General features: G+C 37.0%; 1 long non-coding RNA gene across 1 annotated transcript; it reads left to right on the top strand.

Moving 5' to 3' along the window:
- The first annotated feature begins 35,076 nt into the window (after positions 1-35,076).
- On the top strand, positions 35,077-66,999 carry LOC137850894 (uncharacterized). Its single transcript, XR_011092885.1, has 3 exons — positions 35,077-41,460; positions 41,995-42,052; positions 49,836-66,999. It is a non-coding gene; the product is annotated as an uncharacterized lncRNA (long non-coding RNA).
- Positions 67,000-72,089: the final 5,090 nt, after the last annotated feature.

Below are 72,089 nucleotides of genomic sequence, written 5' to 3'. Positions count from 1 at the left end.
GGGACTGAATATATACATGATAGGCTTAGCAATGCATAGGAGAAAAGCTTTAGAGAGCTTTTTCATAGCCAGTGTTATTCCTCATAAGTACCTCACTGTGTGCCTGCAATTATGATTCTGTCTTGATCAGGGAAGGAAAAAGGAACTAAGTTTGAAATGTGTGAGCTGAACCAGACTACACAGACTTTCAAAAAATAATTTCCTTAGCAGGCACACAACTTTCATCTTCATTCACAACTGAGAAGAAAAAAAAAATAAATAAAAATTTCTATTACCACCTAGGAGAAAGATGAACTGTAACAATGAAAATGTATAAGCAGTTCAATCAACATGCAGCGTCACAATCACTGCAAGTTCAAGACATCACTTCTGAGAAAGATAAGTATTTTTTATATCTATTACAGAACTTCTGTATAATTTTCTAGTAATTTATGAAACATGGGTATATGTTGATTCCATCTGAAATCTCTCTGCCTTGTGTAATGTCTAGCTATACAATGATACATACACACTTTTAAATATGCAGAAACTGCCATGGGTCTTTTTGAAAAATATTCTACATAGAAAGAAAAAATAATTAAATTAACTGTTGATTAGTTTTATTACACATAAAGCAAAACAGAATCAATTCTCAGAATAATTATGCTCTGTTTATCCAAGTCACTACAATCTAGAACAGTTATTTCTATCAATTAATGCCTCTGCACTTCATTTGATGATACTAACAATTTGTGTTAATTTGATATTGATATAAACACAGTATATTTATGTGATAAACCCTAAAGATCTTATACTTCTAAAAAAAAATACTGACAAGAAATTGTAGAATTATATTCAAAAGAGAAGAGTTTAAATTATATTTCAGACACCAGAAACACATAAACAGGAAAACATGTTTCTAAACAAGCAGATAAAATACATATTTTATAATATGACCCACTCATTTCTAGATATCTACCTATATAGAAACATAAGATATAATTTCTTATTCCCTTTTTCAAAATTACAAGCCTGTTACTACTTTTCTTGCTTTGTATAGGAAAAAAATGATATTTTAGTATAATGTATATGAAAATAATGTTTTAACCAATGTTTAAATTTATTTTTATATTTACCATATGTAGTAAAATGATAGCTATATTCTGCCACTGTTAGTTGCAATAGTAAGAACTGCTTTTGGTGAAGAATATGAAATTACTTCATATTAGTTTAGTAATCTTAATTACTAACCTTATAAGCAAGAGTGGCAGAATTTGATTTTAAGTTATATGCTTGCAAATGTAGTGTAAAAGTCAAATGAATATGACTAAGGAAAAAATATATTCTCAAATGTATTCAAGAATGAGCCTGAGGCACATTTTCATAACATGGGCTTATGTTACAAAGTATTCATTTTAATTCAACGTGATCATTTAAATTAGTTTCCAAGGGTGGGGGATGGGGAGGAGAAGAAAACAAACAAACTTTAATGACAGTTTAGGAGGTTTTGTTTAGGTGCATTCTACTGTTTCTGACAGGTAGTTTTCTATTTTGTATAAAACTTTCCCTTCATCTTGGAAAGCATGAGAAAAATAGCCTGTGCCTCATTGAAAATCATACTTTAATCACTGAAGAGCTCACAGTAAAACTTAGGTGTTCACATTAAGAAGCTCTATGGAGATAATGGATTGAAACAGTGAAAGGAAGATAAGCTATAAAACTCCACTGCTTTAATCTGTTCTGAATTTCAGGGGAAAAAAAAAAAAAAAAAAAAAAAGCATGCAATATATTTTTAAGTGTCAGTTTGATAAGATTGCTATACGAGGTATGTTTTAAATGTGGAGGAACTGCAATTTTGTAATGAGTCCAATTAACAATTTCTCTATGCATGCTAAGAACAGAAAGCACTTAAATTACTCTGTTTTCTCAGAACTGATAAGGGGTTTGAGCTGGGCAGCAATGGTTTTCTTAGCCAAACTGTGGAGGGCCTCCCTGTTTAACATGCAAAGTATGTCCATGACACTCTTTGCTTCCATGCAAGAAAGCTTTGCAGTTTATGAAATGTGACTACTTAATACCAGATGGCTTCACCTGGAAGCTTATAACTCTGGAAGAAAAAGTACTAAATAACTCTTCATAACATCATCGTCTATCACAAACCCTGCTGTTACAGGCACCAAGGACACTGGTAAGCATTTTAATGTCTGCTGGTCTTGTTTTGTCACAAATCATAATTTTGAAGGTTTTGGAGTTTTATATTAATACATTAGAGACTGAGAGCATTCTGTAGCTTGTAATACAAAGGAGCATGGAACAATTTTTTTCTTTTCCCCTTCTAGACTGAAACGTCAATCTTTCCATGTCCAAAAAGCACAGCAATTAACTTTTCCTCTACCTCCATCTTTGTGGTGTCCATGACCAATCTGGGTACATCACATAGGTGGAAAGTATCAGCTTTTGAAAACTACAGCCTTAATGATATACAGTGAACTCAGAGGGTAGACTTAAACACAACAGATCTATATAGATCATTCTTCCCAACTCTGTGTTTCTTCCACAAAACCCTTATCATGATCCAGTTTCCTGTTGATGAACAGTGACTTACTCACAGGAAACATTTATCCAGGGTTTAATTAGACAAGTGAATAAATAAATAAATAAATAAACAAACAACAAAAACCTGTAATTCAGTAACAATTTTATAGAAAATATTTATTTCTTATAAAGGGGAGTCAGGCACTCCATTACAAATTAGTAAAATGAGATAACTGGATAACTCTTCTAGAAGCAGTGTTTGCATGTGCTGTGCAAGTCCTGGAAAAATTAGCATTCAAAAAACCTCCAGAGGGGCCCTCCATTGATTTCCTGTGAATCCCCCAGAGGTGGAAAATGTCATCTTCACAAAACTAGAGACATTTTTGATCAATTCCACTCCCATATATCTTTATTTTACATTGTAAATGTTATAGTTATTTTTAAAGTTTGAAGACAAAAAGTAATGTGGTCTTAAAATGGAATGATCAAAGATCAAAGCTTTTACATGCTTTCCACATTTTTTTGTTGTTGTTTGTTTGTTTTTTTCAAGCTGAAACCTAAGACTCTAATAAATTGATACAAATTAAAATACAGGTAATTGAAAAAAAGTGTTTAAATAGCCTAAACAAGATGAGAAGGAGAGACAACATGGGGGAAAGAAAAGGCAGAAGCGTCTCTGAGATGATGTCATGCAGGCATCCCAACCAAGTGTATGTCTCATACTAAATATGAATCCAAGAAGATTATTTTTTTAAGCTAAAACTCAAAGATTGTCTGAATGAAAACAATGTAGATGGGAAATATTTCTGTCTTTAATTTCCCACTCAGGACACTGAGTATATGAATGATTAAACAGACTATTCTGAAATTTGTATACTTCTGTCTTCTCCAAGATGTAGACATTGTATGAAACTTAGCAAAATATTTCCTAAAATTCATGACATATTTTTAAAAAATATAAAAGCATTTTTTTTAACTTAAAACTGTCATATTTTACCTAATCATATTTTTTTTGCCATATTTTACCATTTTGTTTCATTGCTGATGAGTATGCTATGCATATTTCACAAAAAGATGCATTACTATGATTTAGAGAAAGAATCATAGAAAAATAGAATCATAGAATCACAGAATGGATTGGGTTGGAAGGGACCTTAAAACCCATCTAATTCCAACCTCTCTGCTGTGAGCAGGGACACCTTCCACTAGACTAGGTTGCTCAAAGCACCATCCAACCTGACCTTGAACTCTTCCAGGGATGGGGAATCCACAACTTCTCTGGGAAACCTGTTCCAGTGCCTCACCACCCTCATGTCTAATCTAAGTCTACCATTTTTTAGTTTAAAGCTATTACTCCTTGTCCTATCACTACACTCCCTTACAAAGAGTCCCTCCCCAGCTTTCCCCAGTGGGACTGATGGCCCACTGTAGGTACTGGAAAGCTGATATTAGGTGTCCCCAAAGCCTTCTCTTCTCCAGGCTGAAGAACCCCAGCTCTCTCAACCTGTTTTCAAAGCAGAGTTGTTCCATACCCTTGACTGTTTATGCGACTCTCCTCTGGACTTGTTCTAATACTTCTGTGTCCTTCTTGCGCTGGGGGCCTCAGAGCTGAACACAGAGCTCCAGGTGGGGTCTCACAAGAGCAGAGCAGAAGGGGAAAATCACCTCCCTTGACCAGCTGGCCACACTGCTTTTGATGCAGCCCAGGATACCCTTGGCTTTCTGGGCTGCAAGAGCACACTGCCAGCTCATGTTGAGCTTCTTGTCAGACAACACTCCTTCTCCTCAGAGCTGCTCTCAATGTGTTCTCCCCCCAGCCTGTATTTGTGCTTGGGATTGTCCCAGCCCAGGTGCAGGCACTTAGCCTTGTTGAACTTCACGGGGTTCTCACAGGCCCATCTCTCAAGCGTGTCCAGGTACCTCTGGGTGGCATCCCTCTCTTCCCTCCAGCATGTCTACTGCACCACACAGTTTGGTGTCATAGGAAAACTTGCTGAGGATGCACTCAATCCCACTGCCCACGTCACCAACAAAGATGTTAAATACTGCTGGTTCCCATACTGACCCCTGAGGAACACCATTTGTTACTGTTCTCCTCCTGGACATGGAGCTATTGACTGCAACTCTTTGAGTGCAACCATCCAGCTAATTCCTTACCCATCAAGCAGTGCATCAATCCATCAAATCCATGACTCTCCAGTTTAGACACTAGGATACCATGGGGGACATGGTATCAAATGCTTTGCACAAGTTCAGGTAGATGATGTGTACATGATGTATAAGAAGGGACACACCACTTGGGTGTAATATGGGAACATTGTCAGAGAATGCAAGGATGCAATAGGGAAGGACAAGGCCTGGTTAAAATTAAATTTAGCAAAAGATATCAAGGATAGCAAGAAGGGATTTTTTCAAATACATTAGCAGCAAAAAAAGACTAAGTAAAATGTAGGTGAGCTGCCAAACGGGTGGGTGCCTTGGAGATGGCAGACACAGACAAGGTGGAGTTACTGAATCCCTTCTTTTCTTCAGTGTTTACTGCTAAGACTAGACCTTATGCACTACCGAGCCCAGAAACAAGAGAGAAAACCTGGAGAGAGGATGACTTTCTTCTGGTTGAAGAGGATTGGGATAGAGATTATTTAAGCAAGCTAGACACCCACAAATCTGTGGGACCTGATGGGATGCACCCAAGGGTTCTTGCTGAGGGAGTCAGTGGATGTGATTGCTGGGCCACTTTCCATCATCTATCAGTGGTCATGGGCATCTGAAGAGATCTCAGATGACTGGAGACTTGCTAATGTGATGCCTATATATAAGAAGGGTCACAAGGAGGAACCAGGGAACTACAGGCCTGTCAGCCTGACCTTGGTTCCAGGAAAGGTGATGGAACAGGGCATCTTGAATGCAATCACACAACATGTGCGGGACATCCAGGGGATCAGGCCCAGTCAGTATGGGTTCATGAAAGGCAAATCCTGCCTGACCAACCTCATCTCCTTCTATGACCAGGTAACTCGCCAGGTGAATGAGGGAAAGGCTGTTGATGTAGTCTACCTAGGCTTCAGCAAGGCCTTTGACATGTTCTCCCACAGTATTCTCCTGGAGAAGCTGGCAGCCCATGGCTTGGACAGGTATACTCTCTGCTGAGTTAAAAACTGGTTGGATGGCTGGGCCCAAAGAGTGGTGGTGAATGGAGTGAAATCCAGCTGGTGACCAGTAACCAGTGGTGTTCCCCAAGAGTTGGTGTTGGGACCCATACTCTTTAATACCTTTATTAGGAGGAGGGAGTTGAGTGCACCCTCAGTAAGTTTGCAGACAACACCATGTTGGGGGGAAGTGTCGATCTGTTGCAGGATAAGAAGGCCTTGCAGAGGGACCTGGACAGGATGGGTCAATGGACAGAGAACAACAGGATGAAGTTCAACATGGCTTCAGTCTTTACAAAGTGCTGGGTTCTGCACTTTGATCACAACAGCCCCATAAAATGCTACAGGCTTGGGACAGAGTGACTAGAAAACTGTGCAGAGGAAAAGGATCTGGAGGGAATTCTTGACTGAACATGAGCCAGCTGTGTGCCCAGGTGGTCAAGAAGGCCAACGGCATCATGTCTTGTATCAGGAATAGTGTAGCCAGCAGGACCAGGGAGGTGATCGTCCCCCTGTACTCTGCTCTGTTGATGCCACATCTCAAGTACTGTGGGATTTACTGTCTTCGTTGATGAGTTGTATATTTCTGTTTCTCCCTCTGCCTGAATTATCGTTCATATATCATAAGATAATTGATAGAAGAGAAGTAGATGATTTTACTAATTGTTTTTAATGGTTTAAATTATTTTTTTCTGATATTTAGCTGAGTATGGTAATTTTTGAAGGTCAAATTAAACAAAATATAATAATCTTAGCTAATTAGTGTGTTTGTATTTCATTAATATAATTGATTTTATTGTTTATTCAGTGCAATGCCTTCCTTGTTACAAAGAAAAACATGTTTCCATTGTTTCATTAAATTTCTAAAGGGCTCCTGACTTTAATTCTCTGTATTGTGTGCCACATGAATCTATCAGGGACTGAGAAAATGTGATTTATCTGGTGGATAAGACACATTTTCTTCTTGTTGCTTCTGTTGTGATCAAACCAAGCAAATGATATGTGGAAACAAAGAGAAAAAATTAAAGAAGCATCAGATGGTTCTGTCTAAATCAGGTCATTCTCTGTCTCAGTAGAAACGTTTTTCTCACATTTAAGGGTTCTTTTCTTTCCTCATGTTTAGTCGGCTGTTAACCTGTCTTTCATATTTAGACATCTTAATTTTCTTACTCCAATTTGAACTGCCTCTGCCTGATGCTTTCAGAGTAAAGCCAGCTTTTGTGGTGATGGATTCAGTAATTTGCAACTCCCTTCTCTTTTTGCAACTTCAGTTCACCTTTTCTGTGAAGCTTCATTAGCAGTAACATTTTTTATGTTTCCAGTAAATTATTAGACTCTTGGAAATTCATTGAAATGGTTCAATTTCCCTACTCCATGACTAACTAGTTTTGTCAGGAATATCAGTAATATTATGCAATCTATTTTTTTTCAGAAAGGGGGATTTTTTTATTTTATTATTATTATTGTTTTTTTTTTTTTTTTTTTTTTTTTTAATAGAAAGAGACATAGCCTTTGGAGCCTTTGGAAAAGCAAAAAGAGCAATTGGGAAAGAATGGGCTGAAATGAAAGGATTCAAAACTACTCTAATGGAGTTTCTCAATGACTGTGCTAAAAGAGTAGTTTTGAGGCTACAAATGAAACACTTCAGAGTGCAGAAGCAATGAAACTGAAGTTACTGTTTAAAATCTCTGTCAGTCACATTCTATCCTAATGTGTTAACAGAAGTTGATATTTAGCTTGATGGCACAGTCTGAAGTATAAGACACATATGCACATAATGTTATGCCTAAAATGTAAATTAATATTACTAAAGTTAATGTTCTCCTTTTATAGGCAGATATGGAGCTTAGTATATATGTCTGTATTGTACACACACACACATGCATGCATGCATACACACATAATATGTTGCATACGAGTGTTATTTTAGTATGATCATCTTTGAAGTGTAACCTAATATTTGGGGTCAGAGGATACATGACAGGTGAGGAAAAAATGGCACATAGCTTTAATGGACTGGTTTACAAAAATTAGTTATTTACAGTTTTTTTCTGAAAACTGCTACTCTTTACATATTCTCATTTTAGGCATATGTACACCCACTTGCTAGTTGGTTCTGCGATTTAATACAAGGATGTCTCCAGGTGACAGCAAAAGTAATGTTTATTAGTGTCTTTTCTTCCTGCAATCTTTCTTAGATGGAGCTAAACTAAGTTGATAAGTGACACTTAATTGTTGGTACAGGAAGCGTATAAATCTGTAGTAAACTTGACGATAGCATTCAAATCTACTTGCCACTTGCAAATCTTCAAGATTTCCTGCTGCTAAATCAAGGACTTTACTTGCAAAAAGGGTGAAATTTGCACCAATAGTAGCTCAGTAAATGTTCAGTGCAGGCTGTTGTGCTTTAAAATGTACTACTTGTTAAGATTAGAATAATATAATTTAGCCTGCATTTAATGCAGTTTAGTCTGCATTTCAGTGAATGCTTAAATTCTATTAAGTTAATGCATTTTTATTAATATGACCCAAAAGCAATCAGGAGACAGCTCCTGCAGTGTAGCATAGACATATTGAAAAATCAGGTTACATACATGTTCATAATTGACATTTACTTGTACATTTGGGCAATTGTCTTCTAATCTAACTGTGATCTGTAAGAGGTTTGCTGTATTTTCTGTTTTTAAAAGATACAATTCTTACAAATTTTCAAGAAATGACAAAGGGATTCTGCATTCATTTTTTGATTTTCAAACATTTAAAAACTGAACACAAAAGATATACTGCTTGAAGAACAAGAGGTATATCAATGAGAAACAAGGCAGAAGTTCCAACAGAAATGTGAAGTTGCCCTGACATCCTGTAAATTGGAAATACTATTATTTTGATTCAGTCTCCTGTAGTTGCTTTCAGAGCTTTCATAACCCTTTCTTCAAACATGTCTCTCATAATATAGATGTCTATTTCTGAAAGTAGTTTGAAGACATGATATATCAGGTGGTCCTTATAAAGTATTGAATACAAGATTGTTACATTTAATGGATTTGTTTGTTTGTTTGTTTGTTTGTTTGTTTTAAGTTACAAAATTATCCTTGCATTTGGGGAGAGTATTACTTCTCAGGTCAAATAAAAATCACGTGTTTTATGTTGACAAAGATCATAAGATTTTCAAGTAGATTTGTGTAGTTTCTATGCAGGATATAATTTCTATATTTTTGGCAATCAAAAGATGCTAATGTAACATGGCACATCTAACTGGTAATGAGTGAGAATTGAAATTTACCTTCTGGATACGTTCACAAGAGGGTTACAAATGAACTACACGGTTAAAAAAATATAAAAGAAAATATGTCAGTGAACCTTGTTCTCATCTTGCAGAAAATAACAACATAAACTATGAACCTCACAGTATTCAATAGTTTCTGAACATTCATCAATCTTTGGCTATGGAAAAGAAGATTGATACTTGCCACCCACTCTGTGCTCCTTAGACTTTTTCTAAGTAGATGATAAGAAAGCTATCTGATAGCACACTTGAAGTTCAGCATTGCTGGTAGCTTCTTTTCCTCTATTCTGGATAAAGGAGAGAGTGAGAGAAGCTTTTGGAGATTTTCTATTGCATGAACAAACAAACACACTGATATATTAGAGGATGTGGAACTACAATTAAGCAGAAAGATGATGTTGTTTATGACAGTCCTTAAATACGATTCTTTGGTCTTTTATGTGTTGCATTTGTAGGAGGTAGAAAGTTGAGAAGAACAATACTGCACTAAAAAAGCAGAAAGTAAATTATTTTGGGAAATGAGCTTCACTGGTTGAGGATATTTTGGGACAGCTGTAACAATATTGCTGATGTTTTATTAAATAGTTTTCTGATTTAATCCCAGCTGTGACAGTACTCATTCGTTTTTCAGGACTTATACTGAGAATTGTTTTGTTTTCCTGTGTGCATCAGCATACCATGAAACAACAATTTAAATCTAGTTGCATTTTTAAACTAAAAATATCAACTGTATTTTACATTCTATCATTAGCATAATTACACATTGTCCTGCAAGAATGGCATTTTTTGTTAGAAGGAAGTACAAATGGTAGATTGGAGTAAATATTGGAAGCAATACCTTTAAAGACAGTGACTCAAGTTCATTATTTAAATGAAAACATTATATATATACTTTTAATACACAGACATATACATATATATATACACTGTACTTTGTAGGCACACATAAGTTATTGAATTTATGGTAAATATATTTTGGTATTAAACAAAGAAAAAAATGATTAAATAATTGCAGCTGTGATGAATGTACTTCAGAGTATTCAACATACTATATAAAGCTTAGCATTTTCATATTCATAGAAAGCTTGAGTCATGACCTCGTCCTCATTTAAGCTACATATTTACATACCAAATCTGTAATGAGCATTGATAATGTTAAAAAGAGTTATAAAGCAGTGTTGAAATGACAGCAGCAGGAACTCTGTGGAGTCAAATATCTATCACTTTATGCAATTTTATGTTAATTCTGAATGTATTATAGACTATATACATTTGTAATGAAATTGACTTGGCATATTTTTGATTGAACACTTGTATTCATGATCGTGCATAGTAATTTGTAGGTACTCCCAGACAAATATTTTAATGTTATAACAATGTGTATAGACTGTCAAGATCAAGAATAAAAAATAGATAATTCAGAAAAAAAATTAAAAAAAATCCATTCTACTTATCTTGATTTCAGAGTTGTTACCTACACAAACAGTATTGTTTTAATAGAGTGACTATACATCTATTGGATGTACTCCATGTATGTAAGACTGCTTAAATACAAGTAGTCACTCTGTAGTTTACATATAAAACATACCATATTTGTTGTCTGTTTTTATTATGTTGGTTTAACACAGGCAAATCCTCATGCATGGCAATCAAAATATGTCTAACTTACTACAGTTAGACAAATAGCATAGATTTTCTCCGTACTTATTTGTTGGTATTAGGATTGGAATAAAATAAATAATATTAAAAAAAAAGTCTGGAGAATAACATTGCAGCTTAATTGCTCATATTTACAGACAGTGCTGCCCATGGATTTAAGTGCTTGAATACATAAATTGTGACTCTTCTATTGCAAACTGAATTGTCAATATAAATCCATTAGACATAATGATGTAAGTATTGGCTGTTTTTACTGAGCTAACAAAAACGGAGCAGTAATAATACTGTTTATTGATATAAATACAAAATTAAGCATTATTTGATTAAAATTATTTATTTTTATTTTTATATTATTTATTTACTATTTTATATCCATAGCATACTCCATGTTATAAAGAACTATTAAAAATCCCAAACCAAGCTGACAAAGTTATCTTGTTGAAATATTTTTGGAATGTTCTTTCTTAATTTCAGAATGCAGGGACTGATCGTGATACACTGGGAATGTTTAAACAAGTAATTCTCTATGTCAGGCTCATAAGTTGAATTTTCTCTTGTTTTCATTCAGAAAGATGTGCATTAAGATAGCTATGTGTTGCTAAATATTTCAGTTACTTATTTACATATATATATTTCCTGATTACCTAAGGATACCTATCACGTGACTTGATAATTCCTTCCCCCTTTAAATCATAATGCAATCATAATCTACATTGTATAATTCATTATGCTAAATGAGCTTGGTTTAGATGTTACATGATAGTTACATAGTACATATAGTCATATATATTTTACATCTGTTATAGTATATATACAGTTATATATGAACTAGTTGACTTTACTAAAGGAGGCAAAGCTAGCATGGATGTGTCAGTGTATCCTCACTATTGGACAATGAGGGAATGAGCTATTCATTTTTCATCAAAAATAAATAAAATAAAATTCTGAAAATATAGAATATTCACAAAGAATCTGAGATCCATGGATAGCATGTGGGATACACAAGGAGTGGATGCTGGTACACAAAACTGATAACAAATGATATGAGTTACAACCAGATGGAAATGAGAGTCCTGAGTGTACAATGTCAAAAGAAAGGTTTTGTCTTTTACCTCAGACACAGGATGAGAATGGTAAGGGGAGGGGAGGGCAGGGGAGGGGAGGGGAGGGGAGGGGAGGGGAGGGGAGGGGAGGGGAGGGGAGGGGAGGGGAGGGCAGGGGAGGGGAGGGGAGGGGAGGAACTCTTCTTGTCTGCATATGAGAGCCTCTACATTTTTAGCCAAAATAAATTTCATAGAACACAGTATAATGTCAATGGCTCCAGAATTGCAACTCAGCAGGTATTGAACTCAAATATGGCAGAACTGTTTCACTCTATCAAGGAACTCTATCAAGGAACAAGAAACAAAAGATGAGAAGACATCCCTTTCAATATTTCTTGAACATTCTTACTCTAGTATTAGTGTTTTTCTTGCAAGTGTTCTTTGTAACACAATACAAAACATGTAGTGTGGGGAGAATTTATAACTGCAGTTTACAAAAAAAAAAAAAAGAAAAAAAAAGTGACGCAGCTGGTGATTTTGAACTAAACTGAATTAAAATGTTTTACTTTATTTTGTAAAGTAGTTTTTACTTTTTTTTTTTTATAATTACATACACATATACATAATTATATACATATACATACACACACATATATATACATAATATACATATATCATAACATAATTCTCTCTCTCTATTTCCCCAACAAGTGACACATTCAAAAGTTTAGACTTCATCATTTTCCTGTTTATACTCTAAATTAACAATGTTAAAAATTGGAATCTTTATGAAGTGAAAATATTTCCAACCAGTGCTTTTTCTAGATATTTTTTCATGTAATCCAATAGAAGATTGCAACCAAAACTCCTGAGACAAAAGAAAAACAAACAAAAAGCACTATCTTCTCTTGTGTGTGTGTGTGTGTGTTAATTTTGCAGACTTTGATGCAAAATCTTTATTTGCAAAGTATGTCATATTGCAGTTTTATACTCTGAGCTTTGCAAAAAATGGGAACAATGATATTATTTACCGGAACCTATTTATAATGATTAATGCATAGGTCTGGCAGAAGTAAGACTTCAGGCTTTCCTTGAAAATAGTGGTCAGATTGTGCCAGCCTTTTCCTGGAGCAATCTGCAATTATACCAACAAAGATATTAGTTAACTCTTTTGTACCAAGGGGTTCTTAACATTTTGTATCCTTCCCTCTCTGTCGTTGTTTCAAAAATTATTGTACACCTTTTCAGTTACCCTTAGCTATGCTTCCACCCTTGCAAAATTTTAATGTATATTTACCTTTGTGAGGTAAAATATTTACCTTATTGTATGTACTTAAGTACATACAGCACCTCTTTCACCACCTTAACTACTATCCCCTAACTGCAATCTACACAGCTCTTCATTCTGTTTCAGCAGTCTCTGCTCTGTTCTTATCTTCCTTCTTCACCCTTCATAAGTTGAAAAGTAAATTGCTTTTTCATATTGTCCTTCTACTCCGACTTTTGTGTTTTATTTTGTCCTGTCTACTATCCGCTATGCTACTTTTGTTGCTATCCACATAACCCTGAAATAAACTGCAATTTGCTGTTAAATGATCATTCTCTGTAGCAAGTTTAGGTACTTTTCCCTATTTATGACAATCTGTATATTACAAAGCCTAGTAATTCTGTGGAATTCACAGGTCAAAATTTCTAACTTAGCCACATACTCATTTATTAATGAGCTCAGTAAAAAGATGATGTATGATTAAAAGTCAACAGATGCTTTAGTGAGACTAAATTTGGATATCTCAGGAAAAGAAAGGAGGTTTGGGTCATAAAAGTTATTTATATATATACATATATATATATATATATATATATATATAATCAAAATTTGGACTTAAAAATGCTTGCTCTAGTTTACCAGTATCTATATCTGTCTGTAGAAAAAGAAGTTTATAATAAATGATTCTTTCATGAAACAAAAATTTTAACATGACATGCTTCCACCCCATACATTTAGATAGGTACAGGTCCATCTTTAAATTTTGTTTTCTGTTTTCATTTGTTCCCACCTTTCTTTCTCTCCGCGCCCTACCTCCTCTAAAGCAAACAAGAAAGGAAGGAAGGAAGGAAGGAAGGAAGGAAGGAAGGAAGGAAGGAAGGAAGGAAGGAAGGAAGGAAGGAAGGAAGGAAGGAAGGAAGGAAGAAATACCTCAGTCTTCATGTCATCAGAAGTGAAAAGTGAAAACTTGAAGTGGTACATAGCGGTACGTGAAGCCTTAATGAAAGGGTCAATTTTTGTCATGCTATGACGTGCAAGGTCTGATAAACTTTTTGACATCTGGGTTTTGTGACAGTCAGCTGCCAGGTATGAGAGAAAAGCAGATTAAAACTGTGTAAAGTTTAAGGAAAGGAAGGCATTCCCAATGGTGAAGAAAAACTACACTGAACCACTGTTCCACCAGACATTGAACTAAGAACCAGTTCCTGGATACTAGTGTATAACTGAGGCCATCCAAGGAAAAAATAAATCATGTAGATCATAATAATCATCCAGGACATTTGTAGCTGGGTGAGGAGGTAAATAGTGCAAGACAAGATAAGCTTTCTCTTAGCCAAACCAATACTCTGAGTCCTACTAATTACATCTTTTGCTCTGGTACAAAGGGCACATCCTGATGAGTGTTCTGCTTTCCTATACTTTGTACGTAGTCTTTGGTGGTTTGGGAGGATATTGCTGTAACATGGCTCAAATTGTGCCAAAAACTCAGTTTGTGGGTCTCAGCTAGTTAGACGCTCAACCTCAGTGTCTCAATATGCTGAGCATGTGGGGGGAATTGAAGTTGCTAAGGGCACTTGTACTAATGTATGTTTCATAGGTCTAATATATTCAGTTCCTCCCTTCCTACAAGACAGACTACAGTACTCAAAGGCTTTTTCTATTACTCTGGGGGTAATTCTCAACTCCCTCTTCAATCAGGGAAGGCTAGTGAAGCATTGACATTTCCACAGGGCCATTTCCATTTCCATTTCAGCTATCTTACTTAGGCAACATTCTCCTCATTACTTAACCCAGTGTCACTATATCCTTATACAGACCCTGCAGCTGTGGTCTGTATGACACAGTAAGAAGGAGAGCATAAGGGATATTCATCAGTTAATGAATCATCCTATTCACAGTTCTTATTCAAACAGTCATCCCTGGAGATGGTCAACAAAGGAGTAAGTCTATGTCTGTACTCCTTAAAGAAATCTTTGCCCTTGAGAGTTAGGGGCCTATGAAGAGGCTGTCACACAATTAACAGAGCAATTCATTGTGTCTTCACAGTTCTTTAAGACTTTTAATCTCTCCACATATTTTTCTGGTGATTAAGGATCTGCTGAAATGTTCTTCCTATCCAATCTCCTCCCCAGTGTAGGAGAAATTGGAAAGAGAAGATAGTCAGGCCATCTGTACTGTGTCTACCCTGGAACACAGAAGTGAGAAGGCAATGTAAAAAAAAAAAAAAAAAAAAACTTTACAGCTAAAGCAACAACTGAGCAGAGCAGATAGCAATGTTTCCAGTTTCTACAGAACCATTAAGCTTTCAAGATAGAAAATGGTCAGAAATATTTCAGACTGTGTACGTTATCCCTGAGCAGATTCTCTGATTTACATCAAGTCTTGATGTATTTCTAGTCATTCCTGCTACCTTTGTCTTCAGAAGTGCCAAGAGATTTTCAAAAAGTTGTCGTAGCCCTCCCACAGAAGTATGGCATATGTGGTAGAAGATACCTGAGATTACTTCTATCCCTGAAGTTTTTCTGACCACAATTCAGTTGGCTATGATTTGTTAATGTTTGCACTGCATTTTCAAAAGGTATGTTTGTTGTGAAAGGAGTACTCAGCCCTGTGTCAGTTGTATCAGTGCTGGTAGGTATGTTTTCATGTACTGTTTTCTGGCCTCTGCTTATGGAGGTATGTTTCCAAACACAGAGGTATAGCTGAAGAATCTCCCTTGGCCATTTATGACTCCACAACTGTAGAATGGCAATATCTGAGGTAGGCCCAAGCTGGAAAGTATGGGTCAGCAATGTTTATGCCATAAAAACAAGTGGTCTCTATGATTGTATTAGATACCCCAATAACCCCCAGCTGGGAGGCAAGTCTACCATGACAGATAGGGAGCACATAAAGCAACCAGAAGACACCTACTTTATTTTTTCACTGTTAGTTATGCCTGGAACTCTATGTAACAGAGTTATAGGTGACTATCCATCTTTTTGAAGAGGATTTCAAATATGGTCATATCTGCATGAAAATTTTGCTCTTACTACTGGTCTTTTTAGGCTGACAATACAATACAGTTTCAGCAGTCAATTCTGCCCAGCACACAATTTTCAAAAGGTCTTATAAACTGATTTAAGGTTGTCCTAGACAAAACACATTTTCTCTTATATCACCAGACTCCAGAATGGCTGTAGTGGCTGTTTTAGCTTTTGATCCATTGCACATGTAAACTGGTGCAGTTCAGTCTCATGTTTAAATCTGGCCTAGCAGAATTTCATGTGTTTAACTCTGTTCTCCCAGGAAAGCTCTTTATATATATATTTTTCCCCTTGGTATTCGTGCACAGCATATGGAGAACAGGTGCTAAATAAGTATAAATACCAAATGGATGATCATAATTAATCTTTTATCAACTATTTGTATGATAGCTTTTCGTTGCACCAGTGTTATGCCACTATGACACCACTGGAATTGACAATTGAAACTTTGTAGGCTGGACATTTATTTTGTTAAATATGAAGAAGTTCAGGCAAATGATACAGTGTCAAAGTATATAAGTGGGGATGTAGAAAGAACAAAATAGATGGGGAAATGATTAAATCTGTCACTTGTTGTTTTATTTTCTTTACTCAGCAAAGAGTAGTTTATAAAGAACACTGGGCTTATTATAAATCTACTAAATGATGAGGAGATCTCATCACAAAACCCACTCCCCTAGATCTACAATCACCCCTATGTCTACTAGGATTTTAATTCTGGTTGCCACACAAGCAGAACTTTCTAGCATTATAAAATCTGTAAGGGCAAGAAAGAAAGCAATGACAATGAAAATCTACTACAACTCTGCCAGAAATGACTGATCTACAAATGATAGATAGGGCTTAAGTATTGGATGAGACTGACAAGGATTGTTTTAATAAAAAGATTGGCTCAGATCATCTCAGTAGCTTAAAACTCCTAATGTGTTCAAACAGACTGTAGGGGAAAAAGCTGCAAGGAAAGACAGGTAGTTGTACAATTCATCTTTCTTTTATGCTAAATTTCATGGGTTGTGGAAAGTATAATATCTATTTCCCAGGACCAGTTTAGAAAACAGAATGTAGAGCTTAACATATTCCTCTTTACAAGACTAGATTTTTTCTTAGTTAGAAGAATAACAGAATGCTTCTAACGTAAGAACCATGATGCTTCTACTAATGATTGACTGAATTTTATTATTCTGAAGTTCCTATAACATGAAAATAAAATATGTTGTTAGCAACATGCTATAAATTACTGTCACAATATACTTCTGTTGCTTAGTACCAAGATGTACCAGTAATTATTCTTACAATTATAACTGGGATGAAGAAAGAGTGGAAAGACCAGAACAAATTATCATAACATATCATATCATATCATATCACAGTCATGCTATTCTAGTATAATTAACATTTTCTGAGTAATACTGTTTTATAGAAATTTACCTCTGTCAACTGCTTTTATAATCATTTGACTACCTTATTTTACTTTTCCAGATTGTTTCCTACATTAATCCAACACAGATTCTTTTTTTGTTTCTTCTTCTCATTTGCAGGATGCGTTTATATGTGAATACATATGCATGTATATATGAATGTATGTGTGTGTGTGTATGGAAATATATATATACAGACACATGAAACTACATGAAATATTTATCATGAAAATGAAAATTCAGCTGGCTCCAAAAGGGACCCACCACTGGCCAGAGCTGAGCCAGTGAGCGATGATGATGGGTGGGCCTCTGGGAGAGCAGACCGAGGAAAGGGAGGAAACTGCTGTGCAGCAGCAGCTGGAAGAGAGTGAGGAAGTGTGAGAGAACCCACCATGCAGACATCAAGGCCAGTGCAGAAGGAGGGCAGGAGGTGTTCTAGGCACGCAGCAGCAGTTCCCCTGCGGCCTGTGGAGGGGCCCCTGGTGGAGCAGGCTGTCCCCCTGCATGGGTCCCACATGGAGCAGATCTCCACGCTGCAGCCTGTGGAGAAGGCCCCGGTGGAGCAGGTTGATGTGGCCTGGAGGAGGCTGCAGCCAATGGAGAGGAGCCCACACAGGAGCAGGGTGTCTGGAGGATGCTGCCACCCATGGCAGACCCATGCTGGAGCAGTTTGCTCCAGACAGATGGACCCTGTAGTACAGAGCCATGTGAGAGCAGTTCTTAAAGAGCTGCTGCCTGTGGGAAGCCCACACAGGATCAGTTTGGAAAGGACAGAATCCCGTGGAGCAGGGGCAGAGAGTGACTGTCAAGATGCAGCAGAGACAAAGTGTTAGGGACTGACCTCAGCCCCCATTCCCCATTCCCCTGTGCTGTTGCAAGATAGAAGAGGGTAGATGGAGTGGAAGGTGGTTTTAATTTTCTTCTTTGTTTGTTTTTGTTTTTCACTGCTCTAGCTTGTTAGTAATAGCTAATAAATTACATTCATTTCCCTGTGCTGAGTCTGTTTTTCCTGTGATTATAATTGTTGAGAGATCTCCCTCTTGAGCCCTTTTCATTGTATTTTCTACCCCTGTCCTCTTGAAGAGCGGGAGTGAGAGAGTGGTTGTGGTGGAGCTCAGCTGCCCAGATGAGTAAAACCATCACACAAGCAGAACAGACTCATAAAGATGAAACGTGGACATATATAATTCCAGCTCATTTCTTAGGTGGGAAATTACAATTTTAACTTGGAAACATATTCATCTTTGAGTAAAGGTATGAGGACAAAGACTGAAACTCTGTGTTCCAAGTCACTGACTCTAACTAATATTTATTAATGTGCAGTCATGACATCATAATGCCAATAGAAATATGTGCCAATAGAAATAGGTAAATATGTGTGCCTATAAATCTCTTTTGTGAGATTGTTCAATACAATTCAAAATATACCTAATCAAAAATATTTTACCAACATTCTGCAAGGTCTTTTGTTTGTTTTTAGCCTTATACTTACTTTTGATATAGGGAAATAATTCAATTTAAAAAAAAAATTGTCATATATACTTCATCTTTTGCAATGACATATAGACATGACTAGAAAATGGGAATTCATTTCAATGTATAAATGACAACCATAATATCGTTTTTCCTATCAAATTTGAAGTTAATAAAAAAAAAAGAGAGAGAGAGAGAGAAAAGGAAATGCAAAATGCAAAAAAAATATAGATTAATTTCATTCAGAGTCAAGACATAACATTTTTTGCTCTGACTCTTTGTCTTTTTAAAAATTTTATTTTAGTGTAATCTCAGTAAAACAAAGTCAAGGTAAAAAGTTAAGTGTCAGGTGGTCCTAGTACAAGAATTATTCTTCTGTATGCTGCTGTTGTATCTCTGGAGGCTGCAGACTATTAAACACACTGATTATACCTGTTACCCTAATGCATTATTCATGAAATTGGCACCACAGCATCTTCAAACAGTCTGTCATTTTCCATTACTTTCCATCAAAGAAGCCATATGCTGTTCTCACAGTATATTGATACCAGGTCATGCACAAATCAGACAGACACACAGAAACACTATCAGTTTTTAGATGAGCTTTTCAAATAATTATTATTAAACACCACTTTTAATGGCCTGTTTGATTATTCAGTGCTTAAGCTATGGAGCTTCAACAAGGAGAGCAATTGATGACTGCTTTCTCTACAGTGAAAATGATGCAATTCTCTTAAATATAAACAGCCTGCCACTCAGTGGAACTGCACTACAAGATATTTTATGAAGGGTGTTGTACATCAAATCTTGTTTTGAAGTTTTGTTCTTCGGGTATCTCTCAATTACACTTGGAATATCTAAGAAGCGGTGCTTCATTATGAGAAATCAGGCTTGTTCCCCTCCCTACTCTCTGTGAAGTAAATCACGTTTTTGAACAACAAACTATGTTTTCATGATCATTTTTAAGTTAATCAACAACAGTCTAATTGTATGCATTAAACTTTGCTGAAAATTTTGTGAAATTGTCCAAACAATACATGATCAAGGGGGAAGGAAAAACAAACAAACAAACAAACAAACAAAAACCACTCCCAAAACCCCAAACCCTTTAGGTATCTCATGTAAAAGAAATGATAATTTGTTTTTATAGACATTTAATAATTCCACTATCCTTTTCTAAAGAATGTTTTTGTAGACAATTATTTATTTTATAATGTGATTTCTGTAAAACAGTAACATATATATATACATTAACTTCTTTAAAGTCTACTGATTATTTATTTATTTATTTATTTGTTTGTTATTATTTTTGACTGGATTTCAATCAACATTTAAATCCATTATCATCTGAGTCATCAATCATATCAAGACATTCCACTAAGATTTTAGCTTAGCCCTGTATTCAGCATATAATAATTTTATGGGTTTTAAACAAAGAGGAATCAAATTCAGATGTACAAAAGGAGTTTAAAATTAATGTTGGCTCAATTTTTCTGTGTCCTTTTTTTCTGTTGATATCCCTAAATTAGAATCAAACTGAAAAATCAGAGGCTGAGTCACTAGTTGTCTACACGTTTGCTAGGAACAGCTGAGGTGTATTCAGTGGAAATACACCTACTTATCATCCATGAGACTGAGTTTGGTCCTAAATGTCTAAACTAAGTCATGACATTAACAAGATGTGGTAGGCACTTGAAAAGACCATTGTGGTGGGTCCAAGTCACTGTTACCTCAATGGTATTTTGCATTCTCCACTCTTGAACATGTTTCCACACACACACACACACACACATACACACACACAAGTTAATATCCCAAAAGATCACTTCAGCTATATCTGGATGAAATTAAAAGAACCTGAGCAAGTCATCTGTTATATTAAAAACAACAGATTAGTCATTATCTAAAATTTAAAGTCAGTATTCAAGGCATCTAATTTTTTCATATTGCTTTCCCTTTAATGGACCTTAGAGATAAAAAATTATTTATAGCGGAGGTAGGCTCAGCATTTTAGTCTCCACAGACTTAATATATGGGGGGTGAGGGGGTGGGGGAGGTGTTTTTTATGTGAACTAGTATTTAGGACTAGTTGATTCATGCTCACTGGAGCCACAGAGTCATACAATCACACCTCCTACTTTCTGCTTCCGATAACATAGAATATCATCCCAACTGCTGTAAACATCCTAAAAAGAAAATTGTTTGATTTGGCATTACAATGAAGGAAAGATTTGAGACCCACCTAGATCAAAAAAGCAGCCATGTGTCAGGGTCCCGCATGCACCAATGGGCTTTGCAACTTCTTCCACCCTCCAGAGGTTGGAGTGGGAGTGGTAGGGACAGCTCTGCTGTGAGGTGGGGCCTCTCCTCTTCCCATGAAGGCTGCACAGGACATCAGGCCCTTGCCAGTAGGAGTGCCTCTTCTCTGAAGGAGTGCCTGTGCACAGTTTTCTTGCTGCACCAGTGTGGTGGTTTTACTCAGGTGGGCAGCTGAGCTCCACCACAGCTGCTCCTTTACTCCCCCTTCTCAAAGGAGAAGGGGGAAAAAATACAGTGCAAAGCGTTCAAGGGTTGAGGTAAAGATGGGGAGAATCCTCAACAATTATCATGACAGGCAAAACAGACTCAGAGAAGGGAGACGGTAAGATTTATTGCCTATTACTAACAAGCTAGAGAAGTGAAAAACAAAGGAAAGAAACCCAAACTGCCTTTCCTCCATATACCTTCTTCCACCTGCTCCCCCTGAGTGGAACAGGGGAACGGGGGGATGGGGATTGTGGTCAGTCTATTACACTTCATTTCTGCCCCTCCTTCATGGTCACTCTCTGCCCCTGCTCCACGTGGGGGTCCCTCCCACGGGATGCCGTTGTTCCCAAACTGATTCTGCAGGGGCTTCCCACAAGCAACAGTTCTTCAAGAACTGCTCCTACACATCTCCATACCATGGGTTCCATCCTGCAAACTGCTCCAGCACAGGTCCACCACGGGCAGCAACTACCCCCAGACAACCTGCTCCTGCGTGGTCTCCTCTCCACGGGCTACAGGTCCAGCCCAGAATCTGCTCCCGGTGGGGTCCTCCACAGGCCACAGCCTCCATCAGTGCAGGGCCACCTGCTCCACTGTGGGCCCCTCCACAGGCTGCAGCATGAAACCCTGCTCCACCGTGATACCCCATGGGCTGCAGGGGGACGGCCTGCTGCACCATGATGCTTAGCACAGGCCACAGGGAACTTCTGCTCCAGTGTCTGCAGCTCCTCTCCCCCTCCTTCTTTACAACTCCCACCTAGATCAAAAAAGCAGCCATGTGTGAACTCTTTTTTCCCTCCTCTATACAACTCCCTCCTCTCCCCCCCCCGCCCCCTCCCCTCCCTCCCCCGCTACTAAATCCTTGCCACATAAACCCACTACACCCAGACCTCTCACCTCAGCAATACCTGTCTCTGTCCCTGTCCACATGGCTGTGTCCAACCACCCTGGCACTTTTTCTGACCCAGATTACTGTCAGTGGTCTTTCTCTGCTGTCCTTGTTGAAGCACTACAGGACCGGACTACACCTTTTTTCAATGAGGTCCTTGCTCTACCTGCCAGGATGTCACCCGCACTCCTGAGTTGCATCCCTCATGGAGTTGCCCACCCTCATGGCTTCCTGGCACGACATAGTATCACACCCATACAACATAGAAGGAGAAGGCAAAATGGAGTTCAGTCCTTTGGACCGTAGAAGACTTGAATAGCATCAAACAAACATGACAACGAACAGTTGAAAACATCTGTGAAAGTAATGACAAAACTGTTACATATACAAGCAATCTACTTTCTGCCTATTAGAAGCAATCTCTTAATTTCAGTGCTGAGCTACGCTTAAATGGAAATTTTCCCTAGAGAAAGTTCACATGCAAAAATTTGAGATTTGTTGAAAGCCTTGTTAGGAAATCTTGTATTCCAGTAAATATTATTTGCAATTAATTACTGTTTCATTTTAGTTTGGTTTGGTTTGTTTGTATTGGTAGTGTGAAAAGTTCATAATGACACTAGGATTTTTGAATTTTTTGTTAAGGCATGTATATGGATGGCATATTCCACACTGTCAAAAAAATTCCCTGTCTACTCAATAAATGAGTGGTATTACTGGTGGGAAATCTGTCCATTTTTTTCAGGACACACATATCTGGGGATGCAACAGATGTATCTTCATGTACACACTATCCTTACTTTATTTTGTTGCATTTTATTAGGTGAAATTTGCCTTTTTCTCACCATGTGTGATAACATCAGCTTACTTTCCCTGCTATAGCAGATGACCTTTAATTGTATCCCATATTGGGAGTCTGGTGCTGTATGACTGAAGATTTACCTTGAGATTGTCTCAGTAATGTTGAATGGGTCAGTCTTAACCATTCATTCTATTTAAACTGTCCATACAAAATGCTTATGGATGATTGGCTATCTGATATATGCACCAGATGTCTGGTATAACTCAGCTCACAGGAGCATTGCTTTGATACTAACTATAGGCAATACTCTAAGACTCAGTGTTCAAGACGTTTAACCTTTTTGTACTAAGAGCATGAAGACAGCTGATGAGTGACTCCTAAAACATTTGATGTGACAGCTCTGAAAAAAGACACAGACATGCAGAGAAGTGGTAAGAACTGTACAGTACCCAATTTTATCTGAAGCCAGATTTTTTTCTCTGCCAAATATGCTGCTTTTCACAGTTACTCTACCAGCTTTTACTCTACCAGGTGACTTCATTCTGAGGCATGCTTTCCTCGACACACAATGCTAAAGTATCAGACTTGTCCTCAAATTTCAATGTGTACTACTGGTTTAACATGTTTTCCATCAACATTCTGAAAAAAACACTTCAAGTGAAATCATTTGTCATAAGTAACATACTTTTACATACATATATACATGAGATCCATGCATAAACCTGCATAATGATAAACAAAACCAGTGCAGGAACAGTGCTTTGTCTGGTACCATTTTTGGTAACAAATGTTTCCGACATTTTTGCTACTGACATTTTTTTTCTGACATCTTTGCTACTGAAACTTGCTGTCTTAAAATGAGTAACTATGGCCTTGTCTGGACAGAACCCTCTGTAGATGTTTTCACAGATGCTAGTAAAAATGACTTTTGTTAGAGGCAAGGAGCGTACATACACCTGATTTTGGTCTTTGAATTTTTCTTGATTTTGAAAATCAGATTTATTATTTTTTATTATTTTTATTTTTATTTTTCCATTGATCAGAAAATCACATCAACTTGGTCTTCACCAGACACATTGCCTTTAGCAAGGACTCTTCTAAACATATTCTGCTGCCTCTTATTCTGTCAAGGACATCTTCCAGAAGCTGAGAGAAACAATATAAGAGTAGTTTTCATTGTCACTATCATGCTTGTAAGGATAAATGACATTTCCATTTTAAATTTCCAATCTATTGTCTCTTTATGCCATATGGTAATTGCCAGTTGCTATGGTGTGGGGAAAAAATAAATAAATCTGTATTTGAACACTTACTAAGAACTATCACTGACTTTACTGGCAGCCACTGCCTTACCCTGAAGCATCTGGATAATGATTTCAAGACTTACTGATACAGCACTCCCAGCTGATCCAATCCTGAGCTGGTTGCTGTGGAACTCAGTTTAACGCTTTTCTAGTTATAGCAGATTGACAGGTTAATAAATAATGTGCACTACAACTGAAACCTCTGATGAGGACTTTTCATTCCAATTCACTACCTTCAGCTTTGTTCAGTCACTGAATTATAGCTGTGCCTAGAGATCAAGCTAGACATCAGCTGTTTTAAATATTTCAGTGTTTAATCCTATTAGGAGTTTGATTTAACTCATTTTGAAACCATTAGACAGTTATTGACATATGAGTCTTCATTAATCAAAGATCAGACCAGAAATCAGGACCAAGTATAACTTCTTACAGAACAAATATCAAAGTGATATCACCATGTGACCATCCTCTTTCAGTCAGCATGTAACTGAATATCAACACTGTACCAGTGAGGCCAAGCTGAAGATCTGCGAAACATCAAGTAAAGATGCTATTTGACTTTTCTATGCCACTAACATAACAACTGACCAATTTGTATATTAAGATTTGCAATGTCATACAATTCATTTAACTATGTTATTCTGCAAAGATCAGAAGGTTGCTCTTGACCTAACCTGTCCAAGTCATAGTCAATAGATAAACAGTACTCATGGTGCTATTAGACTAGGATATTCATGTCAGTTAACCAGCTGACATGTTGGTTAACTTACATAGTGACACGACAGTGATGTTCACTCCAGTATTGCCCGTTCAGAAACACTGAGACACATTTTCTAACATGCAAACCCAGTATGAAATACAGCTGGAAGAGACTTACCAACAGAGAAGAAGCTATGAAGAGCTGTGAGCTACAGGAATCAAGCACATGATGAAATTCTGTTCAGTTTTCAGGTCATGTGTCAATAGTACAGTGAATTGGTTATTGACACATTTAAGAACCTACATAGGTATTTGTTTTTGCTTTTTATAAAATTGACTGCTATCTTGTTGTTGTTGTTGTTTGTTTGTTTTGTTTTATATCTCCAGAGTGAGAACAGTAACAACATTGAACTCACAAATCATATGACTACTGTAAAGGATATGAAACTTATTGTTCTTCCATATCCCTGATGAACGATGACCTCTTTATATACAGTTTGCTATTGGGTGATTTCTAGCAATATCCTCTGCTGTTTACCATTTCCTTTGCCTCAAGATTTCATTAAGGACAATATAATAAGGACAATAATAAGACACAGAAGGGTCCATGCAATTAGTTAACTACAGTGAGAAAATACCAGTCTTATCTTATCTATGAATGTATTCTTCTATGTATGAATTCTTCTATCAGTATAGCAGACTAAAAAGTGTTCAACAGTGAATACAGAGATAAAACTGTCAAATGGGAACAGTATGCCTTGTTACCAAATTTTTCTGTCTCTCAACTCATATGGACTTGTTTATTGTTATTATTATTTTTAAGATTGCAGTTCAGTTAAGAACAGAGAACACAGGTCTCTAACAAATCTTTGTTTCTGTGGTTGACCATTCTCTGAAATCATACAATCATAGAAAGTTAAAAAACATTAACAGAGGCAAGAATTTACACTTGCTAAAAATCTAATTAAATTTAAAAACAATACTCCTTTAAAAAAAAAAACAAACAAACAAATTTAGCTATTTATTATATTATCAATAATTCTGTATTTGTATTTATTAATATAAATATATATAAAATTCATTGAAAAAATCCTGCTAATTATTAATTTACAGTGGTACCTGTGTAGTTTTAGCTTATAAATGCAGACAGGGATGATGCAAAAAAAAACAAAAAAGCTAATGAAAAACCTGAAATATATATTTAGAATTTGTACCTTTAGTTTTCTCTCTTATACATTAGAAGCTCTTGTAACATAAAGGCCTTTAGAGAGTTCACATCGGATCTTTAAATGTTCAAAGATGTTGTTGCTATAATTTGTTAATATCTGGAATATTTCTTTTACAATTGAAAGTCATTTACCATATATAAAAACCAATTATTTAATGAAAATCAAAGTGTATTAGAAAAAATATTTTTAGAAAACCTTCCAAATGGGTGTACACAATTTAATTATCAAGAGTTGAAGTACAGGACATTCTTGAGAAGAACATAAAGCCTGTGGATTAACTGAAGAATAAAGGTAACTGTGCTCAAGGTATCTAATTCTCTGTAAGCAAACTGATAAATACTGTCCTTAGTATTAATCCCCTAGCCTCCACAATGAAATGAATGGTTGCTGCAGAGTTTCCCAGATTTTTGTGTCAGTATAGAATTAAAATCCTGAATACGTGATTAACCCTACATATTTATTCACTTCAATTTTGATGTTATGAAGGGTTTTTTGTATTTATATATATATACACATATATACAAACACAACCTTGCCTATACAACTCTTATATACTTGTATATTTCCCTATACAAATTTACCTTATTTCTTGGTAAGACTTCTTCTGTAATGTTTACTGCAGAAGTTTTCCAGAGCTGTCAATATTGGATTCACACTTGTCCCACTGAACACAATAGCTGACTCAAATTTGAAGAACAATGGACTAAATTCGAGCTCTTTCGAAATCTTCGAAATCTTATCCTAACTTCTAAGATATTCATTAAAATTTACCATACCGTATTTTGTACTAACAGAAACCTGATACAAACATTGAGGAATTTCAGGACTCAAAGAACAGCTGCCGAGTAAATACATAAACAGGTACTCTGATTTTCCTTTGTCCAACATCTTTATGTTCATGTTGTAATTTACATTTTTAAGGTTACACTTCAACATTATAAATTTAACATAAATCTAATTTAACTATAGTAAACTGAGATTACCAAATCACAGAACCATAGAATATCACAAGTTGGAAGGGACCCACAAAGATTATTGAGTCCAATTTCTGGCTTCACACATCATTAAAACCACGTCTGAGAGTGTTGACCAAACTCTTCTTGGCAGGCTCAGTACTATGACCACTGCCCTGGGGAGCCTGTCCCAGTGCCCTACCACCCTCTGGGTGCAGAACCTTTCCCTAACACCCAGCCTGACCCTCCCCTGTCCCAGCTCCATGCCGTTCCCTCGGGTCCTGTCATTGTCCCCAGAGAGCAGAGCTCAGCACCTGCTCCTCCAATCCCCTCGTGAGGAAGCTGCAGACTGCCATGAGACCTCCCCTCAGCCTGCTCTGCTCTGGGTTGAACAAACCCAGAGACCTCAGCTGCTCCTCATACATTTTCCCCTCCAGGCCCTTCATCATCTTTGTACCTTTCCTTTGGACAGTCTCCAACAGTTTTATGTCCTTTTTGTACTGTGGTGCCCAGAACTGCACACAGTGCTCAAGGTGAAGCTGCACCAGAGGAAAGAGGCACAATCCCTTCCCTTGACTGGCTAGCAGTGACATGCCCAATGCACCCCAGGATATGGTTGTCCCTCCTGGCTGACAGGGCACACTGCTGGCTCATATTCAATGTGCCATTGACCAGAACTCCCTTCATGCAGGGCTGCTCTCCAGCCACTCTTTGCCCCAGCTGTACAGATATTACACAGAAGACAACTACACCCATTACTAACTGTGCTGTAATTTAGGTGATAGAGCACTATTTATGTGTGTATAAAACATTTTCATATTTAGAGTTGCTCACAAAGGGAGGTCAGACTGAGGCTTTTCTGAAAAGTAATAAAAATTCTGAGGCAGTATGTGTATCTGAAGAGATCTGTTACTATGGTAAAAATAACTAAAACTGTTATTCAGCAACAGAATGATTTTTATGACCATCCTAAACCAGGTGTGAGTTTGACTGGTAATTTTATTTTCCCACACGAACACAATCAAGGTGGAATTCTCTTTAGTTGGACATCCATTTTCCTTTGATTTACATATCTCATGAGCACATAATGAGATGTCACTCATCTCAAATAGAGGGAAAGTCAGTGAATAACACAAGAGCTTGTCTTACTGTTAGGAAAAACAGAATTTCCACATGTTTGTTTGTTTGTTTGTTTGTTTTCCTGCGGGGGGAGGATATCATTTGCTACTTTATTAATGGATCTAAATTGGAAAACTATCATGAGTAGAATTCTATATTGCCACTGTTTCTATTTAAAACAAGTAAAATTTCTATTCATAGCATTTAATCTATTTCTTCTTTTGCTTTCAGCTCCACTGCAAATTGCATTTTGATAAAACAAGATCTTTAATAGAGGGCATCATATTAAAATGGACAGAACTTGCTCCAGGAAATTACCACATCAGAAAGAAATCAGAAATTATGTAAAATACTCGTAGTAAAATACTCTCATTCTTCTTATGCTTCCAAAATGGCTTTCTTCCCATTTTCTTTTCTTCTTGATATAAGCATAAGTAGAAGTTCTTGAGATGTAATCAGCTCACTGGCAGTGGTTGGCAAAAAAATTTCTATTGGTCTCTGGAGAAATGGCTACTAACTTGATGAGGGGTATTGTTGATTTCATCTCATAAAAAGCATACTAAGAAACTAAATGAATGCACTATTGTTGATTTCATCTCATAAAAAGTATACTAAGAAACTAAATGAACTCCCTCCACCACCTCACTTATTTCTGTCATTTGCAAAGAAATACAGTAGCTTTTGCTATTTTTATGCTGTTATTCTCATGTCAATACCATTTAGCTCAAACAGCTGGAGTTATTGTCTCAGAAAAGTTATCACTTTTTAGTTTAAAGCTATTCTGCTCTAGTCTTCTGATATTTCTCTACCATAGAATCATAGAATTGCTTGGGTTAGAAGGGACATTAATGATCATCTAATTCCACCCCCTCTGCCATAGGCAGGGACACTTCCTGCTAGACCAGGTTGCTCAAAGCCCCATCCAGCCTGGCTTTGAACACTTCCAGGGAGTTCATAGCTTCTCTGGACAACCTGTTCATCACCACCCTCATACCTATTTTTGCTATTCTCCATGCTACTAGGTTAATATTATGTTATCGGGAAAACAAAACAAACAAAACCAAACCAAAATAACAACAAAAAAATGAAGCCAAAACAACAATTGGATTACAGATCTTTCATGATTAAAAATAAATTAATATAATCTGGTGTATATATATTTACCAATTTATTGATGCTACCTGTGTAACAATTCACAGATATGTACTACTATAAGGCATTTTTTTCTGTCAAATAAATTATTTTTCTGCTTCTACAATGACATTCAGTTGACATATAAAAGATTTTAAAATTATAAATTTAAAATATAACTATTATTAACTTTATGAAAATTATTATTTTTTTTTTCTATCATCTGTTGCATGTTACCAGAACTTATAAATTAATATGTAAAGAAAGATGCATTTTTACTAGAATGTCTCACAGCACATTCTTTAGTCTCTAGAATACTGGAAATATTTGTAACAAATAAATATACTCAAATTGATTAGATTTGAACAACTCCAATGGCAAGAGACAACATCAGCAGATATTATATTTTTAGTTCAATGTTTCTCTAGTGGTTCCATTCCAACATATTTCTGCTACAGATCTCTCTTCTCAACCTGGGTAACATTCACATCTCATTGAAACAATTTGTTTAAATGCATACTTGGTTACCTTCTTTTCTCCAACCTCTAATCAAAATAGAAACAGAACTATCAAATATTATATCTTTGTTTTTGAAACCATAGGGGAAAAAAATAATAATAACACTGTGTTTAATGGTTTTAGACTAGACTATAATACTAGATTAGATACTGGGAACTGGAACACTGCAGAACACCTTGAAGGCAATGTAAGAAAATACAAAATCAGGGAATGTTCTGTTGACCCATCCTTTATTAATACTCTTATTTTATCCTCAACAGACTTTATTTTAAATAAATAAATAAATATCACATTGTATAAATTAGGCATGGAAGAGTAAGAAAAGTATGGACTTTTATTGAAGAAAAGTGGTGCTAATAAAAGGTGGATTTTTCTTCACAGGCAGAAATCAAAGATATTTAATTATCATTTATTCTACAGATGTAATTCTTTCTGATTTCCTTTTAGGTTTCTAATGGAAAATATCCCCTCATTTTTCATCCACTGAAATTAATATTGCTGAAGAATTATCAGTTCATTACCAAAATGGCTTTTCAGTTGCATTGTAAAACTGTTAACGATTTTTTTTTCTCTTCTATTAGTAAGGATGCTGAACTTTATTTGTTTATTCTTTCCAGAAAAGGGCTTATACCAAATATAAATGGAAGTCTTTCATTTTTATATTAATTAGTTTTTAAAAGCAGAATATTGATATTACTTTTAGAATTTTCAGTATTATCCCAAGCCCAGGACTAATATTGCTTTTAAGTTGCTAAACCAACAGTGTTTCTACTCAAGTTTGTTTAGAAAATAAGAAATGAAAACAGAAGTTGCTTGAGCTTAATGATAATTAACAAGCTGCTGTTTAGGAATAAAACATTAATACTTATTTGACTGCAAGGCTTTTCTTTATGACAAAATCTGTGTTGTAAGAACATAGTTGACTATACAGATAGTCAACACATATAGATGATTTTTTTCTTTCTACTGAAGAGGGAAATACTTCAATTAAACATTGCATAAGGCACAAGAATATGAACATGAACAGTGATTAACTGAACTTCAGTCTGATTTGCTGTATTTTTTTTATTACTCTATATGATGACAGTATTAATGATTTGAGATCACATAAACTTTGTGATTCAGGCTCAAATGCCAAGACAATCAAAATTAAAAGTTTTTGTTTGTTTGTTTGTCTGTCTTTTTCTTGTTGGAGTATTTTACCAATATTTCTTAATGTTTCTTCAGTGTTAAGACAATTAACACTAAATGAGCAAAAAAATGTATTCATGCAAATGCATCCCAAATACTAGATTTTAAGGTGCAATTTTAAGGTCCTGCATATTAGAAACAATATCTACAGTTCCATGCACTCTTGTTTCACTTAGTAAGGTGTGCTGAGCCTGAAAGTTTGAAAGAATGAAATGTGAAACCTACATAACCTCCATTGACATTTACTTCTGCATGCAGCTCTACTGAAGTAATGAAATACATTTTTCAACATGGAAAGGAATGTATTTTGCAAACACACTTGCAAAGTGTCTTTATTCTTCTGTCTTAATAATAAGTAATAAAGGAAAATATGAATTAATTTATATCACTTTTTTTTTTTCCTTCTTCTGGTGTCTTAAATGGATTTTTTTTTTTTTTTTTTTTTTTTTTGAGAGGTGATACTTGGACCTTTATTTATTGATTCAGACTCTGGAGTTATACAATAACAAGATTTAGTCTTTTTATAGTTGTTTTTGTTTGTTTGTTTGTTTCCTTTTTAGTAGTATGAATGCTACTAAGTTATGCCAATATATGGCCAGCAATTCAGACTATGTTTAGCCCTGGCACAGAGAAACTCTTGATGTAAATAAAGCAACAGAATGCCATTTGCCTTTCTTAATGCTAACATTTGTTTCACAATTTAAATAACAACATTTTGAGTATTTTTTTTTCTTGTAAAATAGATCCTTCATAGAAAAAAAAAAAAAGTCACAAAGCATTAAAAAAGGAACAGTTTAACTTTTATAGTAGTCATCTGTAGTCATCATTCATAGGGCTGTTTCTTTACACGTTTCAGGTCTTCTTCAATGCTCATTCTTCCAGTCTTGAATAATCTTAACATGTTCTACAAGCCTATTTTAAGTAGTTATGAACATATAAAAAGAAAAAGTGGAGGGTTACACAATGCTTTTTATATGAAATGCTATTATTTCAGTGTCATTTATTCCAGTCTTCCTTCTCCTGAATGTTTCCTGAATGTATTCAATGGTCATTTTTCAAGGCTCTGTTTTTGTTGGGGGAAAAAAAAAAAAAAGTAACTGAAAGCACAGGAACACTTATATCATTTAATAACATTTTCTCTTTCCTTAAACAGCATTGCACAAAAACAAACAAACAGCAAAGCAAGCAAAGCAATGCAACAAACAGCTGTCAAACCTGATGAAACAGTTGGGCTCTATAAAAAAAGGTCTCATTGAAAGTGGAGCAAATAAAGCTCTCAGCTAACTTGTGGAAAAAAAAAAAAAAAAAATGTTACTTCAGAAAATCAGAATGAAACTTTTTAATTTTTAGGAGTGATGTTACAAAACTGGTATTTATTTCTTTGTTTGTTTGTTTTCCTGTTTTTGTCAGTAAAATTCTGCTTAGAATTTTAATCCTCAGTTACTTAACTGAATTAAAACACACACACAAAAACAACTGTGGAGTGGTTTTGTTTGTTTGTTTTGAAGCTTATTTCCTGATTAGCATGGGCAAAGGAAAATCTTCAATGATACTGATTAGAGGAGCTGAAAGGAGTTTTAGACAGTATTAATGTTGGAAGTGCAGCAAACAATCCCCCAAACAATATTTTTTCATGAATAGCATTCCGTTTTATGCTAGTTATATAGTATATAAGACATACGCTGTAATGAAAGCTACTCTGATAATGGTGGTACTACAAAAATACAAAGATCATTAATAACAGCCCCATTTCCATGAAGTTTAGCGTATTTCTGTAGGAGTTAATTTTTACATAGTCAAAATATCTTTAAAATTTCTGTGGCTTCTGGTAGGATGGTGCACCAGCATTGCATGTTAATGCAGGGGTTTTGTCCTTTTAAAATATAAATTGCTCAATGATTATTGCCATAAAATAATCATTTTTTTTTATTTCTGCTCCAAATAATTGCATCTTAATTTTATAGCTTTGCATTCGTAGTATGTGAAGAAGTATGACAGAAAAGTTTCAGAAAAAGAAACATTTTGTAGTACTCAGAAAATCACCAAAAGCTGATGTGATGCTAGGAATACTTAGTATAGGAACAACAGTTTTCATTATCTTTACAGATAAGTATACTCCACTGTGCAATGGCTACATGCAGTGCTCTGCATTGACCTACACTTTCACTTGAATTTTCTTTTGGGATTAGAAACTGTACTTCAAGCAGACTGGCTTTTCTAGAAGTCTTGGGACCTCATTTCCAGGGAAGAAAAAGACTCCCAAATACACTTGAAATTCACTGCAGAATGGAAGAACAAAAGAGATTCAGATCTTTACATGTCAGCACATCTCTCTTTTATTATACACTTTGGAGAAAAAGATGTTCCCGTGTCTTGTTTTTTTTTTTTGTTTTGTTTTGTTTTGTTTTGTTTTGTTGTTGTTGTTGTTGTTGTTGTTTTTGTTTTTTTCCCCAATGCATTACACAAATTTTATCTTCATCCTAAAGGATAACTTTGGCAGGTAAAGGTGGAGTGAGGAAAATGGCTGTTCCTTGGTACAGTTTAGCAGTTCATTCAGCAAGAACATAATAGTTTAGAAAGGGGGAAGAGTATGAGAGTTCTCAGAAAGTGTGGATACATATTGTAGTAGTAATATTTATTCTGAATTGTTTTCAGAATACAATCTTAACTGTGTAGTTATAATAACAGCAAGAACTTCCATTCGTTACTAAAGGAAGATAGCGTCAATGATGATTAAATCATCATTGATAATTTTTTTATGAAAAATAACATTCTTTTTTTTACCTTTTTCTTAAAAAAAAAAAAAAAAAAGGGGGGGGGGGTATTTACCTAAGAAATTTAAAAAGAGAATAAAGAATCTATCTGTGGTACTGTAACAGGAGAAATATTTCTAATGCTATATAGAAGTAGTATATTGTATCTCCTCAGCATTATTTTCTCTCTGCAGTTCTCATGTCACTTTTTGGGACATAAGCCATTTTTCACTTACTTAAAGAACATGTGGACTTCAGTAAATACACAGTTCATTTCTAGAATAAAATATAGAGAACGTATTCAGAAAATAAGTTTGTCTAGCCATGTACTGTATTGATTAGTTTCAAGCTCCACTTAAAAAATATATTTAACAAATAAATAAAACCAAATAAATAAATAAATAAATATAATAAATAAAACCAAACACCTATTGGTTTCATTCTCTGAGACACTCGTTTTTTACTCTATGCCATCATTCAGAAAAGAACATGTTTAACAAGGCTTTACATGTCAGTGTTCAGATCATAAATAATTCAGATTAGTTCTAATTCAGATGAGAAAATACAGATTACTTCTAATTTCAAAGTCATAGTGCTAGGAATTCTCTCCATAGTCTTAATATTATTTCCCTGACTTTTGGGAGCTATTGCATGCCAAATGTTAAAAACACCATTTCTTGTCCAGCATCCTACTGAATGTAAAGTTTTAAAATGTCACATGAGTAAAGAATGAAAAAGTATATATATATCTGAAAAGATGTTATAGTCTTCAAGAAGCAGGCTTGCTTATATCCTGGGTACATTTATAAGTCCCAGAAAATCCACAGTAGAACTATTATTTAATAAGACAATAAAGGTATTTAACTCAAATATGTGTAGAGATATCCTTTTTACATTTGTCTATGTGTTTTTAGCAATGTGGGATATGTTCATGAAGAATAATTTTTGTCAGAATGTATAAAATGTTGTACTAAAAATGTCCATATCCTTCTTTGTAGCTTTCTGTTTGCATCTGTCCTCTTTGTACCTTCTCCTCAGCCCTAATTACTCATTTTTCTTTTAAAGAATAGCACAGGTTCCTACAACCAATAAAGTAGATTAAAAAAGATTAAAAAGATTCAAGAATCACTCAGACAATACAACATAAGGAACATGATGCAACAAACTGGAAGAATTTGGTAGAAGGGAAAAAAAAAAAAAAAAAAAGAATACTTTTTCAGGTCTTTGAGGTCTTGGAATGACTAATGCAAATTTATATTCTCTCCTCTCTGGATATGCTTGTCTGTGAACAGATGAAGGATAAGAGAAATTTTAGTCAAAACTGCTCACTATGGTATCATAATCCTTGGGACCTCTTCTGATCTATCATTACTAGCAATGTATTGTTATCTCCTCAAAGCCACACAATTAGATCTTGAATCCTAGGCTGGTAAACCTAGAATTCTGTGGCTTTTTCAAGATCAATCAATGGACAGAGTTCACAGATGTTCAAAAGCAGAGGAGCTATTTTGATTAATTTTGACAGAAGCACTGTGTCAGTGGATGAGGAAGGGGGTGATAATTCCCTGACCATAACAAACAAATAATAATAATAAAGAAAAAGATTAAGTAACGTGTGATGCCACTAGGGGAAAAAATAAATAAATAAATAAATAAATAAATAAATAAATAAATAAATAAATAAATAAATGTTAGTTATACAGAAGGCACCCCTGAAAGTTATTGGGAACAGATACAGAATTTTCTGTGGAGTAAAGTAGTTTGCTCTCCTTTTTTAAGGATGTGTAAATATAATTGTTGGGTCAGACTCAAAAGCTTTTTTCCATTCTCATGTCATTCAGTCTTTTTTTCCTGAGGGATATTATGTCCAAGTAAACTCCTAAATAATTTGTTTAAACCTAGTAGTGAAAACACCTACGAGAAACGTCACAGTTTCTAAGTTTACTTTGGTAAGTTTTATGAATTGCTCTGTACCCTGTCAAAAACTTTTTCTCTGAGACCTTAAGTCTACAAAATAAGAAAAAAAGGAACATACATACACTGTCTTACACTGAGAAACCCATGAAGAAATAAGTCAGTGTGGGGGCTCACATCTGCACACATTATTGCCAGTTTTCCATTGTGAACAGACAGATGGCCAACACTTCTGTTTTTCTGCAAATATAGCTACATGGACACTGCGTAAAAAGTATGGTGATTCTTCTGTTTGCCCTCAAATTTAGGGTATTATTAGAGACTGAAAAGTAATTGTTATGATAATATGACACTATTTACAAAACCTGCTACTTCAATGAAATTAACTAGTAGGGGATGACTATGGAGATACTAATGAAGCACACAGGTTTCATCAGCAGCTATGTCATTTAACATATCTTACTGCTGATGTGCTGTGAGTTATTGGGAACGGACAGGAAAATATTAATTTTGTACTCACAGATGCAAAATTAATGATTAATGAATAAAATCAGAAATGCATAAAGACCTTACCTTGTGTTTGTTGTTGCAGCAATAAAAAAAAAAAAATCAGTGTGATTAGAGAAGTATAATGGGGGAAAAAAAATAAAAATAAAAACAAAACAAAAAAAACACCAACAACAAAATATTATTACTACAAAGAAAACATAAAATCTTCTGCCTTAGTTTTTCTGAGCAGAACCTCCTCTCCTCCATTTTCCAAGAGGAAATTAACAATTAACCACAAGTCATTTGAATTCAGATGAGGGTGTATAATTCATGAGTCTGTATAAATTTGTTTAGTAAATAAAACCACAGACTCAGTATTCCAGAAAAGAGAAGAAATGTGATACCTGAAGTCTCCTGGATGTCTGGAAAATGAGCCAACACTGAAGAAAATGCACACTTTTCACTCTTTTATCACAAACTTTGGAAAAATCCAGCCAGTAATATTTGAAAACTGCTTAGTCTTTTAAAAAGACAAACAAACGAAATATAAAATAAAATAAAATAAAATAAAATAAAATAAAATAAAATAAAATAAAATAAAATAAAAATAAAATTAAAATAAAATAAAAATTAGAAAAAAAAAAAAAGGAGAGGAAAAGAGAAAGACATTCAAAGTAGATAAATGTTTCAAGGGCTTATGAAGTTCATTTTCCCAGAAGTTTCGAAGCAAATTCTTCTCTAATTCCAGTATTATTACAGTAAGCCATTTATTCTAAACACAACAGGAAAAAGAGTATCTATCACTTGGATATTTTTAAGCTGTCTACCATAATACATCCCTGATAAATGAACCATTGCAGGGCCAACCTAAAATGGGGAAAGAGCACCACCAGTGAAAGAATTATTGTCCTTGTACTACCTTTAATCTCAAACTGCAGATGCAGAGATAGCCTTTGTTGCTTGGGAAGAAAAGTTTCTTTTTCATTGTGTTCAATTCATTTGCTTTGAATAGCACCAATACATACTTTTTTCTCTGAGCTTTTCATCAAAGCACTTATCAAAGTGAAGAGGCATTGAACTTCTGTTCCTTTAGCATTTCACCCATATTGAGTCACCACCTAAGTAATGCTGTTTTGTTTTAGCTCTCATTTATAACCAAATTTGGTAAAGGATCTTGTTATCAAAATGCAGCATTTTAGATCCCCATTTTTATCACTAGAGAAATGCTAAAGAGTTAAGTCAGTAAGTGAGACATTAATAATAAAATTTTAAAAGTCTTTTATTAGGAGAGCTAAAATTTATAATCAATTTGGAATCACTTGTGAATTTTAGCAACTGGGTTTGAAATTTGGATGGTCAAAGTACAAGCAGAAAGTATGCTATTTGAGACTGTTTAACAGAAAAAGGGACTTCAGCCACTGAAATAAAAAAGCACTTCAGCATGCAGAATAATCACATTTTATTTTTAATGAGTCTTGGATTAGTACAGAAAACATTCCTTCATCAAAGCAACCATCCAGATCCTTAGATGCACAAACTTGAAGGAGCACAAAAATGCCCTACTTGACATTAATGCCAACCTCCACCTACACTTCAATTCATACATTTTGAAATTGCATTAGTTCATTAGGAAACACATAAGAACTATAAAGAATTTTAGAAGATAAAAGACATTTTTTGAATAAGGTGAGGAACTCATGGATGTTGTCTAATTACATATCAATGTGCTTCTCTGTTAATATAATAGGTAGTCATGACATGAAGCCAGAGTCATGTGTGTGTTGAAATTAAAATGTTTGAGGAACATTGATTGTCTCCGAACACATGATAGGATAATACAGGTTAGGATAATTTTTCAAACAGAATTATATGTCACACAAACCAACTAAGTATTTCTTCTTCACACTTCCTCTTCCCTGCCTCATCCTCCTCCCACCCAAAAACAACAAGACAACGCACCATCACTAACAACTGCTAAAAAATAAAAGTTTTGGACATTTTTAGTTGTCCTGACTTTAAAGTCAAATGAAACAAAAACACCGTAATGAAAAAAGAAGAAGATGACCATATTACATTCGTATGAACTACTAATAGAGATAGCATAAATTTCCAATATATTTGAAGTGTTTCCAGTAACATTTAAAAAAACAAACAAACAATAAGTGTAAATGTCTGAAGCAAGTAATTTTAATGGCATAAATGTAAAATGTTGCAAATATGATTGCTGCACATGTTCATGCATAGAGTTTTCTAATTACATATGCAAACATTTGCTTAAGAAGTAATTCAGTAAATAGCACAGTGAAAACAATTCCTAACATTTTTAAATGATATACTTATATCCTGAAAGCTAAAGTGAATTGTTTAAACACAAATATCAACAACTTTTCTATTTAAAAAGTTAAATTATAATATGTTTAAAAATAATATTAATGCAGTTTAATTTTGTTAGGTTTATGGTAAATTTGGGTGTTTCTTCATGACCTTCATGACCTCAAAACTTGCTGAATCCTTTTTCTTACAAATGAAAAGAAAAAAAAAAAAGTTTTTGTTATGTTTTCTTACCAAATAGCAGCTGCTGTCTTCTTCAGGGATGGAACTTGCAGAAATGCAAGCTTTTACAGGCTGTGTACCACCTATAGAACTATGGGCATCATATCAGGGTGACTGTTTTCTCTGAACAGGCTGTCATCATCAAAAAAGGAAGATCCTTACTCTAGCTGCATTTTTCCTTCCCACATCTGCAAAAATAGTTCCTACATTGGTAGGAAAAATGTAGTGTATATGGGATGAGCAGCAGCAGATTTGGGCATCAGCATTTGGAGGGTTATTCTCAAAGCCCTCTTTAAAAAGATGACAATATTAATCAAATGTTAGAACACCATCTTCCAGAAGAAGACCTCAGAGGGTTGCCATTACTCTTTGGAAAAAGTATAAGCCAATAAATAATTTAAACCAACACATCCAGCTAACTATCCAGGGAATCTTGACAAAACCTTCTTGTTTGCTAGAATTAAAATCCCTACAAAGCCTTTTCAAGTATACCTCTCCTGTCAGCGCAGCCATGCAAATACTTAAAGGTGCAATCAAAACACTCTATCAAGTTCCCTCAATTATATTAGAAATAATAGTGTTTTTTGGGGGGTTGTTTTCTTTTCTTTTTGAGATGTTATGATTTTTTTTTTTTTTTTTTTTAACTACTGGAATGATTATTTAGGGGCTTTATTCTTTGTTTTAAACTCTCTTCAGTGTTTTAAGATTCCTCAATTTATGGATAGTAATTACTGGATGTGTGCAACAGGCAACCCTTTACTTCTGTTCCACATTCCCACTAATTACCTATTTTATTTATGACATTGAAAACTTCTGCTCAGATGACTATCTACTTCAGTCTTTTGGAGTCTTTGCATCCTTGTATAGTTTGCCTACAGTCTTTCTGTAAGCATAGCTTACTTTACGTAGTTCTGAAATTAGTATTTCTCATGTCCTAGCTTACCAAGTGATCCAAATCTTCCTGAAGCAATGACCTGCACACTTTATAATGTAACCAGTTCTACAGCCTTCTTCATCTTTAAAAATATTTTCTAGAACATTTTATTTAAGATCATCGATGAAAGCCTTAAAATAATATCGGGTCAGAAAACTATTCCTGCTTAACCTTCCTCAAAGGACATTCAGTCATGTTGCCTTCAGGACTTAATTGTATTTATTCAACAGTTATTTGAGAAAATATTCTATGCTAAATGTAGACACAATGTAAAACATTTAAAATTATATGTACGTAACTTTTTAAACTGAAATAAGCTTCATGTTTTTTAAGGTATGATTATAAGACTAACAGTACACATACAAGGTTCTGAAAGGCATATTGATTAAATGGGTACCTAGATTTAGCTATATATTAATTCCCCAAGGCAGCTGACAGCGCATGTTTTTACAATGGAAGGTATATCAGACGGGTAGTCTTTTATTCTGCCTATGTGCATTCATGACTGAAACAAGTTTGCAGGGAATCCATCCTCAAACTGACAAAAGTCTCCCTCAACACTATCACTGAGCACATAATAATGTTTTGTACCTTGTGTTTGGGTAATTGTGTGTGAGAGCTAGGGGCTGGAACATGGAGAGTGAGCTCCTTGTTTATTGAAGACTCTAGACTTCAGCCTCTTACAGTACAGAGGTATATTATCACAGATTGGCACAGCACACTGTTATCCAATAGGCTTTTCAGTAGGGTAAAGAAGAATTAAAGAAATACTAGACTGCAACTTATAATGACAGATTCTTGTCACACATTTTCTTGGTCTGAATCTCATTGTCAGGTAGAAAGATTTCACAGACAATGAGATTCCTCATTAAATATCTGTTGATTCTTTGACTGCATTTCCTGAATTAGCTATCTTAGTTCATAAGATGTTTCTTCTGAAGTGCTGAATAACTTATTTCCTCTTTTATTCACTGCAGATTCTGCAGACACACCCCTTAAAAAAATATAATTTCAAATCAATGATGCTTTCAACAAGATGATATCACAAGTCACATACAAAGCAAGCTACACTTCTAACCCTTTTCATTGCACCCTTGAATTCCTTAGACTATATTTGTCTCTTGAGCCTTCCCTCAAAAGGCCTCAACATTATACTCCTATAATAGGGCCAGTCTGTATAGGCAGAAAAAAAACATAATAAATAAAAATTAAAAAAAGCTTAAAAAAGCACTGGTGAATGGCTTTCAATCTCATGTAAGAGCCTGTCAAAGTTGTCCCACCTGGCATGTTCAACAACATGGAGAGCTTCTTGCACTCTAGAAGGGATCAGAATAGGAAGAAGTTAGTTAAAACTGATTCACCTGAAATTAAGATTGACAGTATTAAGACACTACAAGAACACATCACCTCCCACTGCTTCAGACACAGCTTGCAGCATTTACTCAAACAGCACCAGGCATACTCCACAGCAGATCAATTCAAATTTAAAGAGCCATGCCAGCGGCACAACTGGATTACAGCATCACAGATAAAGAGAGGGGATGCAGGTACAAGAGCGCATGTGGTGACTGCTTCTTATTCCGTAAAATGATTGAACTCAACAATCAAATGCAAGAAACAGTGGTATGTATCCCTGTGTTTTGCTCCCAGATACATATATGATGATATTCCTTACACAAATACTCACTGTGGGTCCATATGGCCTTGATAGCAAGTTGTGTGAGGAGTGAAAACAAACAAACACAAAAGATCAGACTAACTTGCTAAATAGATGAGCTCTGGTTAGCCTGGCAGAGCAAAACTCTTCACAGACATATGCAAATAACACATTAGGATAGCCTCTTCTTGTGCACGTAAATACTTCTAGGATTATAGGTTAGTTGCCATCTCTCTGCTCCCCTCAGATATAATCTTGTATTATATCTGATAATACATATATACCAGAACGAATAGTTTTCAGCCAGTCTTTGGGTATCATTTTCATAATTCAAAGAACTTTTGAAAGGAATGCCTTTCTACTATTTGTCAAGCAATCATGCTCATCTGAGGTGTCTTCAAACAGTGCTTATAACGGGAGCACCAATGGCTAGGCACCTATAACAGTATCTTGATCAGTTTGTGTTCATTTTAAAAGTTATTTTGTAATATTTGTTTCAGGAAGAGAATACATGTAGTCTCAGAAGGTCTGGATGAAAGCACAGCTATATGGATGGAGGTGGGTATCAGTAGTTTCATGAACAGGATGAACTGCCCTCAGGCACTAACACATATTAGTGTGTATTAGATCTCCCACAAACAGATGAATCATTTCCTTAATGATTTGGCTACTTTTTAGGCAAATGAATTTCATTCCTAGAAAAGGATTTGGTTGCTTAACACTGGTATCTTGTTCTTTATCGGCCTCATGTTTAGAGAAACATGCCAAACCGAAAAACTGAAAGCCGTAGGCACAGGTATGCTCTGGTGTAGTCATCCATCATTGTCCCTTTCACCCAGAGTGCTTCCTAGAGATGCAAACTCTGAGTAGAACTTAAGTGTCATGTCCTCCCTCCACACACACCCCGCCTTCTCCTCACTCGCTATTCCCTTGCCAGCCAAATGCAGCCCCATGGTTCCTTTGTCCAGTCTCTGAAATTGTCATGGTCTTTAGTCCAATAGTAGTGGCTAGGGCACAGGAATCTTAGGAAGATCATTTCTAAGATTCCTGTGATGGACAGTATTTCAGAGTACATTAAGCTTCCACACTGACAGAAATGAAAGGAGTTGAACATTTGATACTGTGTAATGGTGGGCATGTTAGAATTAAATAAAAATATTGAAGCTAAATTTTATCACGTATTCACAGAACCCTTCCTACTTATACTCTTTGTTGTCTGAATCTCCTCTACCCCTACTCATCAACCCCAGGTCCTCACACATGTGATATGATCACACCTCAAGAGAGGACCACCCTGTGTGAGGAACCCAGCTGTCACTGTTTGCAGTGCTGTCATCTGGGACATACATCACTTTCTGGGTCTTCACTTTTAACATCCTCACATTTTCCATTTAACTTCTTATTTTGCTGTTCCCTGTCAGATCACCCAGGGGGCTAGCAGCTCCCTAGGGCTGGAGGCAACAGGGGCTCCCCATGGGATTTTTAAGACAGGTTGTGGTTAGCTGGAGACTGACCCTGCTGGGCATCTCTGGAGCAGGAACTGGAATCCCCAGGGACTGGCATGGGGTCCTGGGCTACGGGCAGGGAGGGGGAAGCCCCAGGGATTGGGCAGGGACAGAAGTCAGGGACAGAAGTGTGCCACTGGACCATGGCACACTTGGATGTCCCTTGAGAGAAGCAAATGCCAGATGTGGCATTTTGGTATTTACTTACAAATTACAGCTGCAGACTGGAGATACTGCATATGCCACGAAAACACAATTTGCCCTTACCAGGCTGTGAGGCCACAGCAGCCAATCTTCCCTCCACTTTTGAGGGAGGCAGCAACATTAGACCACCTGAGTGACCAGAGGCCCCACTCAGCAGGGACTAGGACTGCCTATCCCTTCTGCCTCTGTAGTGATGGCAGTGTGCAGCTATCTCTGTATGACCACCACCAAAAGTGCAATCATTCCACCTCCTCTTGTCTGATTTCCATCCCAATTACCCAGCTCTGTGCAGATGTTTTGAGCTGATATGTTACTTGGAGACACTGGCTGATGACAAGCTGCACCTAAAGCCAGTCACCCTGTGATCTTTACCTAGGACATAACTAAAGTTCTAGGTTTAGTTGTATGGCTTCTGGCTGAAATGTCTATGTATATTTTCCATCCCTACGTTGACAGGGAGGGGTACGGAGAGGACAAGGAAAGCCCACCTGTTAAACACGTGGCTCCGGGGCTGGTGCCTACGCAGAAATCTTGGGTTTTTCGACCATGGGGCAGTTTACTCAGCACCTGGTCTGATGGCCGTAGACGGGTCCCTATCCTTTAGGGGAAAAAGGATCCTGGGCCAGGAGCTGGCGGGGCTCATTGATAGGGCTTTAAACTAGGTAAGAAGGGGGATGGGGCTGAAGCAAGGGTTGTTGGGGCTGTGCCAGGGGGAGCAATGGCAAGGCCGGATGATAAGGTAAAGGCCCAGCTGAAGTGCATCTACACCAATGCACGCAGCATGGGTAACAAACAGGAGGAGCTGGAAGCCATCGTGCAGCGGGCAGGCTACGACTTGGTTGCCATCACGGAAACGTAGTGGGACCAGTCTCATGACTGGAGTGCTGCGATGCCTGGCTATAGGCTCTTCAGAAGGGACAGGCAGCACGGAAGGGGTGGCGGTGTGGCTCTCTATATTAGAGAGTCTTTCGATGTTGTAGAACTCGAGGCTAGGAATGACAAGATCGAGTCCCTTTGGGTTAGGATCGGCAGGGACAACAAGGCTAGTGTCCTGGTCGGGGTCTGCTATAGACCGCCGAACCAGGATGAGGAGACGGATGAGGAGTTCTACAGGCAACTGACAGAAGTTGCAAAATCATTGGCACTTGTTCTCATGGGGGACTTCAACTTCCCTGGCATATCCTGGAAGCACAACACAGCCCAGAGAAAGCAGTCTAGGAAGTTTCTGGAGAGCGTGGAAGATAGCTTCCTGACGCAGCTGATTAGTGAACCTACCAGGGGTGGTGCCCTGCTAGACCTTCTCTTCACAAACAGAGAAGGACTGGTGGAGGATGTGATTGTCGGGAACAGTCTTGGGCAGAGTGATCACGAAATGGTGGAGTTCACTATTCTTGGCGGGGCCAGGAAGGGAACCAGTAAAACCACTGTATTGGACTTTCGGAGGGCTGACTTTGGGCTGCTCAGGACACTAGTTGGTGGAGTCCCATGGGAGGCGGTTCTGAAGGGCAGAGGGGTCCAGAAAGGCTGGGCGCTCTTTAAGAGGCAAATCCTAATGGCGCAGGAGCGGTCTATTCCCATGCGCCCAAAGATGAGCCAGCGGGGAAGAAGACCAGCCTGGCTCAACAGAGAATTGTGGCTTGAGATTAGGAGAAAAAAGAGAGTTTATAATCTTTGGAAAATTGGGCAGGCCACCAAGGAGGACTATAAGGATGTAGCGAGGCTGTGCAGGGACAAGATTAGGAAGGCCAAAGCTCGTCTGGAGCTCAATCTGGCTACTGCTGTTAAAGATAACAAAAAACGCTTTTATAAATACATCAACACAAAAAGGAGGACTAGGGAGAATCTCCATCCTTTACTGGATGCAGGGGGAAACTTAGTTACAAGAGATGAAGAAAAGGCGGAGGTGCTCAATGCCTTCTTTGCCTCAGTCTTTAGCGGCAAAACTGGTTGCTCTCTGGATACCCAGTACCCAGAACTGGTGGAAGGGGACGGGGAGCAGGATGTGGCCCTCACCATCCACGAAGAACTGGTTGGTGACCTGCTACGGCACTTGGATGTCCACAAATCGATGGGGCCGGATGGGATCCACCCAAGGGTACTGAGAGAACTGGCAGAGGAGCTGGCCAAGCCCCTATCAATCATTTATCAGCAGTCCTGGCTATCGGGGGAGGTCCCAGTTGACTGGCGACTAGCAAATGTGACGCCCATCTACAAGAAGGGCCGGAGGGCAGACCCGGGGAACTACAGGCCGGTCAGTTTGACCTCAGTACCAGGGAAGCTCATGGAGCAGATCCTCTTGGGAGTCATCATGCGGCACTTGAAGGGCAAGCAGGCGATCAGGCCCAGCCAGCATGGGTTTATGGAAGGCAGGTCCTGCTTGACGAACCTGATCTCCTTCTACGACAAAGTGACGCGCTGGGTGGATGAGGGAAAGGCTGTGGATGTGGTCTACCTTGACTTCAGCAAGGCTTTTGACACCGTCTCCCACAGCATTCTCCTCAAGAAACTGGCTGCTCTTGGCTTGGACTGGCGCACGCTTCGTTGGGTTAGAAACTGGCTGGATAGCCGGGCCCAAAGAGTTGTGGTAAATGGAGCCAAGTCCAGTTGGAGGCCAGTCACTAGTGGCGTCCCCCAGGGCTCGGTGCTGGGGCCGGTCCTCTTTAACATATTCATCAATGATCTGGATGAGGGCATTGAGTGCACCCTCAGTAAGTTTGCAGATGACACCAAGCTAGGTGCGTGTGTCGATCTGCTCGAGGGTAGGAAGGCTCTGCAGGAGGATCTGGATAGGCTGCACCGATGGGCTGAGGTCAACTGTATGAAGTTCAACAAGGCCAAGTGCCGGGTCCTGCACCTGGGGCGCAATAACCCCAAGCAGAACTACAGGCTGGGTGAGGAATGGTTGGAGAGCTGCCAGGCAGAGAAGGACCTGGGAGTGATGGTGGACAGTTGGCTGAATATGAGCCAGCAGTGTGCTCAGGTGGCCAAGAAGGCCAACGGCATCCTGGCTTGTATCAGAAACACTGTGACCAGCAGGGCTAGGGAGGTGATCGTCCCCCTATACTCGGCTCTGGTGAGGCCGCACCTCGAGTACTATGTTCAGTTTTGGGCCCCTCGCTACAAGAAGGACATCGAGGTGCTTGAGCGGGTCCAAAGAAGGGCGACGAAGCTGGTGAGGGGCCTGGAGAGCAAGTCCTATGAGGAGCGGCTGAAGGAGCTGGGCTTGTTCAGCCTAGAGAAGAGGAGGCTCAGGGGTGACCTTATTGCTCTGTATAAGTACATTAAAGGAGGCTGTAGCGAGGTGGGGGTTGGCCTGTTCTCCCATGTGCCTGGTGACAGGACGAGGGGGAATGGGCTAAAGTTACGCCAGGGGAGTTTTAGGTTAGATGTTAGGAAGAATTTCTTTACTGAAAGGGTTGTTAGGTACTGGAACGGGCTGCCCAGGGAGGTGGTGGAGTCACCATCCCTGGAAGTCTTCAAAAGACGTTTAGATGTAGAGCTTAGGGATATGGTTTAGTGGGGACTGTTAGCGTTAGGTCAGAGGTTGGACTCGATGATCTTGAGGTCTCTTCCAACCTAGAAATTCTGTGATTCTGTGATTTTTTAAAGGTGTCACACCCCAGCTTTCTGCAACTTGCCATATGTAAGGTTATCTAGTTAAAGGTTAACTACTGTAAACACAAAGGGAGAAGGAAGCAAAGGAGGTTCAGAAGAGCAATTATAGGTCTACCAACCTTGTAACCTTATCGGTGAGAATAGAGCATATAAGGAAAACTGTCCAGGGAGAATAATCATTATCTCTGGTGTGAAACCCACAGAGTAGTCATGTTTTGATGACCTCAGAGAAAATTCTTTCACTTCAGACTACAGGAGGTGGCAGTCTAAAGGAGGTAGCAGTCTGGTTTTTCATTATGGGATATTGGGGGAAGAACATTAGGGATGGCAAATAACTTAGGGGGAGCTCTAAGATGATTGTGGGAACACAAGGACCTCATCGCAGAATATTTAGGTAGGATATTATAGGATATTTAGGAAGGACCAAAAAGGGAAAGAAGTACTAGGGGAGGAACAAGCATGAGAAAATAGATGAAAAGGGAGATTAAAAGGTCTGACCACATAGAAACAAGGGGCTGGTGTGACAGAGCCGTGAGATTACAATAGCAGTCTATTCAATATTCTTCTTAAATTCTACTTTTAAATATTTTCTATGTGTGTGTGCTCTCAATTCTGTGTGAATGTTACTGATTCTGGGGTGTGAACTTCAAACTGGACTAGCCTCCAAGTATAAGAGGTCTGAGTGGAAACTAATGGTTTTTTAAACTAAAACCATTTTAGTTTAATGGTTTTAAACTAAAAGAGGGGAGACTGAGGTTAGAGGTTAGGAGGAAATTCTAGGAAATTCTTCACTGTAAGGGTGGTGAAGCACTGGAACAGGTTTCCCAGAGAGGTTGTGGATGCCCTATCTCTGGAGGTGGTCAAAACCAGGTTAGATGAGGCCCTGAGCAACCTGATCTAGTGGGTCACATCCCTGCCTATGGCGGGGGAGGGGAACTAGATGATCTTTGAGGTTCCTTCCAACCCAAGCCATTCTTTGATTACATTCTATGATTCTATGAATTTCTCATTATTTTTCTGACTTGTGATAATTAGGAGATTTACAAAAGTGGTAAGGTGCTCTAGCTGAAAGACACAATGCTGATTTTGTGTTCTTGTCAGTGTATAGATGAATAATTTTTAAAAATAAGTAGTTAATACGTGTAATCTACTATTCAGTTAATGTTCATTTCCCAAGCCATACAATGTAATTTTTAATCCAGCATGCTGGAGAGAACAAATAATTTAATAAATAAATAAATAGATAAATAAATAAATAAAATAGAGAGAACTTATTCTTGATGGTGTGTCAATGAAAATCAGTGTGAACAATGTCACTCAGACTGCTCCATCTTCTTCAACGCAGTAAGCTTTGGTAACTCATCTTGGTTTAGTAGAGAAAAATAGAGAAAAATAAATAAATATACTTAATTATAGACTGTTTTTATTGTAGGAGGCCAGAAATGACACATAGGATAAACACTTCTGTTAAAACTACTGAGGCATATTGTGATTTTGGCTTATCCCATATGGCTTGCCTGAAGAGATTGTTTTAGATAAAGTGTTTTCATATTTTTCAGCAGAATTTCTAGTTTTCAAGAAGAAAAAGAAAATTGAACAAAATGCACTAGATCAGATACTTATTACCCAGCTCCAAATGGATTAGCAGAATACTTTGCAGAAACATTGAAAAAGGCATTAGACAAAAATGAGGGTAGACTCTTGCAAATGTGTTGCAAACTTGATTTTATTGTGAAGCTCAGCATCAAGCAACCACATGAACCCTCACAGAGTTATTTCTTATGATACAATAAAATAAACTTTACTTGCCTAAGCAAGATATAACCAACAAAAACTATTTAGCCCCACACCCATCTATAATATATATATATGTGTATATATATATATATATATATATATATATATATATATATATATATATATATATATATATATTTTAAGAATTCCAAATTCCATAATTCCATAATTGATTCTCTGGTTTATTGGTATATGAAATTAAATCTCTTATGCAAAACTCAGTCAAGGAGTAAAGTGCTCTTGGCATGTAGTTTCATGAACACTCTTGCTGGACTTTTGCACAGTTGGATCATCTGAAAAATTAAATGTGTTCCATTTAGAGTGTGCAGTTATCTTTTGGGTTATTAAAATCCCATGAATGTCTGGTGGAGAGAAAAGGAAAAGAAAGGAAACACAGTACAACAGCAGATAAAAAACCACTGCAAAATCACTGTTTTGTGGATTGCCAGATGTGCTAGGCCTGCTGTAGAGCTGGGGGGGGGGGGGGGGGGAGAGGGGGGGGAAGAGAGGGGAGAAGGGAAGAAGGTTCTCTGCCTGACAGCAATGTATGATTCAGATTTTCAGATGTCTTTTTTTTTTTTTTTTTTCCCTCCAATCTTGGATGTGCTCTGAGGCTTTGCAGTAATTGCTGTAGCTCTTCTTGGACCCTTCTTACTTACTCACTTTCTTTCTTATGCTAACTTCTTTCACAAGGATGTATTTTGCCAGGAGGTATTGCGTGGCAATTTTGATACTCTAACAATAATGTTAGCCATTTCACATAATTTCAAACATACCTGTTCAGCAAGTTTGAGAGTACATGAAAACTTACATGGGAGCATTTCACTTGAGAAGGTGGAGAAAATGTTAATGGAGATTACCTGTCATTCTCATCCTGAATCTGCTTCATCAGAAGATGGACATGTGTCTACCCTGATTGATGAGAAGCTTTGATGACAGCCAGATGGTCAGAAACAAAGGAATAAGGTTGCAAAAATCCTGTTCAGTGGAATAGGATGGATTGGTCAGCAAAGCTTCAATGCCAGCCATGTGCTACAATGCATTGATAGGAGCATGAATTACTTTAGTTGCAAGTTGGGATTGAGGAGCTAACATGAGCCAAGAATGACCCTATCTGTGTAAGGGAAACAGGGGAGAAGACAATGTCATTTGGAATTTTCTATGAGCCTAAACGACCTTGCAGGGTGAAAAGAAATGGGCTTTCTTTTTTTTTTTTACAGGGACTGAGGATACACACAGGACATTCATGCATAATGTGGCTATGTTAGGATTACAGAGCTTTCTGTTGCTGCATGGATGCTGGCCAACTGCTGGAGGACTGATAGTAATACAGTCACACATATGGGTTTTACTTACACGTGCCTTCTAGAGTTGGAGCACACTGCTTGGCCTGTGACTTGGTTTTGTCTTTGAATGTAAGCCATCACAAGGTAACTGGAGGTGGCTTTGGGTCACTCACTCTTTCCTTACAAGTAACAATTAGGATTGGACACTCATAATTCAGCTGTTATTCAAACGGGGGCAAATTCATTATTTGTTCAATGCTATCCTTATTCAGTATTCTGATCACTTTGCTCTATTTCTATGGGAGAAAAGCAAGCTGAGAAACTGAGCAGCAATATAGATGTTGCTCTTAATTTTATGCTAATGCAGAAAATTCAAAAACAGACAGGTGTATGTACATATGTGCTTTTTTTATGTCTTTTTTCTTTTTTTTTTCTATTTTCAAAATAAATTTATTTTTGAGCTGCATCGAACTACACAACTCTTCAAAACTATGAAAGAAATATCAAAAACTGAAGGTGTCATCTTAATTGCATAACTATTTATGAGGCAAGCTCTCTGCCAAATATTAGTAAATAAAGATGTTCTCATTTAATTCAAAATATTTGAAATTATCCAGGACATATAGGTTGGAACATAATTGCTTAAAATTACTTTCAATGTTTTAGTTTTTAAGCATCAAAGACTTATCAGTGAGTCATCTTTATTTCTGTCCCCCTCCTACAGGCCCATCAAGACTGCGTCTGCATCAGCAAATTATACATACCTGGAAAATGTACTGGGAGGTCACACAGATCAACTTTCTCTGTGTCACTCATTTAATAGACTCCTTCTCAGATACAATCACTATTTGACTTATTCCAGAAATCAGAGAACTATGTTTAGGTCTCATGCTGGTAGACAACCTGCTTGAGTTGGGCCTAGTCTTTCATGTGGTGGACCTCTGGGCTACAAGTTCTCAAGTACACTCTGAAGAGGTTTTCTTCCTTCTCTGCTTCTTAGTGCCATTTGCTCACAATGACAGAATCCTTCCTGGAAAGCCGATTCCAGCTGGAATCAGCTTGTTGCTCCCCATTGTCCCCAGGATTCCCAGTATTTTTATTATTGTTTTTATTATTATTTATTATTATTATTTATTATGAATTATTTATTATTAATTATTATTATTATTTATTATTTTTCTTTCCTGTGAAGAAGTCTTCTCAGACTTCCTAACTTCATTTACTGGCTGTAGTTCAAGACTGTCCAACTATCCTGCTTTCAGCCGGGTTAATTTTCTTCCTAGTAACAGGTATGGTACTGTGGTTTGGATTTAGGATGAGAATAATGCTGATAATGCATAGATGTTTTAGCTGTTGCTGAGTAGTGCTTACACATAGTTAAGGACTTTTCAGCTTCTCTTGCTGCTCTGCCAATGAGAAGGCTGGGGGTGCACAAAAAGCTGGGAGGGAATGGAACCAGGACAGTGGACTCAAACTGGCCAGGGATATTCAATACCATATGACATCATGCTGAACAATAAAACAGGGGAGGCTCTGCTTGGAGTCAGGCTGAGCATCAGACAGCATGTAGTGAGCAATTGCATTGTGCATCACTTTTATCATTATCTTTTATCATTATTATTATTCGTCCTTCCTTTCCTTCATTTTCTGTCCAATTAAAGTTTCTTGATCTCAATCCCCAAGGTGTTTTTTGTTTGTTTGTTTGTTTTTGTTTTTGTTTTCATTTTTTTGTTTGTTTGTTGGTTTTTTTTTTGGTTAATTTTATTTATTTATTTATTTATCCATTTCTTTCCCCTGTTCCAGCTAGGGGTTGGAGGAGTGAGCAACCAGCTGTGTGGTGCTTAGCTGCCTGTTGTTTTAAACCACAACCACAAAATATAATACATGTTTATCGATTCTACCAACATCTCAAAACAGTTGTAGCAGTGCTTGCCAGGGGCAGGGGTAGATAAGACTCTATGCTTTTGCAGACTATGTCTACAGAGGATTGCCTTGAAAGTCATTATGCACAAGATGGCTTTATGAATTCTGCTGACTATGCTATAAACTGGAGGGGACTTCAAGATGGGGGATATACTTGCAACCTATTAACTTAATTGATTGAAGAAGGCAGCTGTGGAACAGGCATAAGTAAGAGGAAATATATGGAGAATGGTTAGGTTGTGTTTGCTGTGAGGAGTCAGTAGTTTCATAATATTTCACCTTTGTGTTTAAGGGCTGATCTATATGGTGAATAGTATTGTGAAGCAGTTTAGTTTAAATACCAGTGATATTTCTGTAACTAAAAGAAAATAATAATAATGAGTTGGCAAAATATTTATGTAATCTCATTATATATATATATATCTTCTAGCTAGATATCTTTTGTAGATTGACCTATTCAGTGATTCTAGAGTAAGGACTTACTAATGACTGTTTTGCTAATAAACCATTAGTAATGTTGTCAGTAATCCATATCTTGAAGGCAACTGAAGAAAAACAAGGAGTCTCTTGCAGGGAATTTCAAAAGTAGAAGCCCAAGATGATACCAGCATCCTAAGGGAATGAGGATTAATCACAAATGATTAATTCTCTGTCACTAAAAATGAAACCTTAACATCTAGAGAGGTAGTAAGGCATAAATTGAATATGTACATATAAACATGTAGAACCATGTGTATATATATAATCAGGCTACCTATTGAAGCATGCTAGGACTGAAGTCACTAGAGCCTTCCTTTGCTGAAGGGACATAGGAAAATATTGTGGGAAAATATATTTCTGAGGTAGTCCTTTCCTGGACTTCTCATCATATGTCTCTGGTTCTAAGACATATGTGTTGTGTCCAGAAGATCCACATTCATAGGGAATTCATTCACAGGGAATTTGGTGTGTGTGTGTGTGTGTGTGTGTGGGTGTGTGTGTGTGAATATGGAAAGCATGTAGCTGGAGACTTAGATCCTTAGTCCCAGGTCATGAAACTGAAGAGGATCAATGGAGTTCTTCTATCTAAACATTCCAGACTGAGTAGTATAAAACTGCCAAGCAGTCAGGACTTCTCTTGTCATTCTCTTTTGCAGAGGAGTAGTTTCTGCAGCATTGTGAGATTCTGTGATTCATCTATGCAGAAATCCTTTGCCTGGCTCAAACAACACAATGAGTCAGGCCTTGAAATGACCCTAAATCATACATAAATGTCTTTTAAACAGGACCAGTATTAAAAGCAGAAGCATCTGCAGTTTTACATGTGGCTTGCTTTTGAAACTTTCAGTGTGTTCATAAGGTGTCCATATAACAGTTGTGCATTAGGTGCTGAGCAGTCACATGGCAAAGTAGGAAAGATTAAAAATGCTGAATAATGTAGTATGGTGTATTTATTTGTAAGGCTTATTTATTAAGTAATATGACATTAGCCACTCAGAGCCACCTGTCCTAGAGAACTGGGGTGACTCTTCAGAATAAATATCAAGGTATTGCAAATATAGATACTATGATTAACATGCTAGTGTGCTGCAAGTTTTGTAAAGATGTTCTTTATATTGATGTAAGCCTAAATAAGCAATGGCATACGCTCGTAGTCTCAAAGACAATAGAGGAATTTGAGGTAGAGAATGACAATTACTCATCTAAATCCAGCAGTGATTGGGGACATATTTTAATGATGGACCATTAATAATGATGGAGACATGACTTGTTTACGCTGAAGCAGCACATAAGGAAAATAACTGCAATAGCAATGAGCTTTTACAATCCTGCATCAAATAACTAAAAAGCATTGTAGTTGCAACCAATAAAATACTATCACTCCAATAACATAATGTCTAAATATCAGGAAGCACTTTGCAGGTGATGGAGCACTGGAACAGGTTGTCCAGACAGGTTATGGAGTCTCACTCTTTGGAGATCTTCAAAAGCTGCCTGGACATGATCCTGGACAACCTGCTCTGAGTGTCCCTGCTTGAGCAGGTGAGGTAGACCAGATCACCTCCAGAGGTCATCATTCTGTGATTATGTGATTCTGTAATAATAGACTTGAGAAGGTTCAGAAAGTTTAGAAGGATTCAATATCTCCCAGGGCTATTACTAGCCACTAACAGTATAGAGTTCTAATTATTCCTTTTTATTTTCTTTATTTTTATGTGTTCAATTGGTCTTATAAAAGCAAAATTTGCTCTGACAGAATCTACTTCCAAAAATAAAAATAATTCTATTTGGCTTTTCATCCCTGTAAATGGTCTAAACCTAAATAGTATGCATGGAAAAAAGAACAGAAAGTACAACTAGTAGTCTTTACGTTACAAACAATGTCAGAAATATACTGATACAACATTACAAAACAAACAAACAAACAAAAAAAGATCCAACAAGATTTATACTTTGGCTTTATATCCATCCATGTATTGGACCAGACTAATGCTAGCAGTTACCTTAAGCACAGGATGGTTAATGATGCATTTATAGTATTGATTACATAATACATTGTAATAAGCAGAATTAAAGGGGTAGAAATTAGTGTTCTTTTAAATGTCAGAGAATTTGTTATAAGAATTTACAGTGATGTAAATGCTATATTCATCCAAGAGCTTTCAATTTAACACAGATGAAGTTTTTTCATAAAGTTATTCCTTCTTACATTTAACTTAATTCCCAATGTAATTTAATTATCTTCCTTCTGTTTAAGGCCAGAAGACTGCTTAAATCAGTATTATTTAATTGATAAGACTGCAATTTAAGATAGCTACTTACAATGTAAAATTGTGCAGATAAATAAGTGGAAAGTGATGTATGCAGAATTCTTAGACGATTCTTAAATTCTAGCTACATTATGAGCATTTTACGGGAAAAAAGCGGTACTTTGTCTTTTTGACAGCAAAGGTTAGACTGACCGTTAAATAGCAGCCAGGGTATATGCCAGAAACAACTTTGTTTAAAAAACTCAAGAAGATAAAAGCCACCTCCTATGGTCTTTATCATAGCAGTCAGCAGGGAAGGTGATTTGTATTTTTAGGACTAATCCTCAGGAAATGTAAAGTTTCTACAGTCTTCTAAAAGCAATGAGTACATACACTCATATTGTAGAGAACCGCTCTGAATCCCATTTTTTTCAGAGTTGCACAGTCATAGAATTGCCTGCTGTCCATGAAATGTATTTAACCTTTTCATTATATGCAAAAGTGGACTGTGGATTACATTTTAAAAATGAAAATAAGCTTAGTAGCATTCTCCTTCTTTTTTTTGTTTTGTTTTGTTTTACCAAAGACATTCTTCATTTTAATTTGAATGAAGAAGAGGGTGAATGTGTCAGATAAGTAGTTATTTAAATATTTTAGAAGGTCATCACAGCATTTTTTTCATATTATTTATGTGAAACGTAGCACGAAATGCACATCAAAAAGCAACAGAAATTATTTAAAAAAAAAAAAAAAAACACCTTTTCGGTGGAACAGTGAGGAAGTAAATCTGTGTTATGGCTGCTTCTCCTGTGTGAAATTAGAAAACAACTTTAGAGACAAGCAACTGACAAGAAGGAAAGTGTTTTTTATTTATCTGGGATAAATAAATAAATAAAATATGTAAAATGAGAAAAATAGGAAGTAAAGATCCTTAAGAATAGACAAAATTTATTTATTTATTTATTTATTTATTTTTAGCATTTTACTTGATGTCTTCTCCAAAAGTTTAGCAAATGTGTCAAGAAAAAACTTCCTGATTCAAGAGCAAAGAATTATTTTTCTGTCAGAAGGTGGAAATACACATTGCAATATTATTTAGAAAATGATTTTAGTTTCAGCAGACTCTTTGAAGATTTTGGTTTGTTCCATACACAATTAATTCACTGGTACTGAAATAATATGTTACTGAAATGAAATTGATGTTCTTATGACAACTACAGAGCTAAAAAGATTAAACATCTAGGGAAACAGTTCTCTTTTTTAAAATAATTATGGACAATAATTTAATGAACCAAAATGTTGCTCTTTTTTTCTGGTATTCACAGGATGGGAATGGCATGAATAATAGGAAGAAAGAGTAGTTAGGCATTGGAGCCCAAGGAGGTGGTGGAGTCACCATCTCTGGGCATGTTTAAGGAAAGATTGGACATGGTACTTAGGGACATGGTTTAGTAGATGACATTGGTAGTAGGGTGATGGTTGGACCAGATGATCTCGGAGGTTTTTTCCAACCTGAATGTTTTTACAATTCTATGATTCTGTAAATGGTAGACATGCTTAAAAATATCCTTCCAGATAAACAGAAATCAGTGAAAAGTTCTACCAAGGTGGCCATTGAAATTTCCTGCACATTAATCTCCTGGGAGGGAAATTTTCTGGTTGGTTGTTTAGAGAAATCTAATGATTCTCATTGTATGTGTTACATGTGGCTTTATGTGTCACAGTGACCAGCAAATGTGTCACAGTGACCAACTCGTCATTTTAAAACAAATTAAACCCTCAATCCAAGTGAGAACCAAACTTTTTATTAACAAGAAATGCTTCTGTATTACAAAGCAAAATTAAACATTTTACTTAGAACCATAATAACTGACTTCAATACAGCCAACCCATATATGGATAACGTTTTGCAGACTCAGTACTCCTCTTAGTCTTTAAAAAAATGAATTCTCAGTTGTGTATGTAAAATGTGTTTCATCTTTCATCTTCATTATCTAGAATTTTAATTCAGTCTATATTTGAAGTTATTCCTTTATATCTAATGGGTATATTGTCTTATCCCTAAAGACTGGTCTCCAAAAAAGCAGGTGAAACTGAATTATCAGTAAGTTAAATATCAGCCCTGTATAAAACTTAAAGTCTGTTTCTTATGACATATTATTTGAAAACTGCCATAATTATACATGTAGACCACTTATATTGAGATTTTGTCCTTCCTACTTATTACTTTAACTAGCTTTAAAGAGAAAATAGTACCCAAATTTAAAATTGTAATTCCTGTAGTACATTCCTAAAGTGCATTAGAGCACAAATGCAAAAAAGCATTATTATGATTACTACAGTATAATCAAGTCCATTTACTCTAATACTCATGAAACATTCGGTTAAAGTTTTCAAAAAAGGTTTTCAAGCTTGCAGCTAGCACTACAACCTAAGACTACAAATGCATGTAGTAGAGAAGGTATTGGATTCTCTTTTGAGTTTCGTATTAGCAGCACATGTGGAACACCAACTTCAATAGCACAAGTTTAATATTTATTAAAGGAAGTCTCTTCACAGTATACCAGAAGGAGTTATGCTTGAATATTTTGATGTAGCAGGACCTTAGAAATTACTACTTCATGAATTAATATGCTATCACATAGAAAAAAAAATCTAATTGTAGGTAGCTGCCTTTTTTGCAAGAAAAAAAAAAAAAAAGAACTTTTTTTTAAATTTTGGACTAATATAATTTATATATTATATTTGTTATCCTAATCTTAATGTCTTCTTATTCCAGTTCAGAAGTCAAAGCTATAAAGAAAGTAGACATGGGTTAACTAATTGCAATTTTGTTATATTTCAAACAAACAAAAAAAAAAAGATAAAGCAAAATCAAAACCTCTGAGAATGAACACAGAATTAGATACTGTACACATAAAATACAATTTTAAAATTGTATTTATAATTAATATTGATAATTTGATAAGAGTATTGATTTAACAACAACAACGAAAATGCTGCAACATTACAGCTGTAGACCACAGCTATCATGAATGATAGCTATTGAACCATATACCTGTATTGATATCTCATAGCTTAGTACCTGTGAGGACTGCTCATATCATACATTTTTCTTACATATACACAAGCACTACAGAACTGAATGAAAGTCTCCTTTATAAGGACTGTTTTAGGCTGTTTGATGTCTGCACCACTGTGCTATAGTTCTCTGCCAAAATGCATCACTGGGTCTTTGGATAAAAAAAGAAGAGTTTTGATATTTGGAAGGCTACTCTGACCTCAGTAGACAAAATTCCCTGTGAGGGAAATTGCCTTTGAAGATGGCTAAAAACTACTTTTTCATATGCTCTTCTATGCTTGCAAGGGCAGCTCTAGCACATGGAGGGTTTAGCTACCTTCCACCAAATGAACATCTGATCTCATTACCTATGTTGCCATCAATATCAGGGCTTCACGTTTAAAAGACTGAAATGAAATGGTATGTTGGAAATGAAAAATAGCATCACTAGCACATACAGAAATTATTCTCCTGAATAAACTACGCTATTTAATGTATTTATGTTTTCTTATGTACTTTAAGTTACATATGTTAAAAAAAAATTTATCTGGAATTTTGAATGAGCAAAACAAAGAGTATAATTTTTATTCAAATTTTACCTCTGATTCACTGATCAAGATTCTTTTCTACAGAAGCTCTATTGATGTGGTTTTTTTTGTTTGTTTGTTTGTTTTGTTTTGTTTTTCTGCTCCTAACACTATGCTGTTGACTGACTGCAGGTGTCCTTGTCCAGACATGGTATTCCATTAAAAGCTTATTTTAGATTTCTTCTCCAGGATAACATATATTTTTTTGGATGCAGGTTCCCCGGTTTACAAGGAGGATGTACTTTCCTTTATTCTCTGCCTGTATTACTTGTCATCTGGCTTCATGGAATCATGATACTAAAAGCTATCTACAGCTTTAAGATACATCCAGTTAGGTTTTTTCTACCTTTTGTAATATTCCACTCCTCCTCTCTCCCCATAACTATTTGAATGTCTGTAGTTGCTTCTATAAATGCAAATTTATACACATATGTTTGTATAGTAAGTCAAATGCTACTACTTCTTACAAATTATGTAGTAAGTAGGAATATTTTGTAATGGTTTCAATCCCGAATTTCACTGAATTCTGCTTTGGTCTGTCAAAGCTGTTGAGTGGTCCCTGCCAAGTCACAGAAGATACTGTCTGTAACTTGCCATCAGACTGATTCTGGCTGGGCTGGGAGGGTGAAACAATGGCTCTTCAACTAAACTTTTCATTGTTGGTGAGAATACCTGAAGCAAGTAAAACTGAAGAAAAGAAGGAAAACTGTTTCCAAAGATTTAAAGCATTTGTGTTACAACTTCAATCAATAAATATATAAACAAATAAAATCCATTTGTGTCAATCCAATGGTTAATCTTCAAAACAGTTACATTTTAGAAACTTCTCCCTCTACTCAGCTGGCAGATGAGAGAGGATCTGGGCTGTTAATATTTTTGTGAGTATGACTGCTTAGTATGTGGTTCTCTTTCCAGAGCTAGAGCCGATGTAAGTGGTAATGCAATAATAAATATCTTTTTAGTAGGCAACAAAATCAAGAGACAGGAGATAGAGAGCTGGTCATGTTTCTTCCATCAGACATAATGAGATTATATTGAACTTAAAAAATATACAGAATGGAGGACCAAACTGTGGAAGCTTGAAAAAAAAGGACTCTTGATTTCATTTGACCCCTGCTAGTTGCCTCAAGGTAGTGGATAGTTAGTAAAGACAGCTTCTCTGCAGCCCCTGTGATGACTTCTCAAAACCTGCTCTTCAGCCTTGAGTCCAAGAGAGGAGAAGTAAGTGAGGAAGAGCTGGGATTTCAATAAGGAATATATTTTGCATTGTGAATTTATTCTCTCATTATCAAGTTTGTTCTCTCATTATCTCTCATGTGCATCAAGCACAGCGTTGCTAGCCGGTCGAGGGAAGTGATTGTCCCACTCTACTCTGCACTGGTGCAGCTTCACCTTGAGTACTGTGTGCAGTTCTGGGCACCACAGTACAAAAAGGACATTTAACTACTGGAGAGTAGCCATATAAGGGCTACAAAGATGGTCAAGGGCCTAGAGGGGAAGACATATGAAGAGTGGCTGAGGTCACTTGGCCTGTTCAGCCTTGAAAAGAGAAGGCTGAGGGAAGACCTCATCACAGTCTACAGCTTCCTCACCAGGGGGAGTGGAGGGGCAGGCATGAATCTCTTCTCTCTGGTGACTAGCAATAGGCCTTGAGGGAATGGAGTCAAGCTGCAACAGGGGAGGTTCAAGTTGGATGTCAGGAAAAGGTTCTTCACCAAGAGGGTGGTCACACACTGCAGCAGGCTCCCCAGTGACGTAGTCATGGCACCATCGCTGTCAGAGTTTAAGAAATCTTTGGACTATGCCCTCAGTCATATGGTCTGAATTTTTGGGTAGACCTGTGTGGAAGCAGGAGTTTGACTCAATGATCCTTGTGTGTCTCTTCCAACTCAGGATATTCTATGATTCTATGGAGATTTTCCCTTCTGTGCCCAGAGAAATACAGAAGAAATAAAGCCAGACTGAACTGAGCTTCATGTGGTGAATGGGCTAAATGTGTTGCTCCCTCACTGATGTATCATCCCTACCATATAGTAGTGCTATGTCATTTCCAATCTTTTTACATTAAATAGAGTAGTAAGAAGAAGCAGTGATTTTATGGTTTTTAGCTTTGTTTGTTTGTTCATTTGTTTCCTGCTTCTGTACATCCCCCTCCAGCTTCTCCTCAGGAGATGCGTGCAATCACCCTTCTGACTAATTCTGTGTGCTCTGCCTGAAAAGTAAAAGTCATGAGGGAATGAATTAATGAACTGGCCAACAATATAATGCAGACTTTGGGGTTTTTCAGGATAAAAAAAGAAATAATAAAAAAAATAAAATAAAAAAAAAAAAAAAACTATACATATACTTACCTGAGTGGAGGATTATTGAATCCTCCAATTATTGAATTATGTATAGAGTTGTTCATTGGCATAGAATCTTCCACGGAATCTCACGTCCACTATAGAAGTGGGAATAAGGATCCTAGACAGAAGACAACCTTCCTCCCTCACTTTCTCACAACTAAATGTGGATGATCTCTTGGTCTGGATGAGCAAATAAAAGTGAAGCAAATTTTTATTCCTGAACTGCATTTCTAGAAAGGAAGATGAAGCAACAGGATAACAAGGTACAACACATACACTTGTTAATTAGGAATCCTTGTCCATGTTTTCCTGTTAAGCAGATTGAGACCAGTGGCATGGCAATGGCTGCTCATAGCATAGGCAAAATGTGAGGAAAAAAAAAATAAAAGGAAAAGAAAATGAAGCTCTTATCCACACACCACTAGAAACAAGTGTGAACTCTGTATTACTGTCGTGGTTTAACCCGGCCGGCAGCTAAACACCACACAGCCATTCGCTCACCCTCCCCCCTCCCTCTCTGGGATGGGGGAGAGAAATGGAAAGTGAAGCCCGTGAGTTGAGATAAAGACAGTTTAATAAGACAGGAAAATAATAATAACAAAAATAACAATAATAATAATAGTACAATGATGATAATAGTACTACTACTAATAATGTGTACAAACAAGTGATGCACAATGCAACTGCTCACCATCCGCTGACCGATGCCCAGCCTAACCCCGAGCAGTCCGGCCCCCTCCCCCGGCTAGCCACCCCTATATATTGTTTAGCATGACGTCAGATGGTATGGAATACCCCTTTGGCTAGTTTGGGTCACCTGCCCTGGGTCTGTCCCCTCCCAGCTCTTTCTGCACCCCCAGCCTGCCCGTTGGCAGGACAGAGCAAGAAGCTGAGACGTCCTTGGCTTGGTATAAGCACTGCTCTGCAACAATTAAAACATCAGGGTGTTATCAGCACTCTTCTCATCCTAAGCCAAAACATAGCATCCTACCAGCTACTAGGAAGAAAATTAACTCTGTTCTAAATGAAACCAGGACAATTACTAAGTGCTGTCAGCACAGAAATCTGCTAGTATTGATGAACAGTTTTCTTTCAAGACATAGCACAGGTATGAGCACTAAAATTAATGCTGATAAATGCCAAGTTAGTGATGAGCCCTATAGGCATCACGATGGCTACCTTTCCTCTATAAGATAATATCATTTGTGATCATTTTAATTGATGTTGTATTGGAATAAAACCAGGGCATGCATACATTTCTAACTTGTAAAGAATATTCTTGATATGCATTTGTTGAGGAAGGCTTTTGGGTAGTGCTCTTGAGGTTGACATTTTTTTCTCAGACAGTTCTTTTAATGAGGGAAGAAATGAGAAGGAGGAACTGCCTGTGGCTTCAGCCACTTTCTCACTATTTTGGCTCTGGATGCAGATTTATGCCTGTCTGTTATACCACCAACATAGTGAATATCCTTTAAGTGAGACACTGCCTTGTTGATGATGATGGCCAAAGCCAATAACAATTCCCCTCTGACACACACTGATATTCCATTCTCCGTAACAGAACAGGTATACTTTGTATATAATGATATAGGATTGATTAGATACACAAGGAGTGGTGAGCTGTTTTACCTGCAAGATTGGTACAGCATCTTCTCAGAAATTTTGCTTCTTCCTTAGACTTGCCTTTTGTCAGATGTCAGAAGTAGTGAGAGTATCTGTGTGCCCAGCAATAACTGAAAATTACTGAGCGTAGCACTGAACAGGAGAGAAAATGCAGAGGAATCTGTGAGAAGAACAACATGAAAATCCTCTGCAAATCTGATATTGCTAGATAAACTAAGTCTAAAAGGGGGATCCATCGTTTCAGATGAAGACCTACATGTCTAAAATGTAATACCAAGCCATGCAGCTTGAGAGAGACACTACAACTAAAAATCTCAACTATTTGTACTCTAGCTAATTAATTTATATCAGATAAGTCTAAATCAACATAATCCATTTTGTACTCGTGAATAGAGACAAAAAAAAAAAAAAAAAAGTGGGATTGTTTGGGGAGATAATTCTGTTCTATGCTTTCTTTTTTTTCTTAGGTATTATGTGCTAATTTTTTATTAGCAGAAAAATCTGCTTATCTACATGTAATTTCTATGTAATTTCTAAATTGCTCTTGCATAGATATCATTGTCTAGCAATATAGCACAATGTTTTTCATTCCCTTCCCTTTAACTTCCACATAGACATGGAAGATGTTGACCAGTTGCTGCTCTTTTCAGGAAGTAGAATTAATAATATTTACACAGTTGTCTTCTGTTACATGACTGACTATATGCCAAGTCAGCCCACTTCACAGTGAAGTCCTCTGTTTCACACACTGAAAGAAAAGACACTTGGCACCCAAACTGCACTCCATGGAGCATCTCAGATAAGTACCATCCAATAATAACACATGCAGTGATACCAAAATGTGATTCCACTATCTGTCTGAGTTCATGTTAATTTAAATTCTATTAGCAAAATAAAATGTCCGAAAATTAATAAAAAAATGAATACATTTGAGAAACATAATTTGAACCTATGTTATGACTTCATGAAAGGCCTCAAGATTCCAATGATAAGGAATAGAACTGCCTTTGTTTTAAGGTAACTGATATGATACAACCTAGAAACTACTATAGAAATATTTACATTATAAAGTAACGCAGAATTATTGATTTACTGGGTTTATGTGGATTGGTAGCAGGGGGGCTGCAGGGTTGGTCTCAGTGAGAGGAGCCCAGCAGCTGTCCCATGTCAGATCAGAGCCAGCTCCAGCCGGCTCCAAAAGGGACATGCTGCTGGCCAGAGCTGAGCAATTGAATGACGCTGGTTGGGCCTCTGGGAGAGCAGATTTAAGAAAGGGAGAAAACTGCTCCCTTTCAGCAGCTGGGAGAGAGGAGTGAGAAAATGTAAGAGAACCAGCCCAGAAGACCCCAAAGTCAGTGCAGCAGGAGGGCTCCAGGCACACAGCAGAAGTTTCCCTGTGCCCTGTGGGGAGGCCCCTGGTGGAGCAGGCTGTCCCCCTGCAGCCCATGGGTCCCACATGGAGCAGATCTCCACGCTGCAGCCTGTGGAGGAGCCCCTGGTGGAGTAGGTGGAGGTGGCCTGGCAGAGGCTGCGGCCCATGCAGAGCCCTAGCAGGAGAAGGCTGTAGTGGGTTTACATGGCAAGGTTTTGGTAGCAGGGAGCCATAGGGGTGGCATCTGTGAGAAGAATCTAGAAGCTGACCCGTGTTTGTTAAGGGCCCTGCTGCTGACCAGAGCCGAGCTAATAAGCGATGTTCTTTGCACCTCTGTGAGAGCATATTTAAGACGGGGAAAAAAAAATAAAAAATGGTGCTACACAACAGCTGGGAGAGAGAGGGGAGTGAGAAACAGCTTTGCAGGAGCCAAGGTCAGTGACAAAGGAGGGAGAGAAGTGCTCCAGGTGCTGGAGCAGAAGTCCCCTGTGGCCTGTGGTGAGGACCATGGTGAAGCAGGCTGTCCCCCTGCAGCCCATGGAGTACCACGGTGGAGCAGGGTTCCACGCTGCAGCCCATGGAGGAGACCACGGTGGAGCAGGTGGCCCTGCACTGGTGGTGGCTGAGACCTGTGGAGGACCCCTACCGGAGCAGGCCCCAGGCCAGAGCTGTAGGCCTTGGAGAGGAGCCCACACAGGAGTAGGGTGTCTGGAGGGAGTTGCTGCCCATGGGAGACCAAGGTTGGAGCAGTTTGCTCCCGAGGGATGCACCCCGTGATATGGACCCGTATTTGCAGCAGTTCTGGAAGAGTTGCTACCTGTAGGAAGCCCACACATGATCAATTCGGCAAGGACTGCATCCTGTGGGAGGGACCCCACAGCACAGGGGATGAGAGTGACCGAGAAGGAGCAGCGGAGACGAAGTGCTGTAGACAGATGGCAATCCCCGTTCCCCTGCTCCCCTACACCACTCAGGGGGAGGAGGTGGAAGAGGGTGGATGGGGGGAAGGCATTTTTGCTTTATTTCCTTTGTTTCTCATTTCTCTAGCTTGTTAGTAATAGGCAATAAATCTTAATATCTCCCTACTCTGAGTCTCATTTGACCATCACGATAATTGCTGAGCAATCTCCCTGTCCTTATCTCAACTCTTGAGCCCTTTGCATTGCATTTTCTCCCCCTTTCCCTTTGAGGAAGGGGAGTGACAGAGCGGCTGAGGTGGAGTTCAGCCGCCCACCCAAGTAAAACCACCACACAGGCTTCGGGCCAGAACTGCAGCTTATGGAGAGGAGCCCACGCAGGATCAGGTGATCTGGCGAGAGCCTGTGTGGAATAATTGCTGGAGGTGACTTACTGAGGCTAAACTTCTGTCCATGTCTTAAGAGAAGTTTCAGTGTTGAGGAAACTTCCAGGGTGAGATGCAGTAGATATGCAAGGAACCTGTTCCATGATACACCATAGCCTGCAACCTTAGTTATTGGTGATGCCACGTGAGCACGGTGTGCTGACTCTAAGGGTTACAGCACAAAGGGTGAAGTGCAGTGAAGACACCACAGTCAGGTTCTCTGCTATCACTTCATGTGGCGCAATTACCACATGGATGCCAGGGTTCTTTCAGGATCAGTAACTGCTACTATTTTATTGATGACATAACTTCTTTTCTCTCCTACTGAGGGCCTACCTTCATTTCTCATACTGAGGGCATAACCTCATTCTCTTGTTGCATCCCCATATTGAGGACAGGCTCCCTTCTTATACCATTTGCCCCACAGCAGTACTTTTCCACTAGGTATTCATTGTTTAACTTTGCCCAGAAACAGGGAACACCCAGCCCTAAGGGCCTGGAGAACAAGCAACTGGAGACAACAAGGCAACAAGGTGTCTCCTGAATCACCCTTCTTTGTTCCCTCTAAACTATTTACATTCCTGATGGCCTCATGGTTAAGAGTCTGATGTTATCACCAGCCCTGGAGCTTGTTGACCCCCATGGCCTCACTCCCACAACTTCAGGGAGAACCAAATGGTATTGCGGAACTGATAGAATGCATGGCCAGCCCTGATTCTAACTGATAACCAAATCATGTCCTTTGGGTGAACTTTTCTCATTATAATCCCATTATAACGCCAAAACCCACCACCATCCCAAAGGCTATCTGCCTCCAAGGTGCAACCATCTGTCACTGAGCATGCACTCAGAATTCCTCTGAGCCTATACCTTTAAACAAAGGCAAGAAAAACTTATACAAATCACAATGACGATTTGTGATGACTAGTCACTCAAGCTCCACATGTAAGAAACATAACCCCCATTTTTAAAAAGGAATAAAAGGAAGACCTGGGGAACTATAGGCCATTCAGTACCACCTCTGTGCCTGGCAAGGTCATGGAGTAGAAAACTCCTGGAATCTAAGTATGAGCTAAGGCTTATGGAAAATAAGGAGGTAATTGGCAACAGCCAGCATGGTTTCACTAAGGGAGAAATGTGCCTGACAAAACTGGTGGCCTTTTGATAATGGAGTTACAGCACTTGTGGATAAGGGAAGAACAAATGACATCATCTACCTGGACTTGTGCAAAACATTTGGCACTGTCCCACATGACATCCTTTTCTCTAAATTTGATAGATATGGATTTGACAGATGGACCACTCGGTGGATAAGGAATTGGCTGGATGTTCACACTGATAGAGTTACAGACAACAGCTTGATATCCAGGTGGAGATTGGTGGTGCTCCTCAGAGGTTGGTATTGGGACTTCCACTGTTTAACACCTTTGTCAGCGACACTGGTGGTAGAATTGGATGCATCAAGATTGCAAGTTTGCCAGTGATTCCAAGCTGTGTGTCTATACCATCCAGAGAGACCTTGACATCCAAAGGATGTCAAGAATCAGGACATTCAGAGAGACCTTGACTGGCTTGAGAGGCAGGCCTCTGTAAACCTCATGAGGTTCAACAAGGCCAAGTGAAAGGTCCTGTACTTTGGTTGGGGCAATCCAAAACATGAATACAGGCTGGGTAATGTGGATTGAGAGCAGCCCTAATGAGAGAGACTTGGGGGTGTTGGTTGATGAGCTCAGCATGAGCTGGCAATGTGTGCTTGCAGCCCAGAAAGCCAACCATGTCCTAGGCTGCATCAAAAGAAGCATGTGTGGACAGCAGGTCGAGGGAGGTGATTCTCCCCCTCTACCCTGCACTTGTGAGATCCCATATAGAGTACTGCATTTAACTCTGGAGCTCCCAGCACAAGAAGAACATGGAGCTCCCAGCACAAGAAGGACATGGAAGGATTAGAATGAATTCAGAGGAGGGCCACAAAGATGATCAAAGGGCTGGAGCACCTCTCGTATGAAGACATACTGAGAGAGCTGGGGTTGTTCAGTCTGGAGAAGAGGGGGCTATGGGGAGACCTTATAGCAGCCTTCCAATACCTGAAGGGGGCCTACAGGAAATCTGGGGTGACTCTTTATCAGGGACTGCACAAGGGGTAATGGTTTCAAAGTAAAAGAGGGTAGATTTTGATTAGATGTAAGGAAGAAATTCTTTAGTCTGAGAGCAGTGAGGCACTGGAACAGGTTGCCCAGAGCAACCCCATCCAGTGCATGCCCCATCCCTGGAAGTGTTCAAGGCCAGGTGGGATGGGGCTTTGAGCAACCTGGTGTAATGGGGGGTTGGAACTAGATGACCTTTAAGGGACCTTCCAACCTAAACCATCTATGATCTTAAGATAGTAACCAAAATTCTTTTTGATAAGTCATATTAGAGTCTCCAAAGTGCATATAAAATGAAATACAAATGCTTATACAAGTGCATATGCAATGCACTTATTTTGTTATAAAATAGAAGCAATAAAACTTACTTTATTGTAATATAGAAATTATGGAGAAATGCCTGTATCAAAATATGTAAGAAAACCCATACTCGTGTTTTAAATTGTATACCTTAATGACTTGCATGACTATGTATCTTTTTTTCCCTATGTGACTAATATTTATCTTTTGATTTACATACAGATTTTTTTAATGTCTTTGTGAGACATTTTATTCAAGAGCATAAACTGTTTTCTTTTATAAAGTCCTATAAACCAAGGCAGGTAGAGATTTTTTCTTCAGTTATTTAGTTCTACTTGATTTGATTGCACTAATACAAATAACTCCTTAATGCTGCAAAATGCATGGGACTGAAATACCTCAATTTTCAACTGAATATATGAATATACATGTTCCTTCTTTCCTCAGGAGGAAACACTATTGCAGTTTATTGGTGACTACACCAATATACATTATTATTAAAATAAAAAATAGTTCTTGACCTCAAGCACACCCTTTAATAATATGTCTTGTGATACAAATACAGATAAAAAATAAAACAAAACAAAACATTATATTTCAGTGCAATACTGAAAAATGAAAGGGTAATCAGCTTTGCTCATTGCATAAATAAGGTTTTTATTTGACATAAAATATTTAAAACAATTCATATTGCCTTCTTGCTTACCAGTCACTTCCAAGTGTTGCAGATGTGGACACAAGGGGAAAAAATAAAAAAATAAAAAAATGTTATTTGAATTCCTATAGCACTTAAGATGTCAGAAGACCTTGAGCTTCATTACGCTAAGCTCCACATAATCTAATAGCAAAAGACAGTCCACAGTTAAATCTGAGATAAACAGATAGAGCAGGAGAAAAAAAAAAAAAAGAAAAAAAAGAAAAAGAAATCAGAGTACAGTCAGATGAAATGAAATTTCTCCACAGCATTTTTAAACAGTAGAGCAAGAGGTAACATTTCTTCAGTTCATCATGGTCACAACTTGTTTGTAATTAGTCAAAAAAATATATCCCAGAGGAACTCAGAGGACTTTTATTTGAGATTGATGTTTGTAAACCATAAATCATACTATATTATATTATATATATATACATACTATATATATTATATATATATATAGTATTATATATATATATTATATATAAATCATACTATATTATATTATATATATATACATACTATATATATTATATATATATATAGTATTATATATATATATTATATATATAATATAGTATGATTTATGGTCAAAGAAAAAAAATGTATATATGTATACCATATATATATATACCATATATATATGGTATATATATGGATATATATATATATACACACCATATATATACACCATATATATACCATAAATATATATATATATTATATATATATATATATACACACCATATTATTATTTGACCATAAATATATATATAATATATATATATATATATATATATACACACTAATTTTCCTTATTGGTAAGTTTTGTACTGGGGTTGGATTTGTATCTTAGAATTAGGTGCTTTAGTGACTGTAGCACAGAGACCATGAACTTGCTCTTTTATTTGTTTATTTATTTTTAAAGTGGCAATAAAATCAGACAGCTACTTAACAGCCTTAACATTGCCCAAAACCATATGGTCAAAATGCAGAAGATTGATGCAACCTATTAAGCTATAGTAAATAAAATAAGATGAGAAGAACAGAGTTAACATAAAGCTGTGTGACACACTCTACCTCAGATAACAGAAGGGAGCAAGTAGTTAAAAACTCTTACTTGTTGCTATGAGCTACATTCTTTATTTTCATGATTGGTGAGGAAGTAGAGCTACAGACCTTCTGTGCACATTAGCTCACTGCAAGGCTTTGTGTATATAATTGGCTGAATAGGGACCTCCAGTATTTTTCTAAATGTCATAGGCCTTATAATCTGAATTAAGTACCTTAAGGCTGGATTGTTCATCACTGAAATTCATAATAAGCCCTTGGGAGTTGCAGGCATGTGATTCTGTTACTAAAAATGTATAACAGAAGGCATATTAGAAGGACTCATACATAATAATGCATAAAGGACAACATAGTCAATTTATACTAAATTTCTGCATTAAATAGTTTATTGCAATGAAGTTATTCCTATTATGACAGATAAAAGTGTTTGCATATAAATAAGGCTATATGTTCAACATTTATTATTCATGTTTGACATATGCATACTGAAAGACTAATTGTACATTCTACTCCCCTGTGGCAACATCTAAAAGTGTTATAAATTAATAACTCACAAATTGTCATACAAATTAGAAGCAATCATACACGTTTGTCTCTTGACTTATAGCTGGACTTTGCAGGCTCTAGTCATTGTCAGTTATGATAATCCTCAGTAAGTCTTTCTGTTTAATTACGAACCCTCTTGTATGCATATGATTTAATAATTCATGCAAACTACCATGCTGTTTGTTGTGATAAAATTTTTATCTGTGCACTCTGGGAGCAGATGAGGAGTAGTATTAGTGCTCAGTTTATTCTTTCCCGATAGTTCATGACATTTACATTGGTCTCCTGTGATCATTAATATGCCAATCCAACAGTTATTTTCAACCATCCTTTTGGATGATTGGCACACTGTCTATGAAAATCCTTTTTCTCAAATTGAAGCCAGCAATATCCCAATGCTTTTCTGAATTGTATTGGATTTGCGATTAAGTCCAATTTACTGGTCAGCTGCTCACAGACACTCTTTGTTTATTCCGTACTAGATGACAGTCTTACGATCCAACATCAAAACTGGAATAATTTGGGTATGAATGCTCAATACATGGTCTTTATCATAAAAATACAGGAGGAATACATTAAGTGTTAAGCAAAAACATGAAGACCAGTTGATTTATTCAGTAAGGCTTCTATTTTCATTGGAAAAAGATTCAATTCAAAACACTATGAACAGAATCAGACTCTCCCCTTCAAAGAAAAAAAAATGTGCCTTTTACAATTGTTTATGGTGGAATCTACTTTTAAAAAGTCTAGTCATGTACAAGTGTATTTTTTTCTTAATACTCACTGTCTAAGAAAGCCAGTAGGAATGTTTGGAGGTTAGCAAAACTAAGCAAATTAATTGAAAGTACATGTGCATATATATGTGTATTTTTTTCTGCAAGACTGTCATTTGCATAGGAAAACCCACAAAGGAACACATATATACAAAAATATTTTCATGCACCATACCTACATACTTAATAGTGCTAAAATATCTTGAAAAATGACCAATAACTGAGAAGGGTTGAAACAGAAATTAAAGCCACTAAATAGCTTTCAGTTTAATAGAGGACTAAGATGTGATGTTTGTTGTTGTTGTTGTTGTTGTTGTTTTGTTTTGTTTTTCCTAAACCAATATAGCTTTATTTATTTATTTAATTAATTAATCTTCTGAATTTCATGACACAGTGGAGAAAAGAGAAGTGATGAATTTGTGGGAGAAAAAAAAAGTATTATATGTATGTATATGGTACAGTAAAAATAAGACTAGAGATATAAGATGTAACCTGCTAATATTTCTTATATATTAGTTTTGGATCTAGAATCCATAAAATTATGGAAATTATAAAAATTCTGATGAGATCTGATAACTCTTAGTGAACCTGATTTGAGAAAGAGTAGGAAGTCATTATATTATGATATATTATCTTTAAAAAGAGTGTAATTGCACATTAGAAGAAATCTCTCTGAGTGAATTGATTGTTGTTGTTGTTATTGTTCTTAATAGTTTGGTTTTGTGCTTTTGTTCATGTGTATGTGTATGTTTATTTTTATTGTATTTTCTGTGTGCAGTGTAATGTCTTCTTGTGGTGTCATAATGAAGTATCGCATGGATAAAATAAATTGTTCACTAGCCAAAATGTAAATGAATGGATGTCAACTGTGACCTCAGATGAACCATCACTAGAATTACTTACTTGTGAAAAATAAAGCAAACACCTTCTTTCCAAATGTGAATTCTCAGTTCCATTTGAAAATATTGCCACTTTTCTACCAATTCACCTTGCTCAAGTGGAAAGAGAAGATAATCATTTAAAGATGAAATGAAGGGAGATACTGTTCTTTCCTACCTCATCCGGAATTCAAGTTGTCTGTATCATGTTTCTGTTTTCTGTTTGCTTTCCTTTGTTTGCTCTCTTTTCTTTCTTGTACCTTTCCATCCTTTCTATATTTTTTCTCTTTCTACATTTTTTTTCCCTCGGGGGTAAGGGATTAGTGTTGAAGGAAAGTGACTAGTCATGGCTAGGCAAATAGGATTTACAACCTGAAAGAACCGCTTCCATAGTTGATGAGGCTATGAAATGATACTTGATTCTGTAACAACAAAAAGCAGTGATTACAAAGGCAGAGGAAGTACTTCCATCATTTAGAAACATGGTAGCACTCAAATATTAACATTTAGTGGGAAAAATGAAACTGACTAGATGAGTAAAATTAAGAAATGAAAAAAAAATTGATTTCTAACATGTCAGAATTACAGTACTTTCTTATTTAAATTAATTCTTTATATGAACAGATAATTATATTTATGTTAGAGAGAAAATGTGCTGGAAAATTCAAGTTTAAAAATGCATTTAGGCATGTCCTGTTATTTTAGCTGAGATAAAACTGATAGGCCAGTGAAGAGTGATAGATGGGATTTTACCATGGATTTTTGTGTAATATCTGATCTCAATATTCAAGTTGAAATGT

The sequence above is a fragment of the Anas acuta genome, chromosome 2, assembly GCF_963932015.1.
Source record: "Anas acuta chromosome 2, bAnaAcu1.1, whole genome shotgun sequence".
NCBI classification, from domain to species: domain Eukaryota; kingdom Metazoa; phylum Chordata; class Aves; order Anseriformes; family Anatidae; genus Anas; species Anas acuta.
Note: the sequence above shows the minus strand (reverse complement) of the source record. Positions and strands in the feature narration are given on the sequence as shown.